Source organism: Adiantum capillus-veneris, chromosome 4 (assembly GCF_014529385.1).
Source record: "Adiantum capillus-veneris isolate H3 chromosome 4, ASM1452938v2, whole genome shotgun sequence".
NCBI classification, from domain to species: domain Eukaryota; kingdom Viridiplantae; phylum Streptophyta; class Polypodiopsida; order Polypodiales; family Pteridaceae; genus Adiantum; species Adiantum capillus-veneris.
This window is the reverse complement of record NC_140934.1, coordinates 15,930,819-16,002,907: the sequence shown is the minus strand read 5'-3', so window position 1 is coordinate 16,002,907 and position 72,089 is coordinate 15,930,819. Positions and strand designations below refer to the sequence as shown.

General features: G+C 42.6%; 1 protein-coding gene across 1 annotated transcript; it reads left to right on the top strand.

Moving 5' to 3' along the window:
* Window positions 1–16,336: 16,336 nt before the first annotated feature.
* LOC147458777 (uncharacterized) lies at window positions 16,337–62,398 on the top strand. Its single transcript, XM_086509691.1, has 2 exons — window positions 16,337–17,318; window positions 62,246–62,398. Exon 1 carries the CDS (start codon window positions 16,644–16,646, stop codon window positions 17,217–17,219), a length of 576 nt encoding a protein of 191 aa, XP_086365817.1. The 5' UTR covers window positions 16,337–16,643; the 3' UTR covers window positions 17,220–17,318; window positions 62,246–62,398.
* The last annotated feature ends 9,691 nt before the right edge of the window (window positions 62,399–72,089 follow it).

Here is a 72,089-nt window from a genome sequence, read left to right as displayed (position 1 = left end):
TGGAAGTAGCCTTGAGCAAGAATTGACTCATTTGATGCTACCCACCCTATTACCTTTGGTTATTGAGGTTGAACTTACTGTTGATGTATTGACACTATATCTTTGAATTTGATATGCTGTTTAGATACTAGCATGTGGTTAGTTTTTTTCCGTGTCGTCTCTCTCTCTCTCTCTCTCTCTCTCTCTCTCTCTCTCTCTCTCTCTCTCTCTCTCTCTCTCTGAGTTTAGTTGTTATTGAAGTGCTAAAAGTCTGTTCTTTTCTATTGGCACGTGGTGCCCGTCTTGTGACACACAACCGTTCTCTCAGAGTATTGGTGCGGTGCAATGGTTGAATACCAATGGACGCTACTGTTTGCCTATCATATTCTCGGTGGAACCGACATGGCAGTCCCCACAGATTATGAGAGCATCCAACAATTTGATGCGGCCTTTGGAGACGAGGTCTTCACGGAGTCCTCCAGGCTATGCCATGTAGCTATGCACTTCCAAAAATTGGCTCGTCAATGGTGGTCTAGACTTCGTGGCAATGGTGAAGCCCCAAAGACATGGAAAACTCTACAAGTTTCCATCATGAAGCAATTCCTTGCAAGCGATGCAAAGGACAAAGTGCTCATCGAATGGCAGAGTTTAAGGCTTCTCTCTCATGAGTCTATCCACAAATATGTGGACAAGTTTTGGGATTTACATCTCAAGGCTACTGTCTTTCAAAAGATAGACTTTGCTGAGCAAAAACAACAATTCTGTGTCGGATTACCTGAAGAAATGGCCGAGTATGTCAACTCTCAACGGCCTGAATCTATCAGCAAAGTAATCCACCATACCATGGTTGCTTCACGCATCAATTTCCAACAAGGGGTTAGACGGAATGTCAAACCCATGGAAAATAAAGACAAAAGTGATGAAAAGGAAAAAATTAATGCCCAAAATTTTTCCCACGACCATACCAACAACAACAACAACAATTGGTCCAAGGAGAAAGGAGTTTACACAGGTAAAAATAAACTCTCTCTTGAAGAGCTTGAAACTCTTTGCAAGGATCACAAATGTTTTAAGTGTGGGGAGCAAGGACATGGCTATCGTTCTTGCCCCAAAAGAAATGCTCACAATGAGATTCCTAGAGCTTCCACTATGGAAGCTTCAAAAGAGGATACTCATTGCAAAGGATGACCTCTCTCCTATGCTTGGGGAAAGGTAAGGGAGCATGATGCCTTCATTTTGTTTGACCCTGGTTCTACTCTCAACTTCATATGAATGGAGTTGGCCACCAAGTTGGGCATTCAAGATTTTGAGATGGGAGATGTTGTAACTGTCGATGCCGCTTTCAAGGGACAGCAAGCCTTCGTTACTCCCTTGATTGGGAAGTTGAGGCTTCATGTCCAAAGCTATGTCGACAAAGAAGACTTCTTTATCTCTCCTCTCCAACATGAGGATGCTATCCTAGGGATACCATGGTTCAACCGCATGGCAGCCAACATGAAGTTCCTTGAAAGGAGAATCTACTTCACCTACAGGGGAAAGAATATGTATATAGATGCTAATGAGCCTGGTCGTACTCTACCACTTGTAAATCCTCTTGCCCTTGATAAATCAATGAAAAGCTCAGTTTGTGCGTACATGATTTTTGTCAAAGAATCCCTAAAAGGTCCTAATGTTTCATCAAAGGTGAATGGTAGGAATCAAGAAGAGTTAGACTTGTCTAACTTTCTAAAAGGATTCGAAGATGTGTTCATTGATGATATCCCTATGGACTTACCTCCAAAACAAGGGGATGATGACCATTGAATCGAGCTCCTATCAGGAAGCTCACCGCCTAACAAGCCTCCCTATCGAGTTTCACAAGCTCAACAAGAGGAGATCATGAGGTAAGTACGAGAATTGATAGACAAAGGAATGGTAAGGCCTAGCTCCTCTCCCTTTTGCTCTCCAGTCCTTTTAGTGCAAAAGAAAGATGGTACATACCGCATGTGTGTGGACTATCGCACACTAAACCATCTCACTATCAAACACAGATTTCCCGTACATTGGGTAGAAGATCTGTTTGATAAGCTACAAGGCTCTACCTACTTCAGTAGGATTGACCTTAAAAGTGGCTACCATCAAATAAGGATAGTGAATGAAGATATCCTAAAAACCGCGTTTTGTACAACGTTTGGCCTTTATGAATATCTAGTCATGCCTTTTGGCTTGACTAATGCACTAGCTACATTCAATCAATTAATGGAAAAAAAATTTAGACCCTACCACAAATTCACTAGAGTGTTCTTTGATGATATCATCATCTACTCCAATTCCTTGGAGGAACACAAGCAACATCTCAAGTGATTTTTCAAGCATTAAGGGAGAATAAGCTTTTTCTCAATCAAAAGAAAAGCAAATTTTTCCTTCAAGAGATTCAATACTTAGGTCGTATTATCTCTCGAGATGGTATCCATATGGATCCATCAAAGTTGGAGGTAATAAAAGCATGGCCTAATCCAAGGAATCTACATGAGCTAAGAAGCTTTATTGGTATGTGTGCGTACTATAGACGCTTCATAGCAAAATTCTCTGAAATAGCAGGACCATTACATGACTTAACAAAGAAAAATGTTAAGTATTCATGGACTGCTAAAGAGCAAAGTGCTTTTGACAAGCTCAAAGAGAAGCTTATCTCCCAACCAGTCCTTATGCTTCCGGATCTCTCATAGCCATTTGAGGTCCAATGTGATGCTTGTGGTGATTGCCTTGGAGCAGTCTTGCTTCAAGAAGGGCATGCCAAGCATATGAGAGCCGAAGGCTCAACACGGATGAACGGGTCTTAGGCATTTATGAGAAAGAGCTGTTAGCTGTTCAACATGCCCTAGACACATGGAAGCACTATCTATTGGGGACTCCATTCATCTTACGAACAGACCATCAAAGTCTCAAGTACTCATGACGCAAACAAAGCTTTCCGAAAAACAAATGAGGTGGGAAAATTTTCTTTCACAATTTAATTTCCACATTGCTCACATTGCTGGTAAGCACAATCAAGTGGCTGATGCACTTTCACGAAGGCCAAAAGTTAATGATGTGTCAATAGCAACTCACAATTATCTATCTTCTATGATAGTTGAGTATGCTACTGACCCTGACTTTAAAGACATAATGTCATCCCTTGCTTTGGGGAAGAAAGAGGAACCATTCACCTTGCAGGATGGTTATCTTCTCCATGGCAATAGGCTATGTGTTACCCACTCCCTTCGTGAGAAAGTCATGTATGAATCCCATGCTCCTCCCTATGCGGGGCATAGAGGCATAACCTACTCTTCGAGGAGTAGAGACGTACTTTTATTGGCCTACCATGAAAGTGGACATACAAGAGTATGTTTCAAAATGTGTAGTATGCCAAAAGACCAAGTATGATAGAGGGAAGCAACCTGGATTACTCCAGCCATTGCCAATTGCTAATTCACCATGGGAGAGTATATCCATGGATTTTATCTTTGGATTACCAAACTCTATCCATGGGAATATGGGAATATGGACAATAGTCGACAGGTTTAACAAGCAAGGACACTTTATCCCTGTCAAGAAGACTATTAAGGCACACCAAATGGCAACTCTCTTCATATCACAGATTTTCAAACACCATGGATTTCCAACATCCATCGTGTCAGATAGAGATCCTAGAATGACGAGTAATTTCTGGAAAGGTCTCTTCAAAAATCTAGGTACAAGATTGAATTTCTCTTCTGCCTATCACCCACAAACGGATGGTCAAAGTGAGATAGCCAATCTTACGATTCTTGATCTACTAAAGACCTATGTTACAGAAGTAGATCAACGCTCACAATGGGAAAAGTACTTACCTCTTGTAGAGTATGCGTATAATAATACTATCCATACTTCTACGAGAAAAGCACCTTTTGAAATCATAGAAGGAAGACCTTAAAGGCCCTTACTAGTTAAAGTACATGGGAAGATCTTCGTTGCTGATGAGTATAGCCGTGACCTGCAAACATCTTTTCAAAAGATTAAGGAGGCTATATCCATCTCCCAACCAAGGCAAAAAGGTGCTGCTGACAAGCACAAGAGGGCCTTAACGTTCAAAGAAAATGATTGGGTTTTACTTAAGTTTCCTAAGGCTCCATTGAGGCAAACGACGGACAAAAATCCTACGGGCCATAAAAGTATTATGCTAAACTAGCAAAAAGATACTATGGTCCTTTTCAAATTTTTAAGCCAATCAATGAGGTGGGTTATCAACTCAAGTTACCTAACCATTGGCTCATACACAATTCTTTTCATGTGAGCCTACTCAAGCCCTACAAAGGAGAGCCTCCAAATGAACCAATTATTGAAGACCCTCCCAAAATCGAAGATCAAGAAGAGGTATTACAACCCGAAGCTATCCTTCGGCATGAAGACAAGGTACTACGACATGGTAAGATTATCCGATGGTATCTTATTAAGTTCAAAAAATATCCTTTTGAAGATGCTAGATGGATGCAAGGAATCCAACTTAAGGATAGTATGAACCTTGTCAACGCTTACAATGCTACATTAGAGTAACAAATGTACATGTTTCTTTTAAATGATCAATGTTTTTGTCTTATAAGACTAATTCTCTCTTTATTGTGCACAAATTTAAGTACTATGCATACTAAGAATCATGTTTGGGATGACGACGTCTCTCAAACACCATGTAGAATTTGTCACTCTACTTGGGAGGATGAAATGGACTAAAGAGCAGACATGCTTGCGGCAGCTATGTCTCCCAAGCACCAAATGGATTAGTCATCCATCTTGGAATGATGTCGTAGGGTAAAAAGGGATCCTCTACCCGCCGCTAAGACAAATTGACTAATGACTATGACCTTATCTCTTTTACCTCATAGTCGAGGACAACTGTGATTTCAAGAGAGAGGTAATGTCATTAAATATCTAATATCTAACCAACCCAAATGATTTTCTCATATTAAACTGATCATTTAATATGGGATAACAAATGAAAACAAGGGTTAGAATATAGACATGTGCTTACGGATCTATCTCAACATGGGGCCAATGGTAAAGGGGCCCAAATGAGAGATGGTCTGTCAAAGAGCAAGGTTAACTAATGAAGCTTAAAAGACCTTAGGGTTAGCTTCATTAAAGACCTTCAATGGTTAGTGCTAAAAGTCCTTTGACCTTAAGCAAACTAGGGTTGAGCTTGAGGTGGGAACCCGACCTAAACTTAAGTAAGCTAGGGTTGTGCTTGAGGTCACAGGTGGGAACCTTAAGCAAGCTAGGGATGTTCTTGAGGTGGGAACCCGACCTAAACTTAAGCAAGCTAGGGTTGTGCTTGAGGTGGGAACCCGAAGCAAGCTAGGGTTGTGCTTGAGGTGGGAACTCCATCTAAGGTGCTTGTCATGCTTGATGACTAAGGTACTTGAGATACTTGTCACATTTAATGAGGAAGTTGCTTGAGAAGCTTCCTATGCATGTGGGGTAAGATGCTTGAGTCAAAAAGAGAACCTACACACTTAATGAGGAAGTTGCTTGAGAAACTTCATATGCATAAAAATCTCAAAGTTAGGGGAATTCTAAAAGAGCACATGGGACACATGTCAGACTCTCACTAACTTAACCACATGGTGTGCTTGAATGCTATTGGTTGGGCTAAAGAGGGGTCCAATGAGCTTCTACTTCCATCTAACAAATATCTATATATTTTCAAAGCTCTCTCTCTCTCTCTCTCTCTCTCTCTCTCTCTCTCTCTCTCTCTCTCTAAGGGGTAAGGAGTACACTTATCAAAAGACTACCCATGTACTTGACTACATGTTGCATGTGATTGGCTAAGGGGAGAGGGGTCCAATGAACTTGAGGCATGTGGAAAAGCTACCACTCGCCCAAAGCAAGGAGGGGGGGTGCTAGGGGGATATACACCATCACACACACTCATTTGGAACACATTCTCACTTGGTGAAATTTGAGGAACACCACCTCCTTCTCCAAGCGTGTGAGAATGAAAGCCTACACCAATACTCTTGGCTATGGAATGCAAATCCAACCAAGAGTCATGCTTCAATGCTTAAGCTTGCCATCTTCTCCATCTTCATTACTATGCTATTATGTATGCTAGCAAGAAGAGTAATGATAAGTGAGGAACTATTTCTTTCTCCTATGGAATGTTTCTTCTTCGTCTTTCCTATCCTCATTCCCCGCTAGCTCTCTCCACCTTCGAAGGTGTTTGAGGCCTTGGGACTGAGGCTTGGGATAGTTAATACTTTCTTTAAGTTTATGTTATGCTTGTGATGCATGAAGCTTTCCATCTTCATTGCATCACGTAGGTCACAAGGAACACAAAGATTGTATTGTACCAAGTCTCTCTTGATGGGAGAAACTATAATACAAATGCCTATTGGAGGGGGGGCCAGCTCCATATGAATCCGGTCCTCAACTATTGTCATGTTCTCTAAACTCTCTCTCTTGCAAAAGTATTGTTCATGCCAAGTTAACTAAGTACCATGTTTATGTTGCTACCATCAAATAACTTTACCCTCTATGCTCACAAAGAATCTCTCAAAAGTGCTTCACCTAATTTCCTAATTCCACTACTCTCAAAGTTCATAGGCAATTTCCATTACAACACACACTAACCATAGTGTTCAATCAAACTTGGCTCCAAGAAACTTATGTGGCAAAAGCTGGAAAAACTGGGCCATAGGATGAGAAATTGGGTAAACTTAGGAAAAATAGATCCAATTTTGAAAAAATTCCACCAGTGTACTAGGATAAGCTATAGAAATCGGCCCCTAAAGCTTCACCTAAAGATGTGACCAAATATGGATGGTGATCCATGTACCCTTTTCACATTCTAGACTAGAACCAATCCATCAACTCCAAAATGCGAAGCAAAGCCTAACCTTGAAGTTTCAAGTCATTTGGACATCAACTCCAAAATGCTCAACAAAGCCTAGCTTTGAAGTTTCAAGTCATTTGGACATCAAAACCCTTATAAAAATGTCAAAACTTCCTAAGTCTATGGAAAATTTCCAAATTTTGGCTTAGATCCCAAATCAGGGATCCAAATTTCAAAAGTTTTCAACCATAGAGTCCCAATAACATGCTAAATCAAATGATGAAAACAAATTTTCAAAAAGTGTTCCAACAGGGATGGCGATCCATGTACATGTGACCTTGATCTAACTTGAAACACTTTGACCTAGTGCTTGTAGTTGTCCTAGACACACTGGTGAAATTTGGTCAAACTTGGAACTGTTTTGATCAAGTTATGCTCATTTTTTGTTTTATGGTCAAGTTTGCGCTATTTCGTCTCTTTGACACTTTCTGAATCAATTTCAGGGCCTAAACATTCGACTTTTTTATAGGCAGGATGCCTCACAAAAAACCTCAGAAAGAATGGAAAGCTGCACCCTATGAGTTCGTGGACATTTTGGCAAAGAGACATTCAACCGACTCTTCAAGGAGTAGAGACGTACTTCTATTGGCCCACCATGAAAGTGGACATACAAGAGTAAGTTTCAAAGGCAAAAAGCTACTACTGACAAGCACAGAAGGGCCTTAACATTTAAAGAAAATTATTGGGTCTTACTTAAGTTTCCCAAGGCGCGATTGAGGCAAACGACGGGTAAAAATCCTACGGACCATAAAAAATATTATGCTAAACTACCAAAAAGATAGTATGGTCCTTTTCAAATCTTCAAGCCAATCAATGAGATGGCTTATCGACTCAAGCTGCCCAACCATTGGCTCATACACAATGCTTTTCATTTGAGCCTACTTAAGCCCTACAAAGGAGAGCCACCAAGTGAACCAATTATTTGAAGACCCTCCCAAAATTGAAGACCAAGAAGAGGTGCTACAACTCGAAGCTAATCTTCGGCATGAAGACAAGGTTCTACGACATGGTAAGTATCTGACGATATCTTATAAGTTCAAAAATTATCCTTTTGAAGATGCTAGATGGATGCAAGGAATACAGCTCAAGGACAGCATGAACCTTGTCAATGCTTACAATTCTACATTAGAGTAAGAAAATATACATATTTCTTTTAAATGACCAATGTTTTTGTCTTATAGACTAATTCTCCTTTTATTGTGCAAAAATTTAAGTAGTATGCATGCTTACAATCACGTTAGTGATGACGGCATCTCTCAAGCACCAAGTAGAATTTGTCACTCTACTTGGGAGAATGAAATGGACTAAAGAGCATACATGCTTGCGGCAACTACGTCTCCCAAGCACCAAATGGATTAGTCATCCATGTTGTCGTAGGGTAAAAAGGAATCATGTACCCGCTAAGAACATTGACTAATGACCAAGGCTTTATCTCTTCTACCTCATAGTTGAGGACGACAATAATTTCAAGGGAGAGGTAGTGTCATAAAATCTAATATCTAACTAACCCAAATGTTTTTATATTAAACTGATCATTTAATGTGGGACAATAAACAAAAACAAGGGTTAGAATATAGACATGTGCTTATAGATCTATCTCAACATGGGGCCAATGGTAAAGGGGTCCAAATGAGAGATGGTCTATCAAAGAGCAAGGCTAGTTAATGGAGCTTAAAGACCTTAAGTTTAGCTTCATTAAAGACCTCCAAAGGTTAGTGTTAAAAGTCCTTTGACCTTAGGCAAGATCGGGTTGTGCTTGAAGTGGGAACCCGGCCCAAGCTTGAGGTGCTTGTTGTTCTTGATGACTAAGGTGCTTGTCGTGCTTCTTGACTAAGGTGCTTGTTGTGCTTGCTGGCTAAGTTGCTTGAGATGCTTGTTGTGCTTGCTGACTAAGGTGTTTGAGGTGCTTAATGACTAAGGTGCTCCACGTTTAAGGTGCTTGAGGGGCTAAGGTGTTCAAAAAGTCAAAGCATATCCCTACTCATGAGGGGGCCAGCTCTCTTTGTAGGAGCCACAGAGAGAACACACATACCCTCACACAAGGCATGCTTGGTACAAAGAAAGCAAATAGGACACTTGTCAAGTTCCTCTTCATGTTACCCTCACAGTGTTCCTAAAGCCTATTGGTCGGCCTCCCAAATGGTCCAATGATAATTTAATTAATTTTTAATGCATTTATCAAGTCCTCTCTCTCAAAGGGGAAAGGGGGACACTTGTTCCAAGGCTACCCTTATTGCTTGATATGCACTAAGCATGTAATTGGCCAGCAGGCTTGAGGAGGTCCAATCAAGTGCAAGCTAGAGCTAGAAGAGGGGGGTCGACCAAAGCAAGGAGAGGGATAGCTTTGGGGGTCTACTCTCCCCCCCCCCCCCCCCCCCACACACACACACACACGCTCTCTCTCTCTCTCTCTCTCTCTCTCATTGTGTGAGTTGCAAAGTGCAAGAGCTCCATCTCCTTCTCCAAGCTTGTAGAGAAGTTGAGAGCCTACACCAACACTCTTGGCTATGGAATGTAAATCAAGAGCCATGCTCCAATGCTTAAGCTTGCTATCTTCTCCATCTTCATTACTATGCTATTATGTATACTAAGCAAGAAGAATGATGATAAGTGAGAAACTATTTCTCTATCCTTGGAATGTTTCTTCTTCCTCTTCCCTACCCTCATTCCCCACTAGCTCTCTCCCCCTTTGAAGGTGTTTGAGGCCTTGGGACTAAGGCTAGGGATGGTTGATTCTTTTTACAAAGTCTATGTTATGCTCGTGATGCATGAAGCTTTCCATCTTCATTGCATCACTTAAGTCACAAGGAACACAAAGATTGCATTGTACCAAGTCTCTCTTGATGGGAGAATCTATAATACAAAAGCCTATTGGAGGGGGGACCGGCCCGGTCCTTAAATGTTGTCAAATTCTCTAAACTCTCTCTCTTGCAAAAGTATTGTTCATGCCAAGTTAATTAAGTATTATGGTTATGTTGCTACCACTAATTTGTTAGGAAATAAGACGTAGCTAAATAGATAATTGAGTAGATTACTTAATGGAGAGAGATAGATTTCACACACAAGAGATTATAGAGTAGAGAGAGAGAGAGAGTACACACGATATACGTGGTTCACCCAATGTGGGCTACGTCCATGGGAAAGCAGCCACTCAATGGCTTTAGTACTTCAAAACAAAAAGTAGTTTACAAAGGGATTATACCCTTAATGGAGCTCCCGCCTTGCTTCACTCTCACCACCTCACACTCACCTTGTTGCATCAACTTCACACTATGAAATGTGTGTAGAAATGGCCTCCTTTTATAGGCCAAAAGGGCTGCCTTCTCTCATGAGAGGCAGCCATGTGTAGCCGCCCTTGTGTGAATAAGTCAAAATCGGACCCTCCAATCCGCCCATGTGTGGCCGCCCTTGTGTAGACAAATCCGTTTTTGAATTCGGCCACCGGCCATTGAATTCGGCAGCCGGCCATCGGCCATTGACTTCCGACCACCGGCCACCGGCCAACCAACGGTTGTTTTATGACCACTTTTCGGCCGCCATCCTGCCATAATATTCCGGCGAGGGAAAAAAAAGTCTCGGGGACGGAAGCCCCCGAGGCCCCTAAAGTTACCCCTGATTTTTGGCCGTGAAAATTTTGGTTTCCGACGAGTGATTTTCCTTCACGCACGATGGCTTCTCCTCATAATGGGGGCCTTACAAATGTGCGCTTTTACCATAGAAATTACAAGGGTAAATCAGGCTCCATACTTAACATAATTAAGTTCACCCTCTATGTTCTCAAAGTAGTCTCACAAAAATGCTCACTCTAATTCTCCTAATTCCGCTATTCTCAAAGTTCATAGGCAATTTCCATTACATGGAGAAATGGAGAACTTCAGCTTGAAGAGAATGCAGCAAGCTTGAGGAGAATGCAGTAAGCTTGAGGAGGGAAAAGAGGTTCAAACTTTTGCTGTAGAGTTTTTGGGAGGGAAAACTGAAAGGAAGGAAAGAGAAGCAACTCTTGCAAGATGAAGTGAAGAGAAGTGAGATGGTACAATAGAGAGAGAGGGAAGGAATGGTCAACACATTTTTGGAGGGACCCCCTTTTAGGAGAGAGGGGGGAGAAACTAACAGTCACTAAACAGAGAAAGGATTGGTTTTTACTCAACTATTTAGAGAAAAGTATAGTTTTTTGAATTTATAAGAAATTTTCTCTTTATATTTTATAAAAGAGTACAAGTTTGACCACTTACTTTTAGGCCCTGCCATACCCACCATTTTAGTCCCATTTGCCCTTCCATAATCTCCTTTTTAATCCCATGGCAAATAAAGACGCCCCCTTAGACCCTATTTCCTTTCTAATGTTGGAGGTGTCTTACTAATATTCCATCCTATACAAACACAGTTGGAGGTTCTGATCAGACCTCTCTTGTTAGGAACAAATAGAGGGGTGCCCAATTGAATAGCAAGCAACTTGATATTATCCCAAAGACAACTAGGCAAACTCGCGAACTCAACCCACATAGGGTGTATCCCTTGGAGAGTCTCTACAGAGTCAAAGACAGGTTCCCAAGGAACCACGCAGACAGTGGCTTTGTTAAATATTAGGGGACCTTTTTCAAGTATGTTTAAGAGATCATCGTCCTCCTTGAACCTTACTGAGCAGAATCCCTTAGTGAGATATGTGGTACTTTCAACTGCTCCCCCATGCTAGAGAATTTGATGTCCCTAAATCCATTGAATCAGCTCATACCTATTTGGGACTCTCCCACTGAATCCAAACACAAGCGTTAATTTAGCTTGCAAAGCTAGCTGTTTCTTGATGATTGCTAGCAAAATCGCAAGAGTGATTGCGTCTGCTACCTCAATTTGTTGCCGCAAAGACTTCGTCAGAGCGATGAAGGTGCAATCCACCATACTTTCCTCACAGATTCCAATGCAATCAACTTGCAAGCTAGTTCTTTTGTTCCCATTTGGGACTGTCTCTTAACTTCTTTTAGTTCCTGTGTGAGACGAGCCTGTTCATTTTTCAATTTCTTATGACTTTTGTCCCTTGGGGCCTCAATAGAACTGACATTAGCATAGTCCCCGGGCGGTCACTTTTTAGAATGTGTATGCTATCATGTGAGTTAACCGGAGAGGATTATTAAAAGATCAAAATGTATACATACAGAGGGGGGTGGGGTTTTTTTTAATAGGCACGTAGTGTAAATATAGTATGTATATTGAGGTATTATTAATAACCTCTTGAACGCACGTGATATAGAAAGCTTTTGATAAGTGACCGCCCCGGGAGCATAGTCTATAGAGCTTGGACCCTTCAATATGCTTGCGAATGATATTTCTGGTTTGAGAGTTGAAGAGCCTGAGGCCATCTTGTTTCCACCTGTAAAGATCGAAACCTGAGGAACACCTGCCTCAAGGGTCTTCACCTCGAACATAAATCCTTTAGCTTGGTCGAACACTTTTTTTATTGGCTACATCAGAGAAGACCTTTTTTGTCGAAACAACTTTATTATCCACTAGGATGGGTTCCTTGGCGACCTTTTGCTCAATCTTGAAAAATCGTGCGCGAGTTGCAATATAGGACCACTCCCCTCATCCATCGGTATGATCTCCTCATGTGATGACGCGTCAGACTTTCATCATACCTTCTTGTAAACCTCTTCAAAATGAAGATGTACCTTTCTTTTTTAATTGTTCTTCTAAACAAAATTATAAGCATCAGAGCATGGACATATCTTGATAAACACTTTAATAGACATGGGACAAAAGCAAAGTTTTTGCCAAAATTTATTAGACATGCATATCATGACATACATTGGTCAATGCAAATGGAAGATCTTGAAGAAAATCAAAATCAAACTCAATTGGCTTGCTAAGAGAGTAATCAAACCTCTATTGAAAAAGTATTGGAAAATCTTGCTTCTCAATATGCTACTGGAAATTTGACCTTTTCTGTCTTCTTTGCCCTAAAGAGCTTGTGTGGCCTTGGAGAGTCTCAAGATGTTGCTATAGAAAATCTCTCTACCTCAACCAAGGAAAACCCAAGAGCTAGTGTTGCTCAAATGTGCAACTAGCTCTGCTCTTGATTCCAATGCCTAGCTTGGTCTTTTGCTCGGTTATAAGCTCGGTGCTCACCTTTGCTTCCTAGGCTTTGAATTGAGCTACGAAATCCGACTACTCTGCTAGATTCTCAGCTCGGTGCCCTTACTGAGCTCTAAGATTCCACTTTGGTGAGCTGCAAACCCCACCGAAGCTCGATATGTTGCTCATAACTGTATACTTCAATCCCTCAATTTCACCTGGCACCCTCTGTAGACATCCGATTCCTTGCAATTTCATGCATGATTCTTCTCAAAGATTCCAAAGGGAGTTGCACACCACTGGGATGCAGGGGGACGAGAAGATGGCTTGGGCTCGGCAAAGCTTTGACACAGTTGTTGGGAGTGGAAGCCTATGGACATGTCAATGGAGAGGGGAGTGTGTCAAGCAAAAATCCCAGCTACAAATCAAGAAAATCGAAGACAGTTGTTGGGAGTGGAAGCCTATAGCTTGATACGTAGCTGGGATTTGGGAGACACGAGAGAAGAAGAAGATAAGACAGAAGTGCACACAATGGAAAGAGAGTTGAATTATCTTTTTTGGGTGTCTTGTATAGGCTCTTACATGTTCACATATACATGGCCACCCAACTTGGGCAGAGAACCTAACATAAAATCCGAGGGTTGATCTACAGGTGGAGATACAAAATCATAGGATTTACTATATCATCAACAATGTTGCTACCATCAATCATATCCCTTCTGAAAAACTTAGGATGATGGCCACATAGGATTTACTATATCATCACAACAATGTTGTTGTCATCAATCACATCCCTTCTAACAAAGTTAGGACAATGGCGACATGGACCTAGTGTCAAAATTCCACGAAGCTTGGTTCTCGACCTTCATATTGAGCAATCACTATTGGGTGGGTGGGTGTTCTAACAAATGGAAGTCCTTTTGGCATCTAAAATGTCGATGAAGAACAAAGGTGAAGTTGAATTATGTGGCAAGAGTTGCAAGTTTGGTACCCAAACATGCTCTAAGACCTCTTTGCATGCATTAGAATTTACATTCAAATGCATCTAGATGTCTTAATAATGCGCACGCTTAGAACTTGTGTGTGTGTGTGTGTACATATACACATCTATAAGAGGAGATTGCGATGATTGGCAGTAGGTAAATCTAAAAAAATGGTTGTGAAAGCTTGTTTACATCCAACCATGGTGGATGCAAAACAAAAAGATTTGTTCAATTTATACAAATCTTTGGAAGAATAGGGATACAATTACTGACTTCAATGTTGCACCACCCAAAGGGAAAAACATCTCGATTCTCAATCAAGACTTCAAGAATTAATTAAGAGCTTCTACAAAAATCGAATAACTCATACTTCATTTGACAACTAGTTTGCGGATGTTGAATATACGTTGTTCCATTTCTGGAGAAGCCATCTTTTTTGCTTGGTAACAGTACGAGCATTCTCGCTCTTGCTAGTGTGATACAAAATATGTCCGCGAGCGCTATCAGGTTTGTCTGGTCGCATTCGAACCCATGACACGGGTCACAACAACGAATGAATGCTCCACCAACCAAGCTAAAACTCCTTTGAACACAATGTTTTAAGAAATTAAGAATGTCGAAAAATAGATGAAAAATTACCAAAATATCCCACTTATTTGATGAAATTCCCAAAATGCCCCTTGTATTTTCAAGATTTCCAATGTGCTCACAAAATACACCATAATTTCCCAAAATATCCATAATTTTTGACAATTTCCAAAATACCCCAAGTCCTAAATTAAGAAAATTGAAGAGAAAATCGTTCATATGCATTCGAGCTTTCTACACAAAATGAAGGCAAGTCAAATCTCCACTACATATAGAGCAAATCGCGAGGAAAATGTGGTTTGGCTTTTTAATACAAGAGATGGAGCCAAATCTCCAGTACACTTAGAAAGAAAATCCCTCATACGTATTCTGGCTTTCCAATACAAAATGAAGCCCAAATCCCAGCTACATATCAAGCAAATCGAAGAGAAAATTCCTCACACACATTCTGGCTTTCCAATACAAAATGAAGCAAAATCCAAGCTACATATTCAATCTGCAAGTGGAGCTTTGCAAATACCCTCATTGTGGCCAAGACCACCACAACGTGAGCATGTGAAAATATGTTTTTTTCTTGAAGCAACCATCAACTCTAATACAAAGTTTTTTAGCTGAAGCACTACCACAAGTGTGCTCATTATGAAATGCCTTGATCACACACCCAGGTCCACTAGAGACCAAAGACGCATGCAAGCGCCACATACATCCCTTGGCCTTGCATACAACGGTATACCTAGATCGATCTAACTTGGCATGCATAAGCTCCACGTGGGACTTAATTGCTTGTTCTCGAACTTTTGAACGAAGCACATTGAGAGATTCAAATTGAGCACTGAGAAAAAGAGTTGTAGAGACGGTAGCCTTAAATGCATTGTTCTTTGATAATGTACTGTTTATATTACTCTCAACCATGGTTTCCCTTGTGTATGTACCCCGCAATACCACACTTGTTTGCATACAAACAAAGAGCTCTTGCATCAATTTGTATCGTTCATTGTGCTAATGTACATTTGCCTTGCACACAACCATGCCCACACATCACATAAAAGGCTCCATGCATGTCTTTGAAACGGTCCCGCACATGGGGTGTGAAAGTTCACCGCAGCGAGAAAGAAAGCTGATGTGGCAAGCTGTTGAGTCAAATGCGTGATAGTAAGACATCATACACAGTTGGACGTGCGACTTGAAAATTAAGGGTGAAGCAGCAAAGCTTAAGCGTGAGAGAGAGCAATTTCCCTACGTTCGGCTACATCATGTGCGCAATGACACCTGTGCGGTAGCTTCCCCTCGTCACTAAATGACACCTCCCCAGGGAGGTGGGATCAATGGCCCGCAGTAGGTGTCGCGAGGCGAGTGCAATCCGGGCCGTCCGATCGACATTTAAACTAGGTGTGAACTAAGCGTTGTGCACCACACCAAATTTGGTGTGAACTCGACGTGAACACGGTGTGAACTGGGGAGGGCCTGCACACCACACCACATATGGTGTGAACTCAGTGTGAATTCGGTGCGAACTAGGTGTAAACTTGTCTGCGACGTCGTGATCTATAAACTTATCCCACACATATCTTCCAACGGCGCGCGTTGGCTTAGTGATTAAAGTCAATCCCGTGGGAGAGAGGGTAGTGGGTTCAAGTCCCGGATCCGAGAAAGTGGAAATCTTTTGCATTCCGTAAGCAATCCAATGGTCACGATCAACCGGTGATTGTGAGCCATTGATCCCACGAGGTGTCAATTAGTAAAGAGGGTAGCTTCCTTGTTTCTAGGCAGCTCTATAGTTAACCTTCATGTGCGCACCCTTTGAGAGAACACGTGGGTGGAGAGAGAAGAAGTTTCCACGCCCCACCTCACTTCTTGGTAGCAGCACCCCTCCTCGCTTTTTGCTAGCGCCCCTTCAAATGCTCGAGGGTGCTCTCACAACTCCAGTACTCTGCGGTGGCATCCACACCATGCACGAGCTCGATTGTGTGCAACGTTCTACCCAGTTTTGCGATTTTGCGCAACATTTTTGCATCAGTTTTGGAGAATGCGTGGGCAAATTAGGGATTCTGAAAATAGCAAATTAGGCATTCGGGGAATTTTCGCAAATCAATATTTTCCCAAAAACTTGAACAACTTCATCCCAACGAATTTATTCACCCATGGGAATGTTGCTGCATCAAAAACTCTCTCTTCTGTTTCCACAAACGTACCAGCGAGATCGCTCGCCCTGTCTCTTCTACGATAGCAGGCGTTTGGAGCCAAAGAAGCATAATCAAGGGCTTTTCGTGTGCTACTGTAGCCGGGGAAACAATGCACAGAGGAAGGGCCATCTCTTGTTGCTGATTGGGCCGCAGGACTGCGGGAAGATGACTCTTCTGCGAGAGGTAGCCAAAGTGGAGGGAAAAGATCGGTTCATCATCATAGACTTGCGTGCAGGGCTCAATAACAGCCCAGAAGGATTTCTTTGTGCTTTTCAAGATGCCCTTGCTACATCTTATCTGAGTCAGCATTGTCAGCCCAGCGGCTTTCAACAGGCCTGGCATAATGCTTGGCAGGGTGTCACCCTCTCTCTAAAGCTGCAGGCACCAATTCCAGAAGGCTATAACACAGGATTCAAAACCCAGAAGACCTCCCAACAGGCTCACAAGGATTTTCATAATGTGTTTACAAAAGTTCTGAAACAGCATGCTGCAGCACCTCCAACGATTGTCATTGATGAGGCTAACAAACTATAGAGCTGGCTTCCTCACTAAGCGTACTGGGATACTCTTCTTTCCTACATGGACTTCTTTGTCCTCATTAGCAAGCAAGAAAAATTGGCCAATGTCATACTGGTGAGTTCCAATTTCTTCTTCAAGTTCTGGCTCTATGAAAAGATTAGAGGTAACAGGTATCGAACACATGTCATTGGTTACTTTCCAGAAGCATAGGCCCATGCATTTTTTGAGTTTTCTTTAGGGAAAAAATGCCCGTGGTCGGAGGATCCACCTTTTACTTAATGAGGTTGCAGAATCTTTGACACTGTTGGGTGAAGATGCATGGGAAGAAGATGTTGTGGAAATGTATGCGCAGATTATGGGTGACGTGGAAATGGGGCTCTCACCAAAAAGTCTCGATCCATTGGCAGTTGATGCGTGCTTGACTGAAGGACAATATATCCAGGTTGTGAGAAAGATAACAGAGTATGAAAATGGTGTATTGCCATGGAATGTTGTCACGTGACATAGCCCAACCCTATGTGTCCGTGGACAAGCTACACCACAGCAGGGTTCCCGTTAGTCAAGTCAGTTTAGATTAACAGTGATCTGACACTTTTGAGAGTTTATTCGTAGACCGTGCATGCCCAGTCACTTAGCATAGATGCATATCCTCCGGTTGCACACAGCATGATCATCGGAATTCCCATCAGAATCCATTAGCATCAATTAAGGGAATTTTCCAGTGTATTTAGCCTATTTTCCTATTTTTGGTTATTTTCACTTATTATTTTTAAGTGACTTTCCAACAAAAGTAGGTAGGGTAATTTTGCTAAGTTAATATATAAGCAAACCAAAGTTAGCACTTTTTTGGTAGAAGAGGCAGCAAGAGCTTCCCGCTCAACAAGCAACCCCCCTCAGCACCATCGCCTTGCCTCTAGCAGACTTGGCGTTTCCTTCACAACAGATCCCTCGCCATCCCCCACCCCAGTGCCCGGCGTTTCCTCATCCAGTAGATATCGCCAACAAGTCACTTCAGCCATAGCGTTTTTGAAGATCGTTAGCACATCAGTCTTGAGCAGTTTGTGGCGTTTTTGTCCCTGCAAGCTCAGCGTTTTTGCAGCCAACTACTAACGCTAGGATTGCTGCCATGCCAGCGTTTTGATCAGCAAATTCAGCATTGAAGAAACACAGGTTCTTAGTCTTTAGCCAAGTAGCAGATCAACCCCATACTGGTTGCAGATGATCCCCCATTTTCAGCCATAAAAACGTAGCCAAAAGTCATTTTCAGCGACCAAAATAGTCCCGAATTCAGCGATTAAAAGATCATAGATTTCAGCCATAAAGCCGTCGTTGTCACCACCGTCGTCGTCATCGGCATAGTCCCATTGCATCAGTCCATTGCATTCGCATTGTACACCTTTGTGCAATCAAAGTAGACTACTCTCGCCGACGAGAGTGGAGCCTTCGGAGGAGGGTTTTACAACCTCTCGGGTGTCGTATCTCTTCTCTCTCCTTCTCTCAGTCTCATTCACTTGCACGCACAATATCCACTCACTTTGTTTGTGATCATAGCATTCTCCATAAGACGGAAAGCTCTCTCTTTCCCTAAGAACTAAAAGGAACCTTGAGTAATAAAGATCACTAATCTTGAGAAAATACAACATTCATTTCCGCTGCACCTTACATTGGTATCAGAGCTTTGGAAGTGTTCTGCATCACTCAAGGAAAGAACCACAAGAATTTTTTTGCTTGTTGCAATCGCACGAACCCAAGTTTACTTGGGTGTGGCGATTCCTAATCGTGTTTTGTTGAAGAGTGACAGAAATCCCAAGAAAGAAGGGCTTGTCTAGCCTTCCCTTGTGTCTCTTTTCACTCATTGAGAGCGGACTGTGCACTTAGCGGCCGGCCAATCGACGTGAGGTGGGAAAAAACAACCTTGGTGTGAGCGCAAGGCCGCCAAGGGGTGTACCCGCAGAAAGGAGTAGAACTCGGGTGAAGAGAAGATCCTTCTCCAACGTGATTTGCAAGCGAAAGAAAACCTCAAGAACCCCAAGAACCCAAGACCCTCAAAACTCAAGAACCTCAAGAACCCAAGATTCTCACGAATCAAGGACCTCAAGAACCTCAAGACCCTCAAGAACTCAAGTTCCTTGCGAGCTTAAGACCCCAAGCTCATAGTGCATGGTCGTCACCCGAAGCGGAATGGATACTTCGCATACATGTGATGAGCATGAGAGAGGCGATGAAGACTCGTCCCCACTCGGAGATGATTTCTTTAACCCTCCCCCTTCGCCATCTACGCCACCAAGTGCTATGGAGGCAATGGTCAAGCAGATGATGGCCATGATGGATAGACAAGAAGCAAGTCGCCTTGCTCAAGAACGTGAGCGCGATGAAAGAAACGCAAGACTTGCCGCAAAACAAGAAGAAAATCGACTTGCTCAGGAACATGAGCGCGATGAAAGAAACGCAAGACTTGCCGCACAACAAGAAGAAAATCGACTTGCTCTCGAACGCGAGCACGATGAACGAAATGAACGAAAAGCAGAAAAGAACGCCGAACGTGAAGCTCAAAGGAAGATTTGCAATCAAGAAGTTATTTCTCAATTGCTAGCCTCGAAGACCGAACCACCCAAAGATCGTGGGAGTTCGTCAAGTGGTGCAAGCCACGACGCGGATTTTAACCATCCAGTTACAAAAAAGTTGACTTTTAGTAAGTATGATGGTAAGATGGATGCTACAGTTATTCATTCTTGGTTGCATCAATTTAATGCTTATTTTGCGACAACTAAGAAGACAGGAAATAGCAAAGTTCTGACGGCAGCTATGTACCTTGCTGGTGATGCCATCAATTGGTACCACGCATGGCAAGAGGCACAGCTAGCCGCGCACCTAGAGGCAGCCGACGATTTCACGCTCCTCTTTTAGTTTGGCTGATTTCCAAGACAAGCTCAAGGCGCGGTTTATGCCACCTCAGTACCTCGCACGATTGAAGGACGATTGGCGCGCTCTCAAGCAAAATGGTATACCGGTTATGTCTTTTTCTAATCATGTTTTGTAGCTAGGTACCCAACTACGCATGTCGGATGATGAGCGCAAAGAGGCTTTTCTCTTTGGATTGGACGAGTATATCAAGTACGATATCGAGGTATTCGATCCAATCGATCTCAACAAGGCGGTAGCGATTGCTCTCGCACAGGAGATGAAGCACAACAAGGGAAAGCCTAAGGAGAACAAGACTTGCACAAGTACATCACAGACTTCTCAGAACCCGCAGAACGGTAAGAATGGTAAGAATGATAACTCTTCTAACCACTCTTCCAACAGTCTCTCATCAAAGAATTCTTCCAATGAATCTAAGGGTAAGGCTAACACAACTGCTAAACCTAAGCTTACTCCATATGAAAAGGTAGCACAAGGAATTGTAGGAGGATACATCACGTCGGAAGAATAAAGCACTTATTCTAAGGAAGGTCGTTGTTTTCATTGTCACATTAAGGGTCACATAAAAAGAACATGTCCTAAGCTTGAATCGAATGAATCTAAAGAATCCACAACACCCACTACATCTGTCAATGCAATGAATGATAACACGATTGTACCCAAAGTTTCTCAGGACCCTCCCATTGATGATTCTCTCATTAAATGTTATGGTCGTACGTCGGGGCACCGTTTTGTCATATTGTTTGATCCAGGTAGTATGCATGATGTGATCAGTTCCTCTCTTGTTGAGAGAGCCCGCCTCAAAGTTAGTCCGAGATCTCCTATCGAGGTCTCTAGCTTTCGTCCCGGTATGGACGCTCTCATCACGGAGGAGTGCCTTGATGTGTTGTTTGCAATTCAACAGACTGCCTTCACTAGAAGATTTGTTGTTTCTCCTCTCTCAGGATGTGATATGATTTTGGGCATTCGATGGTTTCGTGATAATGATGCTCTCATGAAATTTGTGGCTAACACTATAACTCTCAATGCCGACAGCGATTCTCCTATTGTCATTCATGGAGAGGACATTGCTCCTTCTCCATCTCTCATTGCTAATATGCAGGACAAAGTTGAAAGGATTCGAGATAAGGAGACTCTCTCAGTCTCTTTTTCTTCATAGCATGACACACAGAACTTGCATGATTATGAGAAGCATGATGATTTGAATGATAATAATTTGCATAATGATTTGGATGAAAAAGACAAGCATGATGAATTGCATGAAGATGATGTGATTACTCACAAGGATGATTTGTTAGTGGATACTTTTTCTAGCGAAGCTAACCTCGTTGCAGATTCGATCAATCACGAAGGATCGATCTTGGCTCTCGAGCCTTGGTCCAAAGAACCATCACAAGAAGTATTATCATAGTTACAGAGGACGGAGGGGACGGACCCTAGGGATGGGGGACGCCCATTTCCGGGACGGGGACGGGTGGGGACGGACGGAAAAATGGCTGCTAAGTGGGAATGCAGGCAAAACGTCCCGAGGACGGCAAGGAATGGCAGGGGACGGAGGGGACGGCAGGAGATGGGAGGGGACTTTTTTTAAAATTTGAAAACCTGATCATTTCTAGAGGCTAGTTTCTCTCTAATAGCCATATGTTTGAACTTTGAAGCACCCCAATGGCTATAAAAGCCACCCTTTGGGTCCTCATTTCTCGATGTTTTATTAGCACATTTGCGTCTATATGACTCATGTTCTTTGGTCTATTTAGTGTAAATTTGTGGTCAAAGTGATGCTCTATGTGTGTGGCATGTGTATAGGTCAAAAAATGCCAAAAAAACTCTAAATTTTTTTTTGTCGTCCCGACCCCGTCCCCGTTTCCTGACTTTTGCCGTCCCGTCCCCGTCCCCGTCCCCATTCTCAACCCCGACCCACCGTCCTATGTAACTATGAGTATTATGTGTTCGCATGATTGACACGCACGCATTGTTCGAGTGTTTCATTCGTGAAGGTTTCCTGTATTTTAGTCAGCATCGTTATGTGATCCCATTTCTTAGGCATGACATATTGTACATTTCTCTCATGGATGAGCACGAATGTATGCGGATTGTTCATGAAAAGATGAAAAGTATGTATGTAAGGAAGTCACATTCCATGTCTCTTCCTTGGCATGACACAGTTTCTGAACGAGCACATGATTGTATGAGCACCACGCATGGGCATTTCCATTATGATTTGCCACAGTTGATTGATTTCGATCACACAGAAAAGATTCGATCTCATTGTTTGTTTGTGTTTGATGAACGGGTTGTCACTCCGTCTATTTGTTCATCTACATTGCATACACAGTCTTTAGAGAAGACAAGATTTTTTTTCCTTCACTTTACATGGAACGGGTATGTTCATGGTTGTGTTGGAGATGGTTTCAGGAATTTTCAGCCATGGAGATTCTTGAAGATGGAAGAATCAGGTCTCTAGATGAAGTTGAAGTATCAAAGGAGCCATAGAAGACTTTGAGTCGCTTTTGGCGCGGCCCAAAGAAACAAGCGTTGTAGACCTTTATGAAGTTCAAGTACCGCTCGATCCACACAGCATAGTGGACCGGCGAAGAGTCCCTTCCAGGATTCCGGATGCTGTTGGCGATCTCCCTCGACGCCATACAGTTCGGTACCAGTACCTCACTTTGAAAAGGAGGGGATGTCACGTGACACATCCCAACCCTATGTGTCTGTGGACAAGCTACACCACAACAGGGTTCCCGTCAGTCAAGTCAGTTTAGATTAGCAGTGATCTGACACTTTTGTGAGTCTATTCGTAGACCGTGCATGCCCAGTCACTTAGCATAGATGCATATCCTCCGGTTGCACACAGCATGATCATCGGAATTCCCATCAGAATCCATTAGCATTAGTTAGGGGAATTTTCCTATGCATTTAGCCTATTTTCCTATTTTTGGTTATTTTCACTTATTATTTTTAAGTGACTTTCCAACAAAAGTAGGTAGGGCAATTTTGCTAAGTTAATATATAAGCAAACCCAAGTTAGCACTTTCTGGTAGAAGAGACAGCAGGAGCTTCCCGCTCAACATGCAACTTCTCAGTACCCCCCTCAGCACCATCACCTTGCCTCTAGCAGACTTGGCGTTTCCTTCATAGCAGATCCCTCGCCATCCCCCACCCCAGTGCCTGGCGTTTCCTCATCCAGTAGACATCGCCAGCAAGTCACTTCAGCCATAGCGTTTTGGAAGATCGTTAGCACATCAGCCTTCAACAGTTTGTGGCGTTTTTGTCCCTGCAAGCTCAGCGTTTTTGCAGCCAACTACTAACGCTAGGATTGCTGCCATGCCAGCGTTTTGATCAGCAAATTCAGCATTGAAGAAACGCAGGTTCTTAGCCTTTAGCCAAGTAGCAGATCAACCCCAGATTGGTTGCAGATGATCCCCCATTTTCAGCCATAAAAATGCAGCAAAACAGTCATTTTCAGCCACCAAAATAGTCCCGAACTCAGGGATTAGAAGATCACAGATTTCAGCCATCAAGCCGTCATCGTCACCACCGTTGTCGTCATTGGCATAGTCCCATTGCATCAGTCCATTGCATTCGCATTGTACACCTTTGTGCAATCAAAGTAGACCACTCTCGCCGACGAGAGTGGTGCCTTCGGAGGAGGGTTTTACAACCTCTCGGGTGTCATATCTCTTCTCTCTCCTTCTCTCAGTCTCATTCACTTGCACACACAATATCCACTCACTTTGTTCGTGATCATAGCATTCTCCCTAAGACGGAAAGCTCTCTGTTTCCCTAAGAACTAAAAGGAACCTTGAGCAATGAAGATCACTAATCTTGAGAAAATACAACATTCATTTCCGCTGCACCTTACAAATGTACTGTGGCTTTTGGTTGGCATTGATGTGGTGAAGGCCCTCATATATTACAATCTGGTCTAGTATCAGACCAAATCCAGTCTAGCTTGAGATCTTGAGTGGTACAAGGGTTTGTGGCGTGTTGTGATGCCACTATCCCGCTTGCATTGGCTTGCGATGCTGGAGGTTTTTATGAGGAGGGTATAAGCATGTTAACTTGTCATGCTTTTTGGTGTCCCAGACAATGCTAGTAAGAGCAGTGTGACATAAAAACGCGTTTCATGGGGATGAAACCCCGAAACCCCGAAACCTATGAAACGTTTTGCCGAAACGCATGAAACGGACAGGCATTTTTTATGAAACCTTTAAAATTGGGGCTTTTTTTCCAAAAACTTTGTTCAATAGAAGTACTTTGCTAAATGAATCAATGATGCATCAGTTATGATTCATGAAACTAGTGGCTGTGTTTTAACTTTCATCAATACTGAACATCTCTTTGATCGTGCTCGCTTGAAGTCGCTTCTAAGCAGTGAGCATTGAGCAGTGAGCACGTCTCTCTCTCTCTCTCTCTCGTGGACATTTAAGTCTAGAGTCATGTGTGCTACATTATATACATATTTATCGTATTTTATTAATATATAATTTAATGTCGTTTATGAAACGTGTTTCATGTTTTTGACGCTATGAAATGAAACGTTTCAAAACCTCGAAACCCCGAAACAACCGAAACCACGAAACGTTTCATGTCACACTGAGTAAGAGGTGCTTGTTAGCATCTATTCAAAACCAAAGAGCAAGTGAAGTTTGAAATTTTAATAACCATAAGATATATTATTTGTTCCCTCCCATATGGGGTGTGGCCTCTGTTTTCAGTTACGATGACGACATGGGATGTGGCCTTTGTTCTCTCTCTCTCTCTCTCTCTCTCTCTCTCTCTCTCTCTCTCTCTCTCTCTCTCTCTCTCTCTGTGTGCGGCGCAGACTCTCTCTTTGTCTCACTCTCAGACTAGTTTACAGTTTTCCCTGTTCCTACTCCCTCCCTCTCTCTCTCTCTCTCTCTCTCTCTCTCTCTCTCTCGCATTGCTTCTTGCCTCGAAGTTGAGTTGTCAAAGCTTAGCAGACTTGCAGATATGGAAAACCAGCAGACAACATTATTGCCACTAGAAATGGAGGCAGAAGGGAGCCATTACAGGAAATGAATCACAACTACCAGCATCCAGCTCTTTCTATTATCAGGAAATATGAGACAGAAAGAAAGCGTAAACAGCGGGAGCACCGACATATGACAACTAAACGAGGACATCATGCCGTCGACGATGAGGAGAAATGGAAAATCTCCTTTGATATTGTGAAAGCTTTCAAGAGTAGGACTCAAGGTCTCAACAAAGAAGCAAAGTGTGAAATCTGGAATCTTGTTGCTCAACATCCGCTTGTTCGGGCAATCCGTGATCAGTCTTTAGAGGAGGAGGCTGCTGTGCAGAGTGCAATTGTCTCCAATGTCCGCAACACACTAGCTATCGTCAAGCAGCCAGCTTCTAACGAGGAGCTGTTTTTGAAGAATGCAGCATTGCGGATGATGATAAATTCAAAGGAAAACATGCCTATTGCCAAATTTTCCAGGGTCCTAAAAGTCGACTGTCGCAGCTTGTTCAAAGCAAAATCACGGCGGGTGAAGTCTGGTGTCAATGCTTGACTGTTTTCATTGGCTGAATGTCACAAGCAACACCGTCATAGCCCTATCACAGATGAAATTAAGGAATTGGTCTACACATTTTGGACAGAGGAGACTCGTGTTTCACCCAACAAGAAGGATGTTTGTCGAAAGAGAGTGGGAAGGAAAAGCTACAGAAAACACCCTGTGCACCTCCTGGATGAGTCTCAGGTGATCAATGACATACTTGCGCCATAACTTATTCATTCTAGCATGCTAGTAATCTACCTAGCATACAAAGCATGCTAGTTATCACAATATGTTATGCTATGTATGCCACCTAGCATGTGTGCTAGTTAGCATAGTCTCACTCCTAGTATGCTGGGTATGCTTTATAGCATGATAAGTATGCTGTCTAGCACAATATGTAAGCTACTATAACACCCTTTATGCTAGTTAGCATACCTATTATGCTAACTAGCATGCTCTGTATGTTCTTTGACACAATGAGTATGCTAGCTACCTTTCGTAGTATGCTAACTAGCATAATGGGTAAGCTGGTTTATGGTATATGCTAGTTAGCATTCCTGTATGGTGGGTATGGTGTTCATCATAAATCTTTTGCTAGTTAGCATGCCTAGTGATCTTGAGGACTACGCTAGTTAACACAATATGTATGCTACTTTAACACCTTTTATGCTAGTGTGCTGGCTATGCTATTCAACATAACAAGTGTGTTGGTTAACACAATATGTATGCTAGTTAGCATATCTTCTATTCTAGCTAACTAGCATGCTGAGTATGCTAGTTAGCACAGCTAAGAATGCTAAGTAGCATAACGGGTAAGCTGGTTTATGCTAGTATGCTAGTTAGCATATTCAACTATGCTAACTAGCATACTCAGCATGCTAGTTAGCATACTCAGCATGCTAACTAGCATGCTCATGAGTATGCTAGTTAGCACAGCTGAGAATGCTAAGTAGCATAACGGGTAAGTTGATTTATGCTAGTTAGCATTCGTATGGTGGCTATGCTGTTCAACATAATAAGTGTGCTGGTTAACACAATATGTATGCTAGTTAGCATACCTTCTATTCTTCTTAGCACACATTCATGTGGTTAACAATGACTCATATGCTAAATTACACACTGATTATGCTTGTTAGCACAGCTAGTATGCTAGTTAGCATATTCAGCTAGCTAACTAGCATACTCGGCATGCTAACTAGCATGCTGATGAGTATACTCAGCATGCTAACTAGCATGCTGATGAGTATGCCTCGTATGCTAAACTACACACTGATTGTGCTTGTTAGCACAACTAGTATGCTAGTTAGCATACTCAGCATGCTGATGAGTATGCTAACTAGTATGCTAATGAGTATGTTAGTTAGCACAGCTAGTATGCTAACTCAGCATGCTAACTAGCATGCTGATGAGTATGCCTCGTATGCTACACTACACACTGATTGTGCTTGTTAGCACAACTAGTATTTTAGTTAGCATACTCAGCTATGCTAGTTAGCATGCTTAGTATACAATGTTATACCCAGTTACATGCATGTTAAGACCATACCCAGTTACATGCATGTTAGGACCATACAATGTGCTGTTTAACACACCAATTTGTTTCTATGGTGGATGTATTAAGTAGCAATGCGTATAGTCCTGTTTGGATTATTTCTCCTAGTAAACATACTGATCAAATATGGATATTGCAGGTTGAGCTCTTTCAAAGATTCAAACAAAAACATCCAGATTGCAAGATTGGCATGAGGATGTTTGAGATGTTAAAGCTATTCTTTTGCAGGAGGCTGAAGGATAGGTACACATGCTGTTGCGAATACCATGTGCAGATGATCTTTTTGAAAGACGCACTGAACCACATGCGCTCTCGTGCTTTTGGGCTGCATGATACATGTTGCAACTGTGTATGCAATATCTGTGCTACATGCAAGAACATTAGCAGCGGCTGCCTAGCTTCACATCACACGTGCAAAGGTGTCACACAGATGTGGGAGTCCGTTCTCTGTCCAAAGCCAGCAGATGCAGTTTTCCATTGAAGGGAATGCCTGATGGGAGACTGTAAGATATGTGGAGTAAAGAAGTTAGAATTATGTTGCTTAGAAACAGCAAAGCCAGGTAAGAGTATTAATGTGAAAGTATTTGCGTATGTAGAAGCAAAAGATAGGCATGGAAATAGTAAGAAAAGAAAAGATCTTTTGCATAAAGAAATGCAGTGCTGGGAGTTTCTTCGACTGTTGCAGACCAAGTTGAAGCTCTTCATCACTCATAACTATGTGGCACGATGGCAAGGACAACAATTTAAGGATTGTATACTTCGCTTTCCGGATGATGTCATTGTCTCAGTTGTTGACTTTGCTGAAAATTACGCCTTCAAGGAGCAAAATGAGATTCAGTCAATGCATTGGCACTCTAGTCAAGTAACTATTTTTGTACACATAACGTACTACCGCAAGGCAGGGGAGGTAGTCAAAACAATCCACTTCTTCATATCAAATGATAGGGTGCATAACACACTATTTGTGCAACATTGCTTCATGCTACACCGTGACTGGTTACAACAAGAGGGTGTCACTTGTAAACAACATTGGGTGTGGTCAGATGGTGCGGCCTCGCAATTCAAGGGAGCCAGGTCTTTCTATTTTGTTGCAAGATATGGTGGTCTCACAGGGATTGGGATGAGCTGGTTTTTCTTTGGATCAGGGCATGGCAAGGGCGAGCATGATGGTGCAGGAGCAGTTGTGAAAAGAACCTTGATCCATGAACAACTAAAACCTAATGGAGCTATATTGCAGTGTGCAGCAGATGTGGTTGCTTATTGTCAGGCCAACCTATCGCACGGAGCACCTGCGTCATATCCTTCAAAAGAAAGGGAATGTGCTCGTGTGTTTTGGGAGGTTAAAGAGGGAGATGTTAACAGGGAAGTTAAGTGGAATTGTGCCATTGTGGCAAAAACTCGCTCTTTGCATGCTATTCGTGGTCACAACCCGCAGGATCCAATTGCCCTTGCAACAAGAAAGTTGGCATGCTTCTGTGATGCATGCATGAACGGAAGGTGGAATTGCTGCATCAATAAAGCTCACGTGGAGGCTTGGGATTATCAGATTTTGCAGCCATTACTTGAGCAAACAGATGAAGTTTCGACAGAGGAAGTCTTTGGCTATGATGACTTCACATACGAAGGTCATCATGATGTGTTGAGTAGCGCTCTATGTTCTGGAGACACATTTGCTGTAAATCCAGATGCTTTAACCAACGCCGAAGATGTGGATTTCTATCTGGTCAAGTGTGTTGCAGAAAAGGAGAAGGTGGAGAAGGGGTACATTGATGAATGGAGCAATGTAATTGACAGAGGCTCATATGTTGTGCAAGGACTGTATTACAAGCAATTAGATGCATACACCTTCAAGCTAGGCCACAAGCAGCCTATCGTCTACCTACTTTCACATCTGGTGCGATGTATCAAAATACCCATGGAGTACGTCCCAAGGAGAAGGCAGGTGTACACAATCACTCCAGAAAGCTATGAAGCAATCTGTAATAGCATGCCCTTCAGCTTTTAAGTTGTATCCACTGGATTTTCTATATACCACTTTGTTGTAAGGGTATGCAATTTTATTATAAAGTTGGTCAGCATGCTAACTATCAAACTGTTTACATTAATTGCCAACATGCTAACTATCAAACTGTTTACATCTTGTGTCAGCATGCTAACTATCAAACTGTTTACATTAATTGCCAGCATCAAATTATTTACATAGGGTTCAATTTTACAATGACAGTTACTGCCCCAAAAACCCTTAAGGCCTTCTCGGAGGGCGCTTGTAGTGACCGGGCTGGCCTTCTCGCTGTTTGTCTTCTTCCTGCTGCCTCTTTTCTTTTCTCTCTGCTTCCTCCTCTGCTTCTAGGTTGGCACTATGCTGCTCATTTTCTCTTCTTTCCCTCTCCAACTTTTCTTTCTCTCTTTCTGCTTCTATGTCAGCTTCCCGCTGTTTGGATGAATTTCTTCCAGTCTTTTAGCCTCTATATCCCTCTTTTGAATGTCAAGCAAACGTTTGACGACTGCATCAAAAAACTCATCTGAGCGTGTCTCAAACACATTATCAGCAACATATGCTTTCCGATCATCCGTTTGCAGCCAAAGAAAAAGCTAGGACTTCAAAGTTTCTATAAGGAACTTTTCCCTCTGCTCAACACTCTGGTGCTCTAGAATGGGAGTAACAAGCCAAGTTTGTGGTCGGTTCTGAAACACTTTGTAGAAGCTATTATCGATTATAAGTGTGTTTTGGGCGTTGTACCCCGGAGTGTGTTTCCAAAACAAGGATAAGTCTTTCATAAACACAGGTTTTCTCTGGATCTGCCAGGATTGCTTTGTACAGTGCGCTTGAGCAAAAAACCCAGTAATCTTTGGCACCTGCTCTTTAAAAACAGTATGGCAAATACTCATGACTTTATTATGGAGCTTGTGCTCCATATAAACACATTAAAGAACTGTAGGCACCAGTCCAAAAAAAAAAAGGCTGTTCTTGCAACAGAACATTTGCTTATCAAGTACATCGTATTTCAACATTTCATCTGCATATGCCGGGGGCTTTTCACCAAAGCGAGGCTCTACCACTTCCACCAAAAGACCGTTCAGGTCCAGCACCAGAGCCGTTTTTTCATCACATAAACGCTTAGGCACCCATATTAGGTATGGTAGAGGATACCATTCAGCAAAAATAACCGGCCCCCTTGGGTGCACATAATTTAGGCGCTCAATAATACTATGGGTAAGCTGTGAATATCGTTCAAGGCGTTTTTCAATCTCCATTTTCTGTTTCCTTAACTGCCTGGCTTTGTGGACTCGCCATCTCCGTAATTTCTGCCATTGCATGGCCGCAGTTGCATCAGGCATGACGATTAATGCCTGTTTCTATTCTTCTGCAGGGAAACCGCGATACGAAATGAACAAGTTTAAAAAAGAAAAACCGTAAAAATTATAATGAACTATTACAATGAACTGCTGCTCAGATTTATATTGCACAAAAATACATTTTCATTGGAAAACAAAATGCATGTCAGTTACAATACGCATTTGGGTTTCAAAATGGTCTAGCATATACAGTGAAGGGCACAACCGGGTAGGGAGCAATAAGTCTTAACACAATTTTTTGCAAGCTCTTGAGTGGGTGGCTTTCTTTTCACCAGCTTTCAGCCTTGTCTGAACCACAGGCTGTGCTTGCAATGTCTTCGGGTACCTCTTCAAGGCCAAGTTTTCTTTTCAGCTAAGCTTTACGCAAAAAACCCTCGAGAGGGTTGTTGTCACCAACTTCTTGCTCATCTTCTATGTTGTCATTCTTCAAAGTTTTCCCTGAGCCACTAGCCACTGTCTGCTGAGAAGCTTCTGCTTTGTCAGTTGCAGCAAGCATCGCTGGCACACAAGGCACACGAGGAGCCATGACAAAAAAATCATCTTCTTTTTCATCTTCTGAGTTCCTGCTCACATCACCGCCTTCCTCCGTTGTTTTCATGCTTTCATTTGGCATCTGCTGGGAGCTCTCATCCACCCCTTCACTCCTTGCATCCAGCTCAACACCCTTCTCCGTCGAAGGGTTCTCGCCTGTATCCAGCTCATCACTCTCCTCGATCGAAAGGTCCTCCATTACAGCCTTTCCCTTGCCCTTCGTGTCATGCACACTGCCCACATCACGGAGGGAGTGCCACAGGCCTGCAACAAAAAACGTGGATTAAGACTCATATAAGCATGTCATGTATGCTAGAAAATGTTTGATATGCTGTGACTATGTGTGCGGCCTGGCATACATTGGAATCCATTATGCTGACAAGTCCAGTATGCTAATTCGAATTGTTGAGTATGCTAACTAGCATATCCAATATGCTAGTTTGCATTTGGAGATGGTAGCTTACTTACTAGATTTTCCATTATGACAAACTTCCTCTAGTCTGTACACTGAGCACAAGTATGCTAATTAGCATACACGATATGGTAATTAGTATATCCAGTCAACACACTCAGTATTCTAATTAACACTGTGGGTATGCTAATAAGCACACCCTGTACGCTAAAAGACAGTCCTTGTATGCTAGCTACTAGCAATCCCAGTATGCTCATTAGCGTACCCAGTATGCTCATTAGCATACCCAATATGCTAATCAGCATACTCAGTACGTGAATCAACATATCCAATATGCTAATGAGCATTCCCACTATGCTAATTAGCATACCCAGTATGCTAATTAGCATATCCAATATGCTAATCAACATACCCAGTACGCTAATCAACATATACAGTTTGCTAGTTAGCATTTGGATATGGTAGTTAACTTACTAGATATGCTAATATGCCAAACTTACTCTAATGTGTACACTGAGCACAGGGTATGCTAATTAGCATACAAGATATGCTAATTAGCATATCCAGTTAACACACTCAATATTCTCACTGGGTATGCTAGTTAGCATATCCAGTATGCTTATTAGCTTACCCATTATGCTAATTAGCATATCTAGTATGCTAATTAGCATATCTTGTATGCTAATGAGCATATCTTGTATGCTAATCAGCATGTCCAGTATGCTAATCAGCATATCCAGTTAACACACTCAATATTCTAATTAACACATTGGGTATGCTAATTAGCACACCCTGTACAATCTTACTAGATGTTGGTGTGATTGGATGTCTTTGCCCTGTGGGTTTCCAACACCATTCTTGTGGTATCCTTTGTTGGCAGGTCACAGCTCTACATTTTGTCGACAAGGAGCATGCAGTTGCAAAGCAGAGAAAGTGGTACCTATGCCCACAGGGCATCTTGACCGTGGCATTGGTTCCCTTTACTTCAAGTGGCAAATTGCAGCCACTGCACGGGTTGATCATCGTCCCATCGCATACCCCTTCTATACTTTCTATAAAAGTGCCCATAGCCATATTACACAGGACAGTGGGAACGGAGGAGCCTTGTAGCATCTTGCTCATGTGCATTAGGACATTAATCTGCGCACCAAAAAAAAGAGGAGCATGGTAAGTACATAGGTTTGTTGTGCACATATTCCAATCATACGGTAGAGCATAAAAGTCACGCACTTACACGCTGACAAGTTGAGTCAGCAGCAAGAGTGTCCTCACTGTCAGGAAATGCCAAACCTTCCAATGTCTCTTTAAATGTCTCTATTTTTACTTTACACTCTATTTCCCTCTTTGCATCCACGTTGTCGCTCTGTAGTAACCTCTGTAATTCATTTTCAGCGTCGTGAAGCTTTTGTCTCATAGCAAGCACAATTGGGGTGACCCTAGCATTGCTTGCTTGGACAACCCTCGCAGCTTCAAACTCTGATTTTGCAGTTAGAAGATGTTCTTTAGCATCTTGCAGTTGTTTGTTGAGAATTTCAGAGGCAGCCTTTATGTGTTGCAAATTCTCAACGCCAAAAAATGACAGGCTTTCAGCTTGCTGGTGAGTGCTGTGGCGAGAGATGGGTGTCTCCTTGGTATCCTCCGTCATTTTAGCTTGCGCCTCCTCGATGTTTTGACATACATTGCGCATCCTCCACTTTTCGACATGGGCTTCGTAGTACCCTTTCTCTCGGAGGTCCTGCAAATGCTGGACAACAAATTCAGCCCAATTGAATTGCATGGCTGATCTACTTGCAATTGCTGCCGGGCTGAATTCTTTTACAAACCCCTTGGCGAATGTAGAGTTGATCTCCATGTTTGTTGGGGACTTCTGGTACACCTTGTAATGCAGCTGCATCACTTGGTCGAACATATCAGTACGCAAACAACTGCATTTAATGCGATAATGACTACGATTCTTTGACTCTCTGAAAACACTGAACCACTCCACATCACTTATCTGATCCCACCTTACTAGTTTGGGGTTGGCACCAGCCAGGGAGAGGCCATGAACATCATTGAACTCTTCTGCTGTAGTACAGAACTTGCTCTGTATTGGGACTGTAAACTTTGGAGCTTTCCATCGGCCTGCACACCCCCAATGTCACAAGATTAGCAGTAGGAAAGTGCAGTATTGAGCACTTCCTTCCAATTCAAGGTTCAAATCAAACATTGGTTTGTGCATCTTGAGCCAGACTTCGACTTGAGCGATTGTATTTCAAGTGACTATTCACAAGATGTCCTACTGCTAAAGCCGACATCAAGGGACAACTCTCCAGCCAAGACAGCACCAGCAACTATCCTCGCAAATCATAATGAGGTAGAGAGAGAGAGAGAGAGAGAGAGAGAGAGAGAGAGAGAGAGAGAGAGAGAGAGAGAGAGAGAGAGAGTACCTGAGTCATCCTTCCCCTTTGTATGTAAGGTCTTTGCCATTGGGGATGCTGGGGAATCAGAGAGCTTCACCCTTTTTCGGGGCGGAGAAGAAGCAGCAGAAAGTTCAACCCTCGACTTTGTTTTTGGTTCTCTCTTACCTCTGGCCCCTGCGCCCCTCTTACCTCTGGCCCTTGCGTCCCGCTTCTCTCCATGCATGTTGATTACCCCACTCCGCTTCTCTCCACGCATTTTGACTGCCCCACTCTCCTCAGAGTAACACTGCGTAAATGGTCAGGAAAGTGGATTCAGGGTGGTCTCCCTATTTTGAAATATTTGATGGATTCCCACACGTTTGAAAAGTTACACTCTCATTATGCTTACAAGATATACTTGTTGCCACATGATAACTAGCACAAAAAGCATGACAAGTTAACATGCTTACACCCAGGAACAAAGGTCAGCTCACCCAAGAGGAAGATGATTGGTAGAAATTAAGGATGCTAGCTAGTAGCAGCAACAAGGCATTGATGCTACCAGCGCCCGATGAATCAGATGGTTAGATGGTTACTGATGCTGGGTCCTAATGCAATTTTGTCTCTACCTGTTTCCAAGTGATCACAATGGCAAACCCAAGGCTGCAGATAATCAGCTACATGGTGGATATAGAAGAAGAAGAAGAAGAAGAAGAGGATTTTAATGTTGTAGGAAACTATCCGAAGAGACCTTAAACATCTATCCGACGAGGAGAGTTGAACTCAAGACTTGTTATTCGAGAGGGAAATGACATAACCAATCTACCATGCACATGGGTGATAGAAAGGTTTTACCATTTTCCTCTTTTTATTAACACACATCCTCTTTTTATTAACAAACACACACACACCCACACCCACACCCACACCCACACACCCGAGAAGAAGAGGAATTTAACGTCATAGACCTTAAAGATCTATCTGATGATGAGAGTTGGACCACATTCTCATTGCAAAAAAGATCGTATGTGGTTGATGGTATCGTTTGTCTGGTCTAGTTTAGATTTTATTCATGTTGTGTCCCATCAGTCTTTGGTGGCTATTGTGACTGTGTATGTTGATGGTAATCTTCACTGGTTCTTGCTTTGCCAAGGTTCAGGGCATTATATAGTCATTGGAGCAGTCCTTTGAGATGACTAGCCTAGGCTCTTACATTTTCTCCTTGCCTTTGAAATTTATCAGACCCCTCAAGGTATTTTATTCTCCCCACCAAAGTATACAAGAGACATCTTGGAGCAATTTGGAATGGACAGTGCAACTCAATTGATACTCCTCTTGAAAGTTGAGCCCGGGGAGAATATTTCTATTCATGTGACTCGTCACCACGGTTTGACCAGGGTTAGTATTGCATTGTTGTCGGCTGTTTGATTTGGCTTACTCTATGCATCTGCTATGTTGTTTCCATTTTGAGTTCATTTCCAAGGAACCCTCATCAGCAACATTGGCTGTCAGCTCGTCGTACCTTGCGGTACATTTCAAGCACCCTGGTTGCTTAATGGGTTGCATTCTTCGAGGTTGGTGTAATTCAGATTGGGTTGGTAATCCTAACACCTGACGTTCTACCATAGGAGTTGTATTTACACTTTGGCTTGGGACCCATTTCATGAAGTAGCAAGCTGGCACCCATGGTTGCATGCTTTCTTCTACGGAGGCAAAGTACAGAGCAACTTGCTGCGCTACTTGTGAGGCCATTCGGCTTTAAAGATTACTTGGGGAGATGGGATTTCTTAGACTGCTGCTACTCTTCTCTTGTGTGACAATCAGAGTTGCATTGCTAGTGCCAAGTGAGTATTCAGCCTCTGATGCTTTGGACACTGTCCTAGTTTTGGTCCTGCCGTCCAAGAGCCTTGTATATGCTGCAGTTTGTGGATGACTTTTCCATGTATACTTGGGCTTACTCCCTTAAGTCAAGTCTGAGGTGTTTCAACGATTCAAGGAATGGAGGACTATGGTGGAGAAAGAGAAGGACCTCAAGGTGGTCACACTCCACATTGACAGTGGGGGTGAATTCAATTTGAATGAATTCATGCGCCAATTGATGCTCCACACACCCCATTACAAAATGGGGTTGTCTACGGAAGAACTGGACCATAGTGGAGATGACCCGAGCCATGCTCGAGCACCAGTGTATGGTAGCCCTGCCTTCGTCCATATACCGAAGGAGACTCGCCAAAAGTTGGACCCAAAGGCCAATAAGCTCATCTTGTGGGCTACAATCAAGAATCCAATGCTTTCTGGCTTGTTGACCCTAACACCAATACCATCATCATCAGCTGTGATGTGGTCTTTGATGAGAGTTTTATTTCTTCTTCAGCAGGGACCCCTTCCACTACGTCTTCTCTCCTTTCTTCTACCCCACCCTCTACACCCTAAACACCTGGTTCCACTTAGGCTTCTCAGCCGCTCGTGTCTTAGGATCATGACACTTCTAATGCGGGCTCGGAGTCTAGTGATAAGGAGTACCACAATGCTGGTACCTTTATTTGTTCAAAGCCTTCTTGTGAGAAGAAGCATGTCCCCAGTTGGCTCTACACAACAAAGCCTATTATGGCGTCTACCGCTAGACCACTTTGCTGTTCGACACGTATCCGACAAGTTTTCAAGGGCAATAATTGACCTGGAACAGAATGGCATGTGGACGTTGTTTCCTCGGCCTCAAAAAGCGGGAAGGTATTGGTACCTCTCCAGCATCCGCTGCTGAGATGGGTTAGAGTTGGTGTTCGGGAACTAGTCTTGCTTGGTTGGCCTCGACAAAGACATACCTAGTGTTAATAGACACACATTGTGAATTTGAGGCAGTAGAAAACATTAGGGAGACAAAAAATTGGCAAAATCACACTCTATTTTAGGCCAAACGCAATTTGAAATTGGAAGAAACACATATGAATGTGGCAATAGGTGGAAAATGGGAGAGGCCAACATACAAGATTAGCTAGGGTGCAGATTGTTCAAATTACAAATGTATTTAAAATTGAATGCATTCCGAAAGTAAGTCCAGTTGAAGTTATCAAGATGTATATGAATGCGACCACATTAAGCTGAAACGTGGAAGACAAGACGAGGAAGACGAGCTGCTTAATTTCTATCTCGAACCGCTTGATTTCTGTTGGATATGTTGGACTTTCCCTACAATGCCTCAATTTCCAAGCTGCTCAATGCCTGCACTTTGTGTGTGTGTGTGTGTGTACACACAACCAAGGCAAACTCAAGAGCTAGCGCTGTTGGAATGCGTGTACACACAACCAAGGCAAACCCAAGAGCTAGCGTTGCTCGAATGTGCAACTAGCTCTGCTCTTGATTCCAATGCCCAACTTGGTCTTTTGCTTGATTCCAAGCTCAGTGCTCACCTCTGCTTCCTAGGCTTTGAATCGAGCTGCGAAATCCGACTACTCTGCTAGATTCTCAGCTCGGTGCCCTTACTCGGCTCTAAGATTCCACTTTGGTGAGCTGCAAACCCCATCCAAGCTCGATATGCTGCTCCTAATTGTTTACTTCAATCCCTCGAGTTCACCTAACACCCTTTGCAGAGATCCGATTCCTTGCAATTTCATGCATGATTCTTCTCAAAGACTCCAAAGGGAGTTGCACACATTGGGATGCAGGGGGACGAGAAGTCGGCTTGGGATCAGCAAAGCTTTGACACAGTTGTTGGAAGTGGAATCCTATAGCCTCGCGAATGGACATGTCAATGGTGAGGGGAGTGTGTCAAGCAAAAATCCCAGCTACAAATCAAGCAAATCAAAGACATTTGTTGGGAGTGGAAGCCTATAGCTTGATATGTAGCTGGGATTTGGGAGACACGAGAGAAGAAGAAGATAAGACAGAAGTGCACACAATGGAAAGAGAGTTCAATTAGATTTTTTGGATGTCTTGTGTAGGCTCTTACATGTTCACATATACATGGCTGCCCAACTTGGGCAGAGAACCTAACATAAAATCCTAGGGTTCATCTACAGGTGGAGATACAAAATCATAGGATTTACTACATCATCAACAATGTTGCTGCCATCAATCACATCCCTCTAGACAAAGTTAGGACGATGGCCACATAGGATTTACTATACCATCAACAATGTTGTTGTCATCAATCGCATCCCTTCTGACAAAGTTAGGACAATGGTGACATGGACCTAGTGTCAAAATTCCACGAGGCTTGGTTCTCAACCGTCATATTAAGCGATCACTATCGGGTGAGTGGCTGCTCTAACAAATCAAAGTCCTTTTGGCATCTAAAAATGTAGATGAAGAACAAAGGTGAAGTTGAATTATGTGGCAAGAGTTGCAAGTTTGGTACCCAAACATGCTCTAAGACCTCTTTGCCTGCATTAGAATCTACATTCAAATGCATCTAGATGTCTTAACAATGCATAGGTTTAGAACTTGTGTGTGTGTGTGTGTGTGTACATACACACATCTATAATAGGACCCTGCGATGATTGACAGTAGATAAATCTAGGAAAATGGCTGTGAAAGCTTGTTTACATCCAACCATGGTGGATGCTAAACAAAAAGTTTTGTTCAATTTATACAAATCTTTGGAGGAATAGGAATGCAATTGCTGACTTCAATGTTGCACCACCCAAAGGGAAAACCATCTCGATTCTAAAAATCAAGACTTCAAGAATTAATTAAGATCTTCTACAAAAATCGAATCACTCATACTTAACATTTGACAACTAGTTGGCGGATGTTGAATATAAGTTGTTCCATTTCTAGAGAAGCCATCTTTTTTGCTTGGTAGCAGTACGAGCAGTCTCGCCCTTGCTCATGTGATACAAAGTATGTCACGAGCGCTATTAGGTTTGTCTTGTCGCATTTGAATCCATGACACGCGTCACCACGAATGAATGCTCAACCAACCAAGCTAAAACTCCTTTGAACACAATATTTCAAGAAATTAAGAATGTGGAAAAATAAATGAAAAATTACCAAAATATCCCTCTAATTTGATGAAATTCCCAAAATCCTCTTGTATTTTCATGATTCCCAATCTGCTCACAAAATATGCCTTAAATTTCCCAAAATATCCTTAAAATTTTTGACAATTTCCAAGATACCCCAAGTCCTAATTAAGAAAATCAAAGAGAAAATCGTTCATATGCATCCAACTTTCTACACAAAACGAAGGCAGGTTTACTCTCCACTACATATAGAGCAAATCGCAAGGAAAATGTGGTTTGTCTTTTCAATACAAGATGGAGCCAAATCTCCAATACAATTAGAAAGAAAATCCCTCATATGCATTTTGACTTTCCAGTAAAAAATGAAGCCCAAATCCCAGCTACATATCAAGCAAGTTGAAGAGAAAATTACTCACACATTCTAGCTTTCCAATACAAAATGAAGCAAAATCCTAGCTACATATTTAATTTGCAATTGGAGCTTTGCAAGTACCCTCATTGTGGCCAAGACCACCACAATGTGAGCATGTGAAAATATGCTTTTTCTTGAAGCGATCATCAACTCTAATACAAAGTTTTTTAGCTGAAGCACCACCACAAGTGTGCTCATCATTTGTTAGGAACAATTAGAGGGGTGCCCAATTGACTAGCAAGCAACTTGATATTATCCCAAGGCCAACTAGGCAAACCCGCGAACTTAACCCACACAGGGTGTATCCCTTGGAGAGTCTCAGCAGAGTCAAAGACAGGTTCCCAAGGAACCACACAGAAAGTGGTTTTGTTAAATATTAGGGGACCTTTATCAAGGATCTTTAAGACATCAGCGTCCTTCTTGAAACTTACTGAGCAGAATCTCTTAGCGAGATACACTACAACAAAAGGGGGGCCTTCGACGCAGGTTTCGACGCTATCCGTCAAAAAAATCGTCGAATATCCGTCCCTATGAAAACGTCGCAATATGCGTTGATATATGTGTCGAAATGTATTGTTATCGACGCTTATTTTGACGTGCCTAGCGACGCAGATTGCGACGACCATAACATAAATTTTTTTCCTTGGGCAAAGGACAAACAACCTGGCCTGTGCCCAGTGAAAAGATGGACACAGCCGCAGCCAGACTGCCCGTCCTCTGCCGAAGAAAGCGAGCATCACCAAAATCAACCGTGCTGTCACCAGCGTGTGACTACTATCTATCCTTTTTGTTGATTTCTTTCTTATTATCTATTTACTTTCACTTTTTGGAAACACCCCTCGGGAAATCTAACTGCCCTGCATTGCATAGCTAGTGTGGAACTGTCCAGAGGGAGTCCAGGCCTGAGGGCAAGAGAGCACTAAGGTTGGACAAGGACTATGGTTAGCCAAGTGGGGTCATTGACTAGCCAAAGTGGAATCCTTTGCTACAGAGGCTACATTTCAGTTCTGGATGTGGCCGCAGTGTACAAAGAGGGTCGGATGACCTAGAAAGATACAATGGCAGCATCTCCTAAAATTTAGGGAACTGCTATTTTGGGACCTGAAAATGTCTTCGCGTCATTACGTGCAGTTTGACATGGGGATCATTTTGTTACTCTGTGGCCAAGTCAACAGAGGCTGCAGGTGAGATATTTTTAGACCCGAGGGTCTAAAGCGGGAAAATGCACAAATGAGTGACACTTGGCACTCTGAGGCCAGTTTACTACTTATAGAGAAGGCAAAAACGTGATTTATAGCTGGGAGGCTCATTTTGCAAGTCTCTGTCACAGGTTAAGAGCTATGGAGTGCTTGCTTTCCCTCTTATGCACAGTGCGGTGCCAGGAGTGATGCCCTGCACGCTACGCACTGCCCTCTCTCTCCCCTTTGGCAGTATGTTATGCCCCTCTAGTGGGCTCTTCATTTGACCAATGTACAGTTGTGTGGGTTCATGCGCGAATGCCGAGGCAAGAGCCTCTTGCACAGGTACTGGATTAGCTAGCGGCTAATCCCCCCGCAGGTACAGGTGAATTCGGAGAGGTTTCACGCCAGAAATCTCGTCCGATTCAAAGGGCAAGTAGCCCTACAGGTGCGGGAGCTCGAGGACTTGCTAGGGATGCGACCGGCACGCAGAACGGAGCCCGAAACAGTGAATTACAGCCTGCTGTGTATTTTTGCAGGTTTAGGGTTTTGGCCCTAAACGGACCCTAATACCCCCAGGAGGTTCGGGGACGCAAGGGGACCGCTGTACAGGCGATCTGGCGCATTTTCAGGGCTGAAAACAGAGAATTCAGCGTGCTGCACATTCTCGCCAGGTTTTGCAAAGTGCCCGTAGGCGTCGGGAAAGTCAGTCAATGCGTGGGAATACTGACCGTGAAGGGTTCTAGTACAGTTATGCTGCCGAAATCAGGCTGGAACAGTGGAAATTCAGCCGAGTTTGTGCGGGGCAGCTTGTAGGGAACCACATCGTTTATTCCCTCTTTTGAACAATAAAGAAATACCGAAAGGGGCGCCTAAGTTAGGGGCCAATCTGGTGTCCGTCTACTCATACAGGTGCAATCTAGCAGCCTGTATCCCTCTCCCCTTTGTTGTGTCTTGAAAGTACAGGTAAAATAGACGACTAATAATGGGTGAAAGCTAAATCAAGGTTTAAAGTAAAGTCTACCGCCCTTTTTGGATTGAACAGGCCGGTTTCATGGTTCCATTGCCGGGATTAAATCACTTTTTTTCCATAGAAGTGAGCCTTGGTCAGTTTTCGGCTTGAAGACACAGGGGATCATAGACGAGACACAGGGAATTGTAATTATGGCTGACAGACCAGATGATGTGACTGAAGAGGTTTCCTCTTCACAGGGTCAACAGACACATGAAGTGGGTGAGTCCTCAAGACCACCACAGACTGATGATGATATATTCAGGACCCAGTTGGCTACTGCTGTGGCTATGTTCACACAAGTAATGCAGAATCCGAGGTTTTTAGCCTTTCTGCAACCTCCGGTTCCGTCTCAGCAAGTTGGGTCACTGGATCATATTCAAAAGCCTGTTAAGGCTCGAGCACAGGTGATTCATACCGCACAGTCAATGGAAACACCTGTACACTTGACGGAGAACATGCAGTCTCCACAACGTATGCCTAAGGTGCAAGAACAGGTGGCTGAGATGCCAGTTTTTCAAGCTGTACCAATTCAGCCCGCCACCTTTCAGCAGCCTATAGCTGGTTCTAATGGGCAGGGAAGCAACTTACAGGCTATGCAACAGGTCTTCCCACCACCTTCAGTACACCCTGGCTATTTTGGAGGTGGATCGGTATTTCAGAGCATGGCTGGTCATGCACCTGGAAATCAGTTTTATACGCCAGGAACAGTGTTTGGGGGTGCTCAAACGATGATGCCTAACCCCATGTACAGTGTCATGGGTATGCAACCAGGGTTTCAAAGCACTCAGGGACAATTTGGGATGCCACAAGCAAATTTTGGTATGGCTGGAATTACAAATCAGCAGCCAAATATGGCATTTCCAGGTCAAGTTAATAGCGGCCAAGGAACACAGATGAACCCTAATAGTGTTCCCATGTTTCAGTCACTTCCATATGACAATTTAACGCCGCTGGAGAGGCCAACTCCGTACAAAGAAGGTGGCAAAGGTGTGTCATTCACGACCTTTACAGGGTTTGATGACAGGAAGAAGGCTCTTTCATTCCTCCAGCAGTTTGATAAGGCCTATGCAGGGGGAAACTTTACAGAGGCTTCAAAGGTCCGCAAGGCAGCCACTTTCTTGACAGGGAATGCGGGACAATGGTGGACAACTTTATTGCTTCAAGGGCAAGCTCCGTCCACATGGATTTACTTCAAGCAGATTTTTGCAGCAGCATGGTTATCTGATGATTTCGAAGCAGATGTCATGACAGAATGGCACCAGCTTAATGCTGCCACTTGCAGAAATCTGGATGATTACAATCGGAAGTTTTGGAAAGCTCTACTTCCAGTAACTTCCTATAGGTTTGTGCCATTGACAGAACAGATCGAAAAATACTGTTGTGGCCTACCCAAAGGATTGAGAAAATACTGCACAAAGACCAAAGTCACTACTTTGACGCAGCTCATCGAGGTAGCAAACACTGGCAATGGTTTGCTCAAGGGAGAAGATTGTGAATTTAACACTGGCGTCAAGGCAGGATCAAGCAAGAAAAATTCAGCCAAGAAGCACGTTCCCAATGAGGCTCCTAAAGGGACTCAGGAGTCGGCCAACACAGGGAAAGACAAAGCTACGGCTGAATCAGAAAAAGGACCAGCAAAGAAATGGAAAAGACGTTTTCCTCGCAAGTCAGAAGAGCAAAAGAAGGTCCTGAGGACAGAGAACAAATGCTTTATATGTGAGCAGCCTGGCCACATCGCTTACAACTGTCCTACAAAGAAAAGGCCAGCTGATTCTGAAGACAAGGAAGACAAGAAAGGAAAGAAGCCCATGGCTGGTCTAGTGCCAGATATGGTGGGCGACAAGCCAAATTCAGATGCAAGTGAGCTTTGCAGAGCATGGGGAAAGGTTAGGGATCAAACAGTGCTTATCTTCTTTGATCCAGGTGCCAAAGCCAACTTTATTTCCCCAGAATTGGCTTCAAAGTTGGGAATCAGACCTGAAGAGATGGGGTATACAGCAGAGGCAGGTTTGGCATGTCCTGGCCATACAGAGGCTGTGACACCCATCATTGGAAAGTTGCGTCTACATATCCAGTCCTATGTAGATGCTGAAGAATTTTACATCATGCCACTGGACGGATGTGATGTGTTGTTAGGTATTCCTTGGTTGTTTCGTGTACAGGGAATCATGGATGCCTACAACAAAAAGATCACTGTACAGAGCAGGGGAAAGACTCACATTCTGGATGTAAAGCTTAAAGGGGAGTCTATTCCTACTGTATCAGCTTCTGCTATTACTTCTGTAATGACAAAGCATCTTTCTGCGTACTTGATTTTTGCACGTGAAGTGTCAGATTGTGATGAATCAAATTTATCTGTGCTAGATAAAGAAAGGTCAATGTTTTTACAACAGTATAGTGACTGTTTTTCCGATTCATTACCGTCTCAATTACCGCCAGAGAGACCCGAGGACCATGCGATAGATTTGGTGCCAGGCTCTAGCCCACCAAACAAGCCTCCGTACAGGGTTAGTGCGGCTCAGCAGAAAGAGATAATGGGCCAAGTACAGGAGCTGTTAGAAAAGGGGCTGATTCAGCCCAGTTCATCTCCATTCTGTTCTCCAGTGTTGTTGGTGCAGAAAAAGGATGGCTCATGGCGTATGTGCATCGACTACCGTGCACTGAACAAGAATACCATCAAGAATAGGTTCCCTATACCTAGAATTGATGATATTATGGACAAATTAGAAGGAGCAGCTATGTTTAGCAGGATAGATCTAAAGAGTGGGTACCATCAGATCCGCATTAGATCAGAGGATGTGCACAAGACTGCTTTTAGAACAACGTTTGGCCTTTACGAATTTTTAGTGATGCCCTTTGGTCTCACAAATGCTCCTGCTACGTTTAATAGGATGATGGACAGAATTTTCCGTCCACACCAGCAGTTTGTTGGTACGTTCTTTGATGACATGATAGTCTATTCAAAGAATGCAGAGGAGCATAGGCATCACTTGGCCATTGTGTTCAAAGAGCTACGCAGTCATAGGTTGCTCATCAATGCAAAGAAAAGTGAGTTTTTTCTGGAAGAGATTCACTTTCTGGGACACATTGTCTCAAAGGACGGTGTCAGAATGGATCCTGCAAAAGTCGAAGCGATCAAGTCATGGCCAAATTTGAAGACGGTGCATGATGTCCGAAGCTTTTTGGGACTATGCTCCTATTACAGAAGGTTTATCCGAAATTTCGCTGAGATTGCTTCACCTTTACATGCTCTTCAAAAGAAGGCAGTCACCTTTAGATGGACACAAAAAGAGATTTCAGCTTTTAATCTCTTAAAGGAAAAGATGACTTCGGATCCAGTCATTGTGTTGCCAGATCTTAGGAAGTCATTTGTGGTCCAATGTGATGCCTGCGGTAGTAGCATTGGTGCAGTGCTAATGCAAGATGGCAGGGTAGTAGCCTATGAGAGCAGAATTTTGCAAGGGCCAGAGATGACCATGCAGGTCTATGAGAAAGAGTTACTGGCTGTGATTCATGCGCTCTTAAGTTGGAAACACTACCTGCTAGGTGCAGATTTCGTTGTCCAAACGGACCATCAGACCTTGCGATACTTCTTGACACAAACAAAGTTATCTGAGAAGCATATGCGATGGGCAAATATCTTGTCCATGTTCCATTTTCAGATTGTGCATGTGGAAGGCAAGAAGAACGTTGTGGCCGATGCCTTGTCAAGGAAGCCACAAATTTCAGCTGTGTCGATTCCTTATCATCATGAACTTGATGATATGAGAGAACAGTATGCAAATGATGAAGATTTTGCAAGGGTCTTCGAGCAACTAATGGATGGACAACGTCATGAACACTATCTTCTTAAAGACGGGTTCATGATGATGCATGGCAGATTGTGTGTCACAAAGCCATTGCGACGCAAAGTTATGGAAGAGAGTCATGTCCCACCGTATGCAGGGCATCGTGGTATCGATGCTACAGTGAAAGCGGTTGAGACATTCTTCTATTGGCCTACATTGAGAAGGGATGTGGATGCCTTTGTGCGAGAATGCCTAATATGCCAAAAGGTCAAGTTTGACAGGCAAAAGGCACCAGGGTTATTGCAACCCCTACCTATTCCAGATAAACCATGGGAAAGTATTGCTATGGATTTTATCTTTGATCTTCCGAGAACGCAGACAGGAAACGATGGTATTTGGACCATTATTTGCAGATTCAGCAAACAGGCTCATTTTATTCCTGTCAGGAAGAAGATAAAGCCAGATCAGATGGCACGCTTGTTTATGAGCAATATTTTCAAGTATCATGGCATGCCACAGTCGATTATTAGCGACCGTGATCCACGCATGACTAGTTTGTTCTGGAAAGGCTTGTTTGAGAATATGGGTACCACACTCAAATTCTCTTCGTCATTTCATCCTCAAACAGATGGGCAGTCAGAAGAGGCAAATTCTACTGTCCTAGATCTGCTGAAGTGCTATGTGTCAGAGCATAAAGGAAAGTGGGAGCAGTATTTGCCATTGGTGGAGTATGCATACAATAATACAGTGCATTCATCAACTGGCAAGGCACCTTTTGAGATAGTTGAAGGTGGCAAGAAAGTTCCTCCCATACTGCATACAAAGGATAAGATATTTGAAGCAGATAAGTATATTCAAGACATGGATGAAATGTACAAGAAGGTCAAAGTGGCCTTAGAAAGAACTCAGGCAAAGCAAAAGAAAGCAGCTGATCGTCACCGTCGTGAAGTGGTATATTCACTTGGTGATTGGGTGCTTCTACGGTTTGAAAAGGCAAGGTTAAAGAAGATGAAGGGCAAGGAAAGACTGTTTCCAAAGCTCAGCATGCGTTACTATGGGCCTTTTCAAATGTGCGACATAATCAGTGATGTTGCATATAGGCTGAAATTGCCTGACAATTGGAAGATTCACAATGCGTTTCATGTGAGTCTTCTCAGACCCTATGTGGGTGATGTGCCAGAAGATATGCCAGCTGAAGATCAGCCGGAAGTCGAGGAACTTGACGAGATCTTGGTCCCGGAACAGATTTTGGCACACAAAGAAAGGAAAGTGAAAGGCAAGGTTTTTAGGCGTTACTTGGTAAAGTTCAGAAACTATCCACCAATGGATGCTAAGTGGATGGAAGAAGGTGAACTTGCAGAGTCACCAACTGTGTTATCACTTTACCTGGAAGCCTTCGATTTGCAACCTACCTTGACCCCTTGAGTTTCAAAGCTAAATGGATTGTTAGTGTGACAATGGCTTCTGAAACAAATGATGTACATGGTATTTAAAGTGAGCTCAAATCAAATACCTGTTACATGAATGTTAGAGCTGTACAGATTGTCAGTTTGGCAATTGCTCTTACGGAATGTCCAAAAGTTTGATTAGTGCTATAGAAGTGAGTATTTCTTGTCAGTTTGTCAAGGATACAGTGATTGCTTCTATTGAAGAGTACATGTGTAACTGCATTCTTAAACTGTCGGTTTGGGTATGCTCGAAAGTGTTACGGGATCCAACGTGTACTATAAGACAGTGGCAAAATGTGCAGCTACCATTTTGTCATTGGAAAGTTAGTGACTCAAAGCAATGGCAGAGTGCGAAGCTACCACTATGTCATTGGGACAGGGTTCACACGCAGGCAATACATGAGTCGACGAGGTGTTGAATACACCAGGGTTGACAATGAGCATGTATGTGTCGTATATGTGTCGACATGTGTTGAATACATCAGTGTTGACAGTAAGCATGGACGACATAGATGCAAACGAGGACGTTTGAGATTTCAAGAGGGGGGTATGTCACCAGCGTGTGACTACTATCTATCCTTTTTGTTGATTTCTTTCTTATTATCTATTTACTTTCACTTTTTGGAAACACCCCTCGGGAAATCTAACTGCCCTGCATTGCATAGCTAGTGTGGAACTGTCCAGAGGGAGTCCAGGCCTGAGGGCAAGAGAGCACTAAGGTTGGACAAGGACTATGGTTAGCCAAGTGGGGTCATTGACTAGCCAAAGTGGAATCCTTTGCTACAGAGGCTACATTTCAGTTCTGGATGTGGCCGCAGTGTACAAAGAGGGTCGGATGACCTAGAAAGATACAATGGCAGCATCTCCTAAAATTTAGGGAACTGCTATTTTGGGACCTGAAAATGTCTTCGCGTCATTACGTGCAGTTTGACATGGGGATCATTTTGTTACTCTGTGGCCAAGTCAACAGAGGCTGCAGGTGAGATATTTTTAGACCCGAGGGTCTAAAGCGGGAAAATGCACAAATGAGTGACACTTGGCACTCTGAGGCCAGTTTACTACTTATAGAGAAGGCAAAAACGTGATTTATAGCTGGGAGGCTCATTTTGCAAGTCTCTGTCACAGGTTAAGAGCTATGGAGTGCTTGCTTTCCCTCTTATGCACAGTGCGGTGCCAGGAGTGATGCCCTGCACGCTACGCACTGCCCTCTCTCTCCCCTTTGGCAGTATGTTATGCCCCTCTAGTGGGCTCTTCATTTGACCAATGTACAGTTGTGTGGGTTCATGCGCGAATGCCGAGGCAAGAGCCTCTTGCACAGGTACTGGATTAGCTAGCGGCTAATCCCCCCGCAGGTACAGGTGAATTCGGAGAGGTTTCACGCCAGAAATCTCGTCCGATTCAAAGGGCAAGTAGCCCTACAGGTGCGGGAGCTCGAGGACTTGCTAGGGATGCGACCGGCACGCAGAACGGAGCCCGAAACAGTGAATTACAGCCTGCTGTGTATTTTTGCAGGTTTAGGGTTTTGGCCCTAAACGGACCCTAATACCCCCAGGAGGTTCGGGGACGCAAGGGGACCGCTGTACAGGCGATCTGGCGCATTTTCAGGGCTGAAAACAGAGAATTCAGCGTGCTGCACATTCTCGCCAGGTTTTGCAAAGTGCCCGTAGGCGTCGGGAAAGTCAGTCAATGCGTGGGAATACTGACCGTGAAGGGTTCTAGTACAGTTATGCTGCCGAAATCAGGCTGGAACAGTGGAAATTCAGCCGAGTTTGTGCGGGGCAGCTTGTAGGGAACCACATCGTTTATTCCCTCTTTTGAACAATAAAGAAATACCGAAAGGGGCGCCTAAGTTAGGGGCCAATCTGGTGTCCGTCTACTCATACAGGTGCAATCTAGCAGCCTGTATCCCTCTCCCCTTTGTTGTGTCTTGAAAGTACAGGTAAAATAGACGACTAATAATGGGTGAAAGCTAAATCAAGGTTTAAAGTAAAGTCTACCGCCCTTTTTGGATTGAACAGGCCGGTTTCATGTGCATCTGCAGAAATTTCGGCAGAGTTCCCTTCGTTTTAACATAAACTTTTAAAAAAAAAACCATATGTATACGCCTCCTACATGCTATCCATGTAGGATCTCACATGAGATTTAAGGCAAATGAAAGAAATGAAATGAACTTTGTGCAAAACCATAACCAACTTAAAACCATTACCATAACGAACTTTGTGCAAAACCATAATCAAATTAAAACCATAACGGACCATAACCATATTGATCAAAACCATAATGATAACCATAATCATAAACAAAACAATAACCATAACCATAACCATAAAGTTAAACATAACCATAACTATGTTTATATAAGAAAAATAACCATAACCATGTTTATACAAGGACAATAACCATAACCATAAAGAAAACAATAACCATAACTATGATCTGAACAATAACCATAACCATGTCTATACAAAAAAGAGACACAAAAGCGTGTCTGTGTCTCACAAAACATATATATGAAATCCACTGATGACTACGCATCATAACTTGTACATAAGACAAGTCACAAAATTAGTATTGATGTTATTTCACATATACTTATTTAATTAAATCAACTCACACATATTAACGTCTCACCTCGATCGATCAGCGAGACTCTAAAGCCTCTCAGTCTACAAGCTCTCCTGAGGCAGTAAGATCATTTAATACTTCATAAATATCTCTACGATATCCATCTGTCTCCTCTTGGTGTGTCGGGGCTCGATGCATTGCAAGATTCCGCGTTTATACAAAAATCAAAGTAATTAAGAATACATGATTCATCACGTTTAAAAAAACGCCATAGCTAGGATTGGATTGGAAACTCACAAACTCATAGCGAAAGATGTCGAAGCCTCCGTTGCCAAGATGAGATGTTCCCCTGGTCATCTGTGGTATCTCCGTGGCTTGACGCTGCTGTCTAAACCGCGTGTCCGCTATCCGCTCATCCTCCCTAATCTGCTGCCACATCTCGTGTGGGATGCCCGAAGGCTTCGGCGAGCCGGTTTTGAAAGCTTGCCGAGCTGCATCTCGATGATGTTTCACGGTGTCTCGTGTAACACCCTTGATCCACCTCCTTGGAAGATCCTTTGAACCCGGAGCAGGCTGACACTCTCTCATGATGGTCTCCACTATATAATTGATTTTTTCGCGATCCTGCTCAGGCCAAGGCGTCAGAATGCTGGTCGAAAACTGCAGCTCTGCGAGTTGACGAATCCGTTGTTTTATCTCAGTCCCGACTCTATCCATGTCAATAGAACCATCTACCCGTACAGTATAGAGCTTGGAGGCACTAAGATCGTGTGCCCTCCAAGGTGTCCGAGGTGTGTTGAGAAGTGTGCCTAGGTAGGACGGAGGTCGTGAGCGAGGAGGGGTCGAAGCGCACGTGGACCCTCCTCCACAATAACCACCACCTCCACCTGATGATCGTCGAGATTGGCGAGTGCGCCTGTGCTGCGGAGATGAGGATGTATCCGCCTCTGTCGTACCCCTAGGTGTCGAAGCGGCCGTGATGGAAGACCTCGTAGGCGTCGTACCCGTAGACGGTCCCCCCCATAGGCGTCGGACCCTCGGGTGTGAAGCCCGGAGACGTAGTAGTCGTGCCTCTGACTACCCAGTACTGAGACGCCTCTGCCATTTGACTGGATGTCATCCGTGTGACGAAACCCATAAATGCATCTGTACTCATAGAAGCGGGATCTGGAAACTGGTATGCCATACTAAAGTCCTGCACAAAGAAAGTAAAAGAAAGCGTCAGAACACCTTTGTTTAAATTAACTTTAAGCTTAATTTTAAATCAACGTCTTCACACAAACATTTACAGGCCTATGCATCGACGAGTGAGGCATCATTGATAAGATCTTGCACCGTATCATCGTCTATCTCTAATTGCAGATATAACTTTGTCCCAACTCGTTCTGGTAGATTGTCTTCATCCATTGCATCTTCATCTACAAGTGTCATATCTGCCTTGTCTACGTCATCTGTCGTATATCTGTCAGTTTCCTCTGCCATACCTTAGTCCATCTCATCTAATGTCACAGTAGTATCTGCGTCGTCTGACCGACTTTCCTCCAGGAGATTTTGCCCTTCAAGTACTTGTTTATTTCTTGGAGTAACCTGAACCACAACCACCATTGTCGCTCTCGAGGGTCCGATACAAAGACCACTTGCTCGCAATGTTCGGGGAGAGCAAATGTGTCGCTCGCATCTGTCCAAACCTTTGTAGAATCCATTTGCACAAGCTTGTTTCCATCTCTGCGTACCGTTGCATTGCGACCATAAGTAATCACTTTGAACCACTTCACATCCAACAAAAACATCTCAAAGCTCATGAAGCTGACTTTCAGGATATCTGACACCAGACCACAGTAATCCAGGTTGCTAGTGCTCTCATTCGTGTCTCTGGCACTGGCCCTGCTCTTTTGCATGAAACTAACCATTACCCCACTGTCAAACGTGTTTCTTCTGCTGTCAATTTATTGTGTTCTGAAATGCTTTTCATGCGACCACAATGCCATGTATGTATGATACCTCCAGTCACATCCAATAGCCAGCTCTTCCTCTTCCAGAGATATGGGTTCTCCGATCTGTCGAGCTGCTCTCACTGTCTTGTCCAACCATGCCATTGTAGGGAATTCAGGTAGAGGAGCGAGATAGTCTGGCAAGTGTAAGCCTCTAGTCGTTCGGCTTCACCTGAAATCGTGTCGCTCCCTATTGCGTCTCTCTTTCTCTTCTTCGTACCTTTCAAACCATTTTTGCTTCGGCTCTGAATTTAGTATACAGAACTTCATGATCTTTTCTCGCATGGCGTCGTTCATTTTCTTCGGCACCCCTTGTCCGTGCGGCTCCTCTCCCACCAGTCTTGCATCCTCCTCATCGCTTCACAGTTGAGGCATTTCTGGGTCAGAAACGGATAGAAATTCGATCGTCAAGACAAGAAACTCTTGCACAAGCCATCCTTCTGCCATGCTCCCCTCTGGACGCGCTTTTTGGCGAACAAAACTCTTTAAGTGTTTTCATGAACCGCTCTAGAAAGAACATCTAACGGCTGTGGACTGTACTTGCCACTGTAACCTCATCTACTACATGGACGAGCAAGTGCATTTGGATAGTTAGGCAGCTCGTGGGTAGATACTTCTCAATCATGCAAACTGCAATAGATTCCTCTCGTATCTCCTTGGAAGAGATCCACCGTACTATCTGTGAAATCTTGTATATGTAGGTCCGCACTTCCTACGTTAAACACCCCTTAATCGCAATTGGAAGAATGAATTGTAAGAACTTATGCCAGTCGTGCGATTTCAGTCCTGATAGTTGATCGTCACGGGTGAATGCTGTCTTGAGACATCACATATATCCTGTTGGCGTTCTGAACTCTGAAATCACCCTTTAAACTTGTCGCTCCTCACTTTTTAGCAATACCTATGGCGCTCTTGGAAGCTTTGTTTGGCCAGCTGCATTGGTGAAACGCCACAACTCTGACATCTTTCCAACTGACTGCAAATCATCTCGTGAAGCTCGATTGTCTTTCATTCCCATGATTGTCTTCCAGAGGAGCTCTCCCACATTCTTGACTATATGCATTGGATCCAACAAATGGTTAATTAGTAGATCACCCCAGTACGGCAACGTATGGAGAATGGACAAACGTTTCATTCCTGGAACAGATTGACCCTCATGTTGCTCCCATCGGCGACGCGACTCTTGTATATGCATAGAACGACATTCGACGCGACCAAGCTGACCTTCGCGCAAGTGATGGCCATCTGGAAGATAACGGTGGTGGCCTTGATAAATTGTCTTTTGAAGAGAGGCAGAATAGCGCACATCCAAAGACGGCCTGCAAATTGGACATGCATTGTATCCCGAAGTTGTAAGCCCTGCATATATTAAAGCATGATTCAGGCCAAGGCAAAGTGTTTGCGAATAGCGAGAATTTTGTAAATCAAGAACCATTATCAGAAGCTTCTTCGTATCCTGGCCAATCATGCATAGTCCACATAAGAAGTCCATGGATCCTTGCATGCTCTTGTCCTACTGGTTCAACCGCATCTGCTATGTCGATCCCATGTCATAACTCCTGGAGCTCGTCAACTAGTGGAGCTAGATAAACATCCATGTTTTTTGCCTTGAACTTACCAGGTACAATCAAGCTTAATATCAAATGACCCTTCTTGATGGCAAGCCACGGCGGGAGGTTGTAATTGATAAGGCACACAGGCCAAGTGCTCCATGACGAGCTTCTCAAGCCAAATGGATTGACTCCATCCATTGCCATGCCCAAACGCAAATTGCGTGGTTCACTCTTAAAATGTGGTCAGGTATCTTCAATGTGCCTCCAAGCTTTTGAATCAGCGGGCACCCTAAATGTTGCGTCAGTGAATCTATTCGTATAATGCCACCGCATCAACTTTGCAATGGAATCACAACAAAACATACTTTTTATCCTAGGAATAATAGGGAAATGCCGCAACACTTTAGCTGGCACTGTCTCGCCAACCGCATCTTGTTTGTAGCGCATTGCTCCGCACTTAGGACACGACAGACAATCTGCGAATTCATTGCGAAAAAGAATGCAATCATTTGGACATGCATGAATCTTGTTGTAGTCCAAGCCAACTGAGGTCAGTTGCTTTGCGTCTGGCCTGGAGAGGGGCATTTCATTGCAAGCCGGGAGAAGTTGCTCCCGCAACTTGTTTAAGCCACATTAAATTAAAAAGCTCCTCAAGCACGTCACCGTTGCAATCGGAAAATCTCTTTTGTAAGTTACGTATCTAAACAAAGCAGTGACGCTTGCATCTGACCACTCGTACATTGACTGAAGATTCAAAAACGTTAGACAAGTACGAAGCACAGATATTTTGGCGCCTTCATAGATTGGTTGACGTGCCAACTTCCTCAACATGTCTTCAGGAGATAGGTGCACGGCTTCTGGTGCTGCTTCGTTAACGTTCTCGTCGCTTGTCTGAAAGAAGGCATCCAACATCTCCTCCATGCCGTCGTCTTCTGTCTGTAAGGCCTTTTCTGCTTCCATCCTTGGCTCTATATTGGTCGGACCTTCACGCATAATCCTCTCTCTCTCTCTCTCTCTCTCTCTCTCTCTCTCTCTCTCTCTCTCTCTCTCTCTCTCTCTCTCTCTCAGATGTAGGTGTTATGTCGAGAAAATCAATGCCCGTTCCGTAGGAGTCGTATCGTAGATTCTGTACGATTTCTTTAGCAAACTCTCCGTACTTGTGCACATGCTCATTACATATCCTACGCATGCGCAGGATTTGATACTTGCAGAGCGTGCACGAGCATGCAATCTTTTCCTCCATGTTAGGTGATGATGTTGCCATCTATAATGATTATGAATGTTGTTTTAATATATATACTCCTCACAATGTAAACTACCTCGCATTCTCTAATCTTGCTCGATCTCCATACACCTCGGTCCAGAGGTGTACGGAGATCAGGACCACCGGGTCAAAATCTCGTCTTTATTGGTCAAATCCTATATGGGTAGACACATATGTGCACTCCCAGGTGTACATGACAATGCATGTAGCGGGCAAAACCCCTTTGCCTCTTTTAGTTCCATAGTTTCTTCTAGAGGGGGAGAGAGAGAGAGATAGAGAGAGTTCCAACGTAACTCTTTCACGCCGACTTTCTCTATCTACTATCTATCTCTCTCTCTCTCTCTCTACCTCTGTAGCTATCTCTAGTTAATTCTCTGTCTCTCTCTCTCTATATATATATATCACTCTCTATCTCTCTATTTCTCTCTCTACGTACCCTATCTCTCGTTCTTTCTCCATCTCGCTCTCTCTCTCTCTCTCTCTCTCTCTCTCTCTCTCTCTACGTACCCTATCTCTCGATCTCGCTCTCGCTATCTCTCTTTCTCTTCCTCTCGCTCTCGCTCTCTATTTTCCTCTCTCTCTCTCTCTCTCTCTCTCTCTCTATTTCCCTATCTCTCTCTCTCTCTCTCTCTCTCTCTCTCTCTCTCTCTATTTCCCTATCTCTCTCTCTCTCTCTCTCTCTCTCTCTCTCTCTATACATATATATATATATATACATATATATATATATATATATACATATATATATATATATATATACATATATATATATATATATATATATATGTCACTCTCTCTCTCTCTCTTTATTTCCTATTTCTTTCTTTCTCTCTCTCTCTCTCTCTCTCTCTCTCTATTTTCCTATCTCTCTCTCTCTCTCTCTCTCTCTCTCTCTCTCTCTATTTCCCTATGTCTCTTTCTCTCTCGCTCTCTACTTCCCTATCTCTCTCTCTCTCTCTCTCTCTCTCTCTCTCTCTATATATATATATATATATATATATATATATATATATATATATATATATATATATATCACTCTTTATTTCTCTCTCTCTCTCTCTCTCTCTCTCTCTCTCTCTCTGTGTCTACCACAGCAGAGCTCGTCGCTTTACACCAGAGGCATACTGATTGAACGAGCGACTGAGCTAGGGAGATCCAGACGCCCACGACTGCGGAGGGCTACACAACATCGACAGAGGCTGCATCAAAGGATCTAGGTCATGTTGGCTCGACATGTACAACGCCCGGTCAGACTACTGACCATGGAGGAGATTGATGAGATCCGCCAGCGATCGATGCTGGATCTCCTATGATCTACCTATCCCAGCTAGCTGTTTTAGCTACTTAGTCCACACCCAGCAGTTTAGGATTCCATAATAATTTATTTTGTCATTTTGTCATCTTGTTACTCTGACTTTGTATCAAATCCACCACATTGTAACTTTCTGGTCTCATAGGTCACTTTGGCCTTTTGAAGACGTTAATATAACATTTCATTTCATCTCTCTCTTTAATTTCTCTTTGTTTAATTTTAATTTCCTACGCATACATTCTCTCTCTCTCTCTCTCTTTAATTTCCTACACGCACACACACATCTCTCTCTCTCTCTCTCTCTCTCTCTTTGTAATTTCTTATTTACACACACACACACACACACACATTTCTCTCTCTTTCTCTCTTTGATTTTCTACACACACACACACACACATTTCTCTCTCTCTCTCTCTCTCTCTCTCTCTCTCTCTCTCTCTCTCTTTAGTTTCTTACACACACAAACACACATTTCTCTCTCTCTCTCTCTCTCTCTCTCTCTCTCTCTCTCTCTCTCTCTCTAGTTTCTTACACACACACACACACACACACACACATTTCTCTCTCTCTCTCTCTCTCTCTCTCTCTCTCTCTCTTTCCTACACACACACACACACACACGCTTCTCTCTCTCTCTCTCTCTCTCTCTGTCTCTCTCTCTCTCTCTCTCTCTCTCTCTCTCTCTTACACACACACACACACACACACACACACACACACACACGATGTAGAGAGAGAGAGGGGGGTTGGGGGGGAGAGTTTCATAATACCTGTGCGGCAGGTTTCGACCAAGAGATCTGAGCGCGTCGCAGGCGAAAATGACCGCCTGCGCGCGGATTGCCCTTTTTTTCCCCTCAAATTTTTTTTGCATCGAAATATGTGTCGATATACTCGTGGTAATATCCCGTCGATATACGCGTGGTAAAGTATGCCTTGCCACGCGTATTTCCATGTGCATATCAACAGATATTCCCACGCATATAGCGATGGGCTGCAAGTACGTCGATAACCGCGTGGAAAGGTACGGCCGTCGATATATACTGCGTCGATATCTTGATGTTATGTTGTAGTGATATGTGGTACTTTCAACTGCTCCCCCATGCTTGAGAATTTAAGGTCCCTAAATCCATTGAATCAACTTATACCCGTTCGGGACTCTCCCACTAAATCCAAACACAAGCGTTAATTTAGCTTGCAAAGCTATCTATTTCTTGATAATTGTTGGCAAAATCGCAATAGTGATTGCGTTGGCTACCTCAGCAAAGACTTCTTTAGAGCGATGAAGGTGCAATCCGCCAGACTTTCCTCACAGATTCCACTGCAACCAGTTTGCGAGCTAGTTCTTTTGTTCCCATTTGGGCTTGCTTCTAACTCTTTCTTAACTTCTTTTAATTCCTGTGCGAGACAAGCTTGTTCATTTTTCAATTTCTCATGACCTTCATCCCTTGGGGCCTCAGTAGAAGTGACTTTAGCATAGTCTATACAGCTAGGAGTAGGACTCTCTCTCTCTCTCTCTCTCTCTCTCTCTCTCTCTCTCTCTCTCAATCGAGGTCGGGCCTTGTTTTACATCGAGATTGTGTGTGTGTGTGTGTGACCACACCTTTACACACACATCTTAAAAAAGAAATGCTTAATTTCTATGTCAAATTGCTTGATTTCTGTTGGATACGGCGGACTTTCCCTACAATGCCTCAATTTCCAAGCTGCTCAATTCTTGGAGTGTGTGTGTGTGTGATTACACACAACCAAGGCAAACCCAAGAGCTAGCGCTGTTGGAAAGTGTGTGTGTGTGTGTGTGTGTGTACACAACCAAGGCAAACCCAAGTGCTAGCATTGCTCGAATGTGCAACGCTAGCTCTTGATTCCAATGCCTAGCTTGGTCTTTTGCTCAATTATAAGCTCGGTGCTCACCTCTGCTTCCTAGTCTTTGAATTGAGCTGCGAAATCCTGCTACTCTGCTAGATTCTCAGCTCGGTGCCCTTATTGAGCTCTAAGATTCCACTTTGGTGAGCTGCAAACCCCACCAATGCTCGATATGCTGCTCCTAATTGTTTACTTTAGTCCCTCGATTTCACAATGAAGAAGATAAGACAGAAGTGCACGCAATGGAAAGAGTGTTGGATTAGACTTTTTGGGTGTCTTGTATAGGCTCTTACATGTTCACATATACATGGCCGCCCAACTTGGGCAGAGAACCTAACATAAAATCCTAGGGTTGATCTACATGTGGAGATATAAAATCATAGGATTTACTATATCATCAACAATGTTGCTACCATCAATCACATCCCTTCTGACAAAGTTAGGACGATGACCACATAAGATTTACTATATCATCAATCACATCCCTTCTGACAAAGTTAAGACAATGGCGACATGGATCTAGTGTCAAAATGCCACGAGGCTTGTTTCTCGACCTTCATATTGAGCAATCAAAATCGGGTGAGTGACTGCTCTAACGAATTGAAGTCCTTTTGGCATCTAAAAATGTAGATGAAGAACAAAGGTGAAGTTCAATTATGTGGCAAGAATTGCAAGTTTGGTACCCAAACATGCTCTAAGACCTCTTTGCATGCATTAAAATTTACATTCAAATGCATCTAGATGTCTTAATGATGCGTAGGTTTAGAACTTGTGTGTGTGTGTGTGTGTGTACATACACACATCCATAAGAGGAGCTTGCGATGATTGGCAGTAGGTAAATCTAGAAAAATGGTTGCGAAAGCTTGTTTACATCCAACCATGGTGGATGGTAAACAAAAAGATTTGTTCAGTTTATACATATATTTGGAAGAATAGGGATGCAATTACTGACTTCAATGTTGCACCACCGAAAGGGAAAAACATCTCAATTCTCAATCAAGACTTCAAGAATTAATTAAGAGCTTCTACAAAAATCGAATTACTCATACTTAACATTTGATAACTAGTTGGCGGATGTTGAATATAAGTTGTTCCATTTCTGGAGAAGCCATATTTTTTGCTTGGTAGCAGTAGGAGCATTCTCGCTCTTGCTCGTGTGATACAATGGATGTTCGTGAGCACTATCAGGTTTGCGTGGTCGCATTCGAACCCATGACACAGGTCACAACGAATGAATGCTCAACCAACCAAACTAAAACTCCTTTGAACACAATATTTTAAGAAATTAAGAATGTGAAAAATTAAATGAAAAATTACCAAAATATCCCTCTAATTTGATGAAATTCCCAAAATGCTCCTTGTATTTTCAAGATTCCCAATCTGCTCACAAAATTCGCCTTAAATTTTCCCAAAATATCCTTAAAATTTTTGATAATTTCCAAGATACCTCAAGTCCTAAATTAAGAAAATCAAAGAGAAAATCATTCATATGCATTCGAGCTTTCTACCCAAAATGAAGGCAAAGCAAATCTCCACTACATTTAGAGCAAATCGCGAGGAAAATCTGGTTAGGCTTTTCAATTCATGATGGAGTCAAATCTCCAATACAATTAGAAAGAAAATCCCTCATATGCATTCTGGCTTTCCAATACAAAATGAAGCCCAAATTTTAGCTACATATCAAGCAAATCGAAGAGAAAATTCCTCACACATTCCGGCTCTCCAATACAAAATAAAGCAAAATCCCAGCTACATATTCAATCTGCAATTGGAGCTTTGCAAGTACCCTCATTGTGGCCAAGACCACCACAATGTGAGCATGTGGAAATATGTTTTTTCTTGAAGCGACCATCAACTCTAATACAAAGTTTTTTAGTTGAAGCACCACCACATGTGTGCTCATCATTTGTTAGGAACCAATAGAGGGGTGCCCAATTGACTAGCAAGCAACTTGATATTATCCCAAAGACAATTAGGCAAACCCGCGAACTCAACCCACACATGGTGTATCCCTTGGAGAGTCTCAGGAGAGTCAAAGAGGCTCCCAAGGAACCATGTAGACAGTGGTTTTGTTAAATATTAGGGGACCTTTTTCAAGGATCTTTAAGACATCAGCGTCCTCCTTGAACCTTACTGAGCAGAATCCCTTTGCTAGATATGTGGTACTTTCAATTGCTTCCCCATGCTCAAGAATCTGAGGTCCCTAAATCCATTGAATCAGCTCATACTATTCGGGACTCTCCCACTGAATCCAAACACAAGCGTTAATTTAGCCTGCAAAGCTAGCTGTTTCTTGTTAATTGATGGCAAAATCGCAATAGTGATTGCGTCCGCTACCTCATGCGGCAAAGACTTCCTCAGAGCAATGAAGGTCCAATTCGCCAGACTTTCCTCACAAATTCCAATGCAATCAACTTGCGAGCTAGTTATTTTGTTGCCATTTGGGCCTATTTCTAGCTCTCTCTTAACTTCTTTTAGTTCCTGTGCGAGACCAACCTTTTGATTTTTCAATTTCTCATGACCTTTGTCCCTTGGGGCCTCAGTATAAGTGACTTTAGCATAGTCTATAGAGCTAGGAGTATGGTTTTCAAAGTTCCTTGGCTTGAAGATGCAGACTATTATATCTTCTGGCTCTTGATTTCAACATTGGTGTATAAAGACTGTTCTGCACTATGAATAAGAATTAAACCTCCTTTTCATTGACATAGTTTCCATTGTCTTTTGTAATATGAAAGGATTCTTTGGTGTATATGTAATATTGTTATTGAAACACACACACACACACCTAACATCAAGAATAGTACTGATACTATTCAAATACCTAGTTACTATATTTTAATCCCTCAATGTCTGTCCTATATAATTTTACCTTGGACTGATCCTTGAGGGATGGGGCTCTCTTCACATGCCCCTTATAGGTTCACCTGGTTGGTTGAAAGCTGAAGAGGCTACCAGTTCTTACCTTTGCTGATATATTTCTCTAAATAATTTTTTTATGGACTTTGCAGAACTTAGCACTATCTCAAGGGATAGAGCTTCCTACGGTGCCTCTTTCTAAAGCATCACTTCAGGTACTTAGATTCATGACCCTATGGCATCTGAACTGATAGCAGGGGTTTCAGCTGATCTAGCCAACTCTTTGTCGTTTGATAAATGTGTCCGTACCCTTGCCCAACTTGTCAACAACTCTAAGGAAGGGGTGGCAGAGTTATCTAAATTCATTGAAAACATTCCCGCCCTGACACTTGCTCACAAAGGGGAGTTAGCCAAGTTCTCTTCTGATGATTTCAGGAACATGTTACTTTTAAACAAACTACACATATGAGGATTTCTTTGGGATCAGGAGCAAAAGCATAAAATAAATCGTTGATAGATTATGAATGACAACCACACTTTTTTCAAACTGGCTGCCAAAGCCTTAAAACTCCTAGAGGAGTAATGTCTTCCTTGAAGACAATATCAGATACTCTATTGATAAGATTGATTTGTCTCTCTTCAAGAACATTTTGACTTGGCACATCTCTGCTAATGCTTCATACTCAACTTTTGTTACTATCATCTACTTCACAAGGCAATAGGCCCATACACAATGGGCCTACTGCCAACCCATTGTGTATGGCGCCTGGGATACTACACACACACACACACACACACACACACACAGAGTATTGGTATTGGTACTACTACTACCACTACTACTACTATTGGTATTGATATTGCTATATGGGTATACTAGACTAGTAGTATTGGTGTTGTATTGGTACTATATATACTGGTATGTGTACTGGTACTTACTGGTACTATTAGACTATACTGGGACTGATATTGGTACTCTCTCTCTCTCTCTCACATACACAGAGGGTACTGCTACTGGTACTATCACTATTGGTACTGATACTTCTATACTGCTATACTAGACTGGTAGTACTCGTGTTATATTGGTACTATATATACTGGTATTGGTACTTACTGGTACTACTAAACTATATTGGTACTGATACTGCTATACTACAATACTACTATACTAGTATTGGTAATACTGGAGTTGTACTGGTACTAGTACTAATACTTGCTGGTATTGGTACTGGTACGCATTCACACACACACACATGGCTGTTTATGGCGTGTTGCTATTTCCCTAGTATATTTTTACTGGGACTGTTGGCCTGGGGTACCTTAGTGAATAACTCGCTTAAATTCACTACGTAATTTTTGTAAGGTAGTACCTTAATGGTACCTAACCCCTAGATACTAAATGGGTTATGGGTGAGTTACCCGGCTCTGTAAATGATGTCGTCTTCTACTTAATAGCGAGGTGGCTCCTCCTGACAGGTATGCGATACTACGCTCTTAAGTGCTCTCTCTCTCTCTCTCTCTCTCTCTCTCTCTCTCTCTCTTCCCCCCTCTTTCTCTCTCTGTACATGGCTGCGCTGTTACACCATCCCCCTCTTGAAGTTGGGCCCGCCATACGCCTAAGAAGGAAGATGACCACTTGCTCCAAACCCTATAAAAAGGTGAGCTTTACATGTTCACTTAGCATTGGTGGTGTGTGTATTTGGGAGAAGTGTCTGTACGTTAGGACTGTGAGGACTTTACCTACAAAGGGGTAGTGTTAAGTGTTGGATCTATGGAAAACAGCAAGGATAAGCAGGCTAGTGTGGAGTTGACTGCTCCAACTCAATCTCAGGTGGCTTTTGGCATTGAAATGGATTGTTGTCCAAACTGTTTGATGGTTGTGAGTATTCCTCATGCATATGCCGGTAGAGGCACTTGAATAGCTGCTTCTATAGAACTTTAATCATAATAGCTTGTAAAGAACAAGGGGCTTCATATGTTTTTGTCCCCTTGTAGATGATTTCATCTCTGAATATATGATTAGTTTGACCGTTCTTATTATTTATTTTTGAAAGCAATCTAGTTGTGTGACATCTATAACATGTGGGATACCCATGCATCCTGCATACGGTACCAATGCTAACTAAATGTTGTGTTGTTTCCATGGGTGCAGGTGAGGGTTACTTGGGTTACTTTCTTAACTATGGTTTTCAAAGTTCCTTGGCTTGAAGATGCGGACTATTATATCTTCTGGCTCTTAATTTCAGCACTGATGCATAAAGATTGTTTTGTACTATGAATGGGAATTATACCTCTTTTTCATTGACATAGTTTCTAGTGTCTTTTGTAATTTGAAAGGATTCTTTGGTCTATACGTAATATTGTTATTGAAACACTCACTCACACACACACACACACACACAACACAACACAACACGCCACACAAAAGTTGTGCTCAACTTGTGTATATCATCCCTTGCGTCGATCCAATTTTATCATCTCTCTCTCTCTCTCTCTCTCTCTCTCTCTCCGTCTAAAACTTGAGTTCAAGGTTTATCGAAAGGATCTTTGAAATCTTTTGGGGTTGTTCCAACTATGTTGGAATATCTTTTCTTCTTCTCCTCGTCTTTCTTCTTTTCTCTCTCTCTCTCTCTCTCTCTCTCTCTCTCTCTCTCTCTCTCTCTCTCTCTCACACACACACACACACACACACACACACACACACACACACACACACACACATGGCTAGTTCTGGCATGTTGCTATTTCTTTGGTATAATTTGCTAGGACTATTGGCCGGGGGTGCCCTTGGTGTATACCCGGCTTGAATTCACTAGGTAATTTTTTTAGTAGGTGGTACCTTAATGGTATCTAACCCGTGGTTATTAATTGGGTTAAGTGGGGTGGAAGCATTGCCTTGCTATATCCTTGGTATAATTGGCTAGGTTTGAAAACCTTGGGTAAATAATGGCTTGAATTCACTAAAGGATATTAGAGGGTGGTACCTTAATGGTACCTAACCGTTGTAGTTAAAAAGTGTTATGATCATTTGGCACATTTCCTAGCTCTGTGAACCCTGTCATTTTCTGCTTAATTTCACGGTCTGGGCTACATCACCCTCTAAGTGCTCTCTCTCTCTCTCTCTCTCTCTCTCTCTCTCTCTCTCTCACTCACTGACTCACTCTCTCATGCAGGTTGTATCTTCTTCTTCTTCTCTCTTTCTCTCTCTAAGGTGCTACAATAAGCATGCCAACGAATATTGTACAACCCAGTAAGTGTGAAAGTGACCTCTCAATCAAAAGGTTACGGTGCAATAAATGTCCTCTAGTTAATTTTAGCCGTTTGACACGTGTAAAGCATGTAGTTATTTTTTGTGCATGCTAGAAATGGTACTATGAACGATTTTATTATGGGAGAGAGAGAGAGAGAGAGAGAGAGAGAGAGAGAGAGAGAGAGAGGTACACAAAAATAGAGAGTAGAGAGTGAAGGTTTGAAGTGTGCCCAAGGTCCTAGTGAGCTTTTCATCTTTGGAAGGTTGCCATGCCAAGCCTAGGAAAAGGTAACACCTACTATTGTTTATTTCTTATAGGCGTGGTTTAATGTATATTTATAGAGAGAGAGAGAGAGAGAGAGAGAGAGAGAGAGAGAGAGAGAGAGAGAGAGGACACTTTTACTTGTTTTATGGCATCCGGATGGGGGTTGTTGGTCTGCCGATTGTCATTCGCGCGTCGTAGAGCACAAAATGGGTATGTAGGGGGGTAGGCACTCAAATAAGAGGATAACTCTACTAACATCTTTAAAATGTCAACATGACCTATGAGACCAATCTGTCACACACACACACACACACACACACACACACACACACACACACACACACACACACACACACACACACACACACACTGTGTCACATCAGCTGACCATAGCTATACACACACACACACACACTTGGTCATACTTCTGACCTAAATAGTATCTATGGGGCTCGGTTAATGTTCTAAATTGCCATTTCTGGCCACAATATATGACCTCCAAACACTCAAATTTTTTTAAAGTTGTGACTTTAGGAGATTTCACCTTATGTTTTACATGCTAAATTACTGCCTTGGGGCTATGGCTGCTCTAACACCTCATCTGGAGGGGATTGTAGACTACACTCCGAATCACTGTCTGAGCTCAAGTGGTTAAATTGAGTTGCTGCCTGGTAAGGGATTACCCTGTGCTGAACAAATGCTTAATTTGTTATGTGGATCACATTGGTCAATATTCGAGCTAGTTACCAAAAAGCTAAAAGCTTTCCCAGCATTTTGTTCTGGCCACCCTATGGGTACTATCCCCTAATCTACCTCCTACCAGTTTTAGTTTTTAGCTAAAACTTACTCTTTAGCCCCTAAAAAAACCTAGGGGGCTTTCTAATTCACTATTCCTACTTAGGTTTTCATCGTGCTGTCGTGACAGTCATCACTACCCCGCGCAGACAAACTCGCATAATGGAAAGTTTCCGGCCTTGGCTTCCCTACCTCCCACTCATTGATGGAATCCTACCCAGATTACCTCTTACATTCTTCGATTCTAGGTGGCCGCGGCACCACCACTAATGAATATATGTCGGATTGCATCCCTGCTTCCTCCACTATAAAAGGTGAGGGTGCTTTCCCCTCACTTAGACTTGGGTCTTCCTTAGTTGCTTGGAAAATTGCTTGGCATGGTGACTGCTCACAGGTTTTCGTTAATCTCATGCTCTGATATCTGACTATAAAACAATTAAAAAAAACCTTTTTGAAGGAATGATCTTTTGGGATTCTTTTGTCTTTTCACATTAGCAAAAGATCTTTTTTCTTTGGCTGCTTGACTGGTACTGATTGCATAAAAGATGACAGTAAAGCTGGTAATGTTGTTGGTTATGCATAAACTGTGGTGATGGTACTGGTTTGGGCTTCTTTATCTAGTACTGACTGATCCTCTGCAAAAAACCTGGTGATGGTGCTGACTATGCAAAAAACTCTCTGGTTACTAGAATACTGCTATATTCGGATACTGGTCTTTTTGGGATTCTTTTGAGAAACTGAATACTGGCTGTTCACATTAATAAATGATTTTTTGTTGTTGGCTTCTTGACTGGTGTTGAACTGCATGTTGACGTCAAATATTTCATGCATATGGTTATTATTCTGGTTTTTGACACTAATGGTAAGTATAATGGCTGAATGCCTTGTGGGGATGCTGGAGATGCATGCAAGTTCTGATTACTGGAAGGTAAGTTGCTGGTTATGCTGCCATATTCTGATGGTTGCAATTGGTTATGATACATTCACCAAAAAAAGGGGGGGGGAGTTTATACTTGAGGATCTGGCCTGGTCGAGCTGGTTCTACACAGATTGCTTCTTGCTTTTACCTTGGAAATTTGATTGCAAAGGGGAATGCTCTATGTAAAGAGATAATATATTTTTGCTACTGATATTTTGTTGGCATTGCACTAGGACTTGGTAAACTACTTGCTCACTTGTGATTAGAAGCACAAAATAAGATTTTCTCTGAAAACCTATATGGTATGCTTGTTGGCTTTGTTTTACCTACAAACAGGGATTGGTTGGCATTGGCCATGTAGCTAGGATATGACCATTTTCATGCATACTTATCTGGCTCTTAGAGATACTGCCTTAAAATGTATGAATGCTTGAATTTGACTTTTCGGGCTTAGGTTTCATTGAATCTGATGCATGGTATGGCTAGTCACTATATGGCCCTGATTTTTTGATTCCCCATCTGATTGGTTGAGGAAGGCATTCATGCTAAACTAACTTGATACTCAGATAATTGTCGACTGGATATCTGATGCTATGTACCTGCTGGTCTTTTCTACCTGATTTTAAGATTACTTTCTACATTCATGAATAGGTTTGGTTGGGTAGGACTCGCTTAACCGGGAGGTTTGGCCATCCTACTGACAGCTTGTGTTGAGTGTAGATAATAAGTGGATTGGCCTGGAACACTGCTAATAAAAAACATTAGAAATCTAACCTTTCTGAGGCCTGATCTTCAGGTTGTGTTCACCACTTAAATCTGATGCTCTCGCTAATGGTACTTGGATGTGTTGCAAATTTTACATACTGTGATCTCCTTTTTACTATTAGGAGGATACTTCATCTGCTGAAGTCCGGGGCTATTGTGAGGAATAGTGTACATTGAAATATATGAATAACTCTAGCAAAAAAATGAGGATGCAAAATCTTCGAGATTTTAAATGTGCAGGACAGTAGCTAGTTAAATTTTTTTAAGTTCGACATGGATAACAACTGATAGATTCTTTGAAGCCTGTCATACGTAGCCAAGTCTAACATATATGTTGTCTTGACTATATGGATGCAGGTGAGAATTCTATCTTGGCTTAAAGAGGTTTAGCTTGCTACAGTCCGACTTTGGAGGCATTTGATGCTGCAATTGGGATACTTTTTGATACCTTTGTACAAATTCCTTTGGAATGATACTTCATTCTTACTATATTGTACAGTTTTGATTCAAAGGTTGAATTGTTTCCGTACATATCTTTGCCTTGACATCTTTAGCCATTCGTCTTTTTGAACATCTTGTTCAATTGGTGTGTTATTTATTTAGTTTAATAGGTACATACACACACACACACACATAAAGAGAGAGAAAAAAGAAACTTTATTGATGTCCTATGACACGCATATACGTAGTATCGGTGTGCCTATTGTTCTTCCCGCATCGAGGAGCATATAAGGGGTAGCAAAACAGGGAGAGAGAGGAGTTGGAACTCAAATAAAATGAGCTTCTCTAAGTAACCTCTATAAAATGCCAACATGACTTATGAGACCAATCTGTCTCTCTCTCTCTCTCTGTCTCTCTCTCTCTCTCTCTCTCTCTCTCTCTCACACACACACACACACACACACACAGACCAACAACTTGCAATTTAGGAGAAATGTGTTATAATATTTAATAAAAAATTTAAATGTTGGTGTGTCCCAATACTTACCTATTATTGCATGTACTATGTTTTTCTTAGGATTAAGATCTCACAGAAGAATGAAGAGGCAGAGGGTCGATCCAAAAATTATCTTAGGTGAACAGGAAGCAGAAGAGGGACCACCTTAGTTGCTGAGAGGCTCTTTAAAGAGAGATGTGGACTTTGCTTATGCCAAAGATACATTTCTTGAAGATACCTTGGGTTACTACAGGTTGAGGCGATGGAAACCTCTAGTAACCGAATGGAGTGCCTCAAACTCTGCTTTGACAAGGTAGAAAAGTATAGAGAGACACTCCCGGATGAGGCTACTTCCAAGCTATCAGAAACAACCTCAGGCCATCAACCAGTACTTGGGAAGTAGAGGACTGGTTTATGCGTCCTGCACAAGGATCCAGGAGGTCAGTGGACCTATGGAAGGATGACTTATATATGCAAGATGAGAGCTACATGGTAGAGCCCCCCCCCCCCCCCCCCCCCCCCCCCCCCCCAAAAAAAATAAAAATAAAAATAAAATAAAATTCTAGCTGCCATTGTATTTCTCTAACTCATCCTTTTGTTTACAGTCATGGATTACTAAAAAGGTTGATTTCCTTTACCGTCAGAGAAGAGAATATCTTGGAAGGGATGCAACACTAGGACAATCGCCAGACTCTCTGAGGCACCCATACTAGTCTTTCACAATGGAATGTCCCAAGAGGGAAGTACTGCAACATTCACCCTCAAGACGCTCTCACGCTTCCTAGTTGGACATATGCTACCACAAAATGTAGACAAAGTTATCCTCGTCGACAAAGTTTTTGCTACATAATGTTTTGGATATTGTCCGGGATACACTAGTGGTCGTGCAACTTATTATTACACCTACACAACAATGGCACTCACTTTGGGGAAACAAAACCCAAATGAACTCTTAGATTATGGCAAACATTTAATGATCCAATACAAGGGTAATATGCCAAAAGATATCCACTATCCGTCGTCAAGTTGAGATAGTTGTGACTTGTACTGTATCTATTATATCATTAGGCATCTCTTGTACATGTTGTGACCTAAAATCAAAATCTCTTGATCCATCTATGGTTAACATATTGCATTGTCTCTCTCCACTTTCTCTGGTCTTCACGAGCACTGGACTTGTTGAATGTCTCTAATCGTTTCCTTTTCCTTTGTTGCAAATGCCTAATTGATTGTGCTGTTGCTGAACATTCCAATACATGTTTTTGTTGTCGCTGGTGAAGGATTCTGCGATAAAACCATGAAACAACTCTTTCAAAATGTTTGCCTTATCTCAAGAGCCACGATGTTATGTGTGTCTGAAATATGCATTCCTGGCAATAAAATGAGACTTTTCCAAGCCTTGGTGTTCCATATGCGTGGGTTTCCATACTTTTGAATGAAGTATGGTAAGTGATAGAATATGATGTGCTGCAAATAAAACAAGTTGTCAGGAATTTTAAACAGCCTTTTAGTCCTTATCATTTAAATGGGTGCTTTAACAATACCATGTAATGAGTAATCTGAGTTTCAATCCATGCTGTCCTAATTGCTTTCTTTAGTAGTAGCTGAAGGTTCTCCTTAAACTTGTTCATATCATTTTGTGTCGACTCATCTTTGTCACACATCTGACATAGCACATCGATGGAATGCCACACTTAACCCTTGGCATTGGGAGTTGTGGGTTCTTGGTCCTTCACTGCCATATGGAGATTTTTTCATTGTTGAAACTCAATTTTACTGACATAAGTGGATTGATATATCCTTCTACACTTGGTTAGCTTCTCATCTTTGATGCCTATTGGTTTTGGTAAAAAACAACGTGCCTTGATCCCACCAATAGATGGTTTGCAAGGTACATCTTTATCACTGGTTGATCTTTTCGCGTCCCGTTGGATTTTCACATTGCCCCCATGGAGACCCATCTCTGATAAAACCTGTTCAAGTACCTCTACCACAACCTTTGTGTTTTTTTGAGTTCTTGATTTTCCAAGCAAACCCAATATAAAGATACACCAACTTCTCCAAAATTATGCAAAGAGTGTGCATTGTACAAATGTGGACATTGACAAGTGAAATATCCAGAACTGGGTGGAAATTAGGATCCTCATTGTGGCAATTAGGAGCCTTTGTCCACCATTTTGGGTCCATTGTCTTTGCAGGCTCCATGAAATACAAGCATGGAGCCTTTACCATAGAACCCACTCCACAATTATGTTACCATATACATGTGGTAGTGATGTGTGTGAACACACTAGGACCGTCGGGGCATTTTTCCCCTCTTTAGGAGGGTTTTCCCCCTAGCATATACGCTTATCACTCTAGGGCTATCCATCTTTCCATTGCACACTAAGTAATACACTCTCTATTGTGTGCCTTGAGCTTCCTTCGTCTTCTCCCAGCTGTGTGTGTTTCTTTGTAACCCCAATTCCAACAATTGGTATCAGAGTAGGTTGCGTCCTCCCGGGCTTGGTTGCCAGCAGCTCTAGCACATGCCTGCTCTTTTTCTCCGGTTTCAGTGAGCTTTGGAGAGCGTTCGCAGGTTGACAAAAATTTTGGGGCTCATTTCGGCCTGCGTTTCCACTACAGGCTACTAAAACTGCACAGGCTATTTCATCATTTTGTGCAGAATTTCTGTCAGTGCCGTTTTCTGCATAGTCGGTGCCTTACATTCTTCTACAATTTGTGCTATATAGCACGTGTTGTTCCCGCTTTGTTTCTCCTCTTTTGGTAGTTTTCACATCAGGTGCAACATTTACCATGGTTAACAACAACACAGACGTGTTCAAGATGTTTGCTGTTGACGACAGATTGGATGGGGACAATTACCCTATGTGGGCTTACATGATGCAACATGTTCTTGTGTCAAAGGGAGTTTGGGATATTGTGCAGGGCATTGGTGTACGTCTTGGTTCTGAGGATGCAGGCAATGTTGAGGATGTGGCAGGTCTTGCTGCAAGGATTGCTGCTATTAGAGTTGTTTTGCCTACGGCAGAACAATCTTGTTGGGATGTAAAGGATGCGTAGGCTCATGCATTGATTGCGTTGTCTGTGAAGCGCACCATTGTTCTTCTCATTTGTTCAACAAAATCTGCAAAAGAGGCTTGGGATATTTTGGCTGGTCTTCATGCAAGTCGCAATGAAGCTAAAATTGCTTGCTGTGTAAAGAGCTGGAATCAAAGATTATGCATGAGATGATATGGACACTTTCCTTGCTGGTGTCAAGGATATCAATGAGTAACTTATTTCTGCAGGTGAAGTCATTTCAGACAGTTCCCTTGTGGAGACTGTTCTTGATGCCTTACCAAATTCTTACCAAACTTTTGCTAGTACTTGGAGACTTATGTCCCAAGGAAATCTTGAAGTTGTCAAGTTTGATGCATTATGCACATTGATGTTGCAAGAGTCACGTTCCAGAAAAAACAGGACTAGACAGCGTGCAGTTGAACATGATTTTATTGCTTCTCAAAGAAAGGGTGGTAACAGCAATGCAACCACTTCTTACGGTTCTGCTGCGAGTGGCAAAACTTATGTTCCCAATGCTTCCGCTGACAGCACTTCATCTGGCAATTCTGGTGATAAGGGCAAAAAGAAGATGCGTTGCCATTATTGTAAAGCTAATGATGGCTTGATCAAGCAGTGTCCTAAGCTGAAGGCCAAAGAGGCTAAGAAGAAAGAGGGTGGTTCCACTACAAATGCTGGTTCCACTACAAATGTAGCCATTGTTGAGTCTTCTATGAAAGGAGACTGAATGCTGATGTTGATGCAGAATGGGCTTTTAGTGCAGAGTGCACTTACAATCCTGTAGTCCATGACGCATGCATGTCAATTGCTGCAGATTCTTTTTGGCTTGAGGCCTTCATATGTGCCATTTATGTACTAAACAGGTGTCCTACAAAAGCTTTGCAGTCTATTACTCCATATGAAGCATGGCATGATAGAAAGCCTTCTATTGAGCACATGCATGTTTTTGGCTGTTTGGCATATGCTTTGGTGCCACAAACACAGTGCATACAATTGGATGATACGACTGTCAAATGTATTTTTGTTGGTTATAGTGCTGAAAGAAAAGGTTGAAGGTTGTATCATCCACAAACAAAGCGTATTCTGGTTTCATGGGATGTAGTGTTTGTGGAAGATTCTATTCAGCCCTTGCTGGCATGTACTAGAGACAGTAATGTAAGCTCACAAGACATTTATGACAATTTGTTGCCTCTTTTCAGTGGTGGAAATACAAATGTAAATTCCAATGAGGCAAATGTACAGCCTATGGGGGTTTTTGAAAATGTTACAAATCAGCCTATTATTGATGCAGATGTACATGATGTACTTGATGAGGAAAAGGCTGAAAATGAGTAGGCTAGAGGTATGCCAAAATGGTTGGTGCATACATTGCGTGACAGTAAATTGGATGCACTTTTGTCTAGTCGTACTCGTTCAGGCTCTCGCCATGCATCTTATGCATCATATTGTTATGCTTTGGCTTTGTCTAGCTTACATGATGTTGAGGAACCTCTGTCTTTTGATGAAGCACATAATTAAAAAAATTGGATGGCTGCCATGCAATCAGAATATGATACACTTATAGAAAATGACACATGGAATTTATGTGATTTGCCTCATGGAAAAAAGGCCATTGGTACAAAGTGGGTTTACAAGTTGAAACGCAAGCCGGATGGTGAGATCGATCGCCATAAGGCTCGACTTATTGCAAAGGGTTATGCACAGCAAAAAGGCATAGATTATGAAGAGAATTTTTCTCCCACTTGTTGTATGACTACTATGCGTTTTCTATGTGCATTGGCAACTCATTTTGGTTGGGATGTACATCAATCAGACATTGTTACTGCTTTCTTGAATTGTGACATATTTGAGGAAGTTTATGTAGCGCAGCCTTGCGGTTTTGTTAAGAAAGGAGAGAAGGACAAAGTGTGTAGACGTAAGAAGGTTTTGTATGGGTTGAAGCAATCTCCTCGTGCTTGGTATGAGAAAGCTAACACTCATTTGGTCAAACAAGGCTTTCGTAACA

Excerpts from the sequence above, each read along its gene's own strand:
- LOC147458777 (XM_086509691.1), top strand. The coding sequence starts at position 16,644 with ATGGGAATGTTGCTGCATCAAAAACTCTCTCTTCTGTTTCCACAAACG.